The 72,089-nt window shown below is 41.5% G+C and overlaps 2 protein-coding genes across 3 annotated transcripts; one reads left to right on the plus strand and one right to left on the minus strand.

Annotated features, from left to right (window-relative positions):
* Positions 1 to 1,647: 1,647 nt before the first annotated feature.
* Positions 1,648 to 40,398, minus strand: LOC110073401 (uncharacterized). The gene is made up of 6 exons (XM_020782581.3): positions 40,187 to 40,398; positions 11,279 to 11,396; positions 6,090 to 6,149; positions 4,723 to 4,884; positions 3,727 to 3,811; positions 1,648 to 2,139 (listed from the first exon to the last, which is right to left on the minus strand). The coding sequence occupies exons 1-6, from the start codon at positions 40,345 to 40,347 to the stop codon at positions 1,883 to 1,885; spliced, it is 843 nt and encodes a 280-aa protein (XP_020638240.3). The 5' UTR covers positions 40,348 to 40,398; the 3' UTR covers positions 1,648 to 1,882.
* Positions 40,399 to 40,878: 480 nt separating this feature from the next.
* TMEM9 (transmembrane protein 9) lies at positions 40,879 to 54,875 on the plus strand. Of its 2 annotated transcripts, none has more exons than XM_072997136.2 (6): positions 40,879 to 41,370; positions 45,329 to 45,430; positions 46,143 to 46,234; positions 50,483 to 50,591; positions 51,958 to 52,089; positions 52,731 to 54,875. In XM_072997136.2, exons 2-6 carry the CDS (start codon positions 45,365 to 45,367, stop codon positions 52,878 to 52,880), a joined length of 549 nt encoding a protein of 182 aa, XP_072853237.1. In that variant the 5' UTR covers positions 40,879 to 41,370; positions 45,329 to 45,364; the 3' UTR covers positions 52,881 to 54,875. The 2 variants fall into 2 exon arrangements, with proteins under 2 accessions (XP_072853237.1, XP_078249469.1); XM_078393343.1 differs by lacking the exon at positions 40,879 to 41,370 and adding an exon at positions 44,981 to 45,059.
* Positions 54,876 to 72,089: the final 17,214 nt, after the last annotated feature.

A 72,089-nucleotide genomic window follows, 5' to 3' on the forward strand; every position in this document is an offset into this window, starting at 1 on the left:
TCTGATCTGGGGGAAGACGGAAACTGTCTCTCCGAGATCAATTCACGGTGCCCCTCTTGGGTGTAAAGGGAATTGAGAAGACACATTCCAGCTACACCCTCTCCTGTGTCAACATATAGGTGTTGACTAAGCTGAGCAATGCTGCAAAAGACCTGGGTAACTGTGTTCCCCTGTATGTGGCCACACAATTTTATATGAGTAAGAAATTATTTGAGCACCTACAAGCTGAAGTATTAAAAATATAAAACTAGAATCCTATTGACACATATGACTGCATAACAGTATCACATAACTGCTGAGAGGGATTTTCTCCACTCCATGCTTGGCCCTCCCAATTTTACAAATGGCGACACAATGATCATCTCTTATTGTCAGCCATGGATCAGTGAAAAACACTTGAGTGAGTTCTCAGTAGGATTTCTGTCTATTTTACACACATACATAAATGACAAAAATATAATAACCAAAGTCCTCCTGCATAAGTGATATGATGTCACCTGCAATGTCAGATTGCCACTACTAAAGTTCCCTGCTTTGATTCTTTGTTGCTTAAATTACAGTGATGCCTCGCAAGATGAAATTAATTCGTTCCACGAGTCGTGTGGTATTGCGAAAATTTCATCTTGCGAAGCGCAGCACTAACGGTTGTGCAATTTAAAACAAACCCAAAAAGGAAAAAATTCGTCTTGCGAAATACAGCCATAGAAAAATGCATCTTGCGAGTCACCAAAAAAATCTCAAAATGCCTTCGTCTTGTGAGTTTTTCATTGCATAAGACATGCGTCTTGCGAGGCACCACTGTAACCTCATTGTGCATGAGTTAGGTGGCTTTATGTGCAACTCAGAAGAGAAGCTGGAACTCTGCAACTGGTGGCAATCTAATTCATGCAAGAATCTAAAAAGGTGGACCCTTTTGGATCTGATCTTACATATATTAGACTGATACCAATTAAAGACTTCTCACTTCAGTTCTGGGCCATGTGGAAATGCACACAACTGCTGTGCAATGAGATTAGGGTTTTTTGCCATTTGTATTCTATTAAAGAATACAAACGGCAGAAAAAGGAAAAGGAAAAACAACATTTAAAAACAAAATGGTATTTTCTAACTGAAATTGGCACTGGTTGCTCCAATGTCCTGTGAAATGGCACTGCCCGTTTCTGGCATTCAAAATTCTATCCGTTATTGACACTGAAAATGTTTTCCAAATAGGCCATTTCCTGCTTCACAACAAGGAGCTACTTTAAAATATCCCCCGGGGTAGAAAGGAAAACTACTCACAGAAATCAGTGAAGGGGTCAATGATTTTAAACTGAGACTGAACACAAGTGTTAGATTCCTAAGGCCATTGTAACTAAAGCTGTCACACTAATTTTTGTCACAAATCATTTCTGAAGACTGAAGCGTCTGATACTATGCAAGTACTCCGCAGCTGAAAACCTGTAGGGTAGTAAGTCACATTCAAGTAGGGCCACTGAATCACTGCGGATTTGGTGAGTCAACTCCCCCACAATTTTTGCTGATTCAAATGGGCCTACTCTAGTGTGATTTACTATATAAAGCAATAGGATTTCAGCCATAATTTCATTGCAGGATTTTTTGAGGAGAGGATTTAGCAAGGTTGCCCAAAATAATTAGAAGACAATGTTAACAATGATGATCAACTTTATTGTCAGAAATAGAGCTGAAAAATGCCACCTCTTTGTAAGTATTTAGAATTTAAAGCCTCAGGGCTAACCTTTATCTATTAAATCAGAGCTCTAGCCCCAGAACCTCACGTTAAAGCACACTGTACTCTACACAATAGAATGCATCATCCAGATTATATTTCCATGGTGAAAGTCTCTTTTGGCTTGATCTCAAAACTCCTGCAGATATGTCTTTATGCTTCTATGAAAGAAAACTTTGTGCCTTCATCCTCCTTCAGTTCTCCGGTTAAGCAAGCCTTCTCTGCTGCTTCACTGTCCAGTTTGCAGATCAGAACAGGAATGGCTCCACGGCTATGAGAAACTATATTTACAGCAGTTTGTAATTTCAAGGATACACCTCCAGTAGTATCATGTGGCCGCACAGATGTGAGTACGGCTGGATCCATAGTTCCATCCGGGCGAACAGTAATGAAATCCACAAGCCTAGCACCTGTGCCAGAACAAACAAAGGATTCAGAATTGGCAACACATTGAAACACATCACAAAACACAAGATACAAAGGCTAAATTTTAAGAACATGAATACTGCAGCATGAGGGGAAACCCTAGTTTAATTAGTATCTTTCAAGTTTCCCAGTGATAGTCCCCAGAGAAAAGGTGAATATCATCACAATTGAGACAGTGACTTGGAAGTCTTGAGATCCAAATTTTCTATCTAGCTTCATAATATGACTGGGCAGATTGTATCTCATGGCTCCTTAGTACAGTTCCATATAGGTAAATGACAGAGCACAGACAGAGTTCTGACCCATGTCTTCTGAAGATGCTGGCCACAGAGACTGGAAGAAAAACCTTAAGAACGTGGTCAAACAGCCTAGAAAACCCACAACAACCAGATGCTGCACTAGTTTATGAAAGACAGAGGCTGCATTCAGCTGTTTATCACATCTGTTTAATAAATACAAAGGCAGGAGTGGTTTGGTCTCCCCCTCCTCGTCGTCATTTCTGTTGCCCAACTCCACCTGAAGAGGAGGAGGACCTTCGGAATTAGTCTGTTTTTCATCTTTTTGCATTCTTCAGTATCATTTTATCAAAAAGCAGCTAATCTTTTGTGCCTCTTGACTTTTTAAAGTTCCCTTTCTGTTCAGTTGGGTATAGGAAGTTTTCAGTTATTGATCTTGCAAGTACTCCTGTGAGGAGCTTAAACATTGTTGGAAGGCATGTAATTGGTCAATAATTACTGGGTTCATTGACCTTTTGATGATTTTTTATTATCAGAAATGTGTCATCCAGTCTTCAGTTGTAGAATTTTGAAGTAAGTGGTTAAATTGCACTGCTATATGTTGATGGAGACTTGTTAAATGATTTAACCAGAATCTGTTCAGCTCAACTGGACCAGGTGCACTCTAGTTTTTCAGAGCCTTTACTTGCCTCTTAATCATTTCATTTGTTATTATAATATTCATTTGTTTTCCTTATGTTTCTTTACAAATGTCTTTAATCCACAAGGCGTTTGTTATGTCTGTTTGGGTTTTCCCACATTTATTTCCAAAATTTTAGAGCATCATCTTCACATGGGCCTAATTTCTTTTGCTCTGCATTTTCTCATACTGATGATATTATTATTATTATTATTATTATTATTATTATTATTATTATTATTATTATTATTATTATTATTATTATTATTATTATTATTATTATTATTATTATTATTATTATTATTATTATTATTATTAATTATTTTGCTGTTGCTGCAGTGGGAACCTGCATGTGAGACTGTTGTAATCTCCATTCCTGGGTCCCTCTCCACTTGTTTCTGTGATCATTGCAATCTCTCTCCCTGGGTCTCCCTCTGCTTATAGGATTTAACCCCAATAAACATTGGTCTCCTCTGGCTCCACCATCTTTCATTGCCATTTTTAAAAAAATGTGGTCCAATTAAGAACTATGCCAGATAAGTTACTACTACTACTACTACTACTACTACTACTACTACTACTACTACTACTACTACTACTACTACTACTACAGATTACATTACATTTCTCCTTCATACAAACACTTTATTTTGTACCTGCAGTGCCGGGTGGACAGCTATAAATTCCACTCACATCTGTGAGAAAAATAACTCGCTTAGGAGAGAATTTCATAGCTAGAACCTGTAGGAAGAAGAGTGAAGGTAAACATCTGAAATTGCCTTACTTTAAATCATGACCCAAGTGTCAGCAAAACATCTTCATGCTGGCTCTGAGATTCTGGGATTTGTAGTCCAATAAGTAATATCGGCAACATTTGATCAGACCACTGGCTCATCCATATTGTATATCTTCCATACAACAACAGCTCTCTGGAGGCTCACTTCCTATCTTCCTAACTACACAAAGGCTACTCAGGCTACTCAGTAAACTTTTCTGGCTGTAGTGTGGAGTAAAAATACTGCTGCTGCTAGTTTAAAGTCAGCCTACGAACTATATAGTTATCGAAAGAATAATAGATATGAATGGGAATTATAGCATTCTTCCCTAGATCCAGAAGGAAATGTCTGTGCAGATTACTTGGAGCAAACTAAAATTTAGCTTATGTCAAGGAAAGAGTAGGGAATGTTGCCATGAAAACCATATGACAAATATATGAATGAACCACTAAGGATAAATATCCATTGCTATTACTTCCAGGTATCACACTTAGAGATGGGGGGGGGAGTAATTCATATACAAATATCCCCCCACAGGTGGAAATAATGAAGGTCCAGCCCCATGGGCCTGACTGTCCACTCACCATTCCACCGCGGACGTGCGCTCGACGGAACCTTCCTATCACGCAATGGATTAGCCACTCTGCAATCTGGCAGAGAGGCTTGTCATCCCTCCTCCTGCCAGGAGTGGCTAATCCACTGAGGACAACAGCACAGTAGCAAGGCTCCGTCGAGCACATGTCCATGGCAGAATGGTGAGTGGACAGTCAGGCTCATGGGGCTGGACCTTCGTTATTTCCACCTGTGGAGGATATTCGTATTCATGTACGAATACCCCCCCATCTCTAATTAGAATTAATTTTCTCCATCTCTGACCTCAACAATTGTATCTCCAGATAAGATGCAGCAGTGCCTTTCTGAGTCGAGCACACAGTCACCGTGTAAAACTGGAACGTAACCTGCTTCTAAAACATCTTTCACTGCATCAATACCAGGCTGGCTGACACCCTTGCATGCTGTTTTCCAGGTTCCAAAAGGCTATAAGACAGACGACAAAGACAAACATTCCTGTTTATATAGGCCATTAAAGTCACTGGCTGTTCAGAAACACCAATCAAAATGTGCTGTTCGTATCACACCGAATATGGAAACAAAACTCTACTTTTTCTGCCAGATTGTCTAAAGCATCTGTCCTAAACATAAAGAGATTCACACATCCAGAAATCTATAGAACTATTTGTTTGTTTGTTTAATACTGTTTAATATTAATGTTAAAACTCTCAACAAGAGCAAGATTAAAAACACAAGTAAAACAAAGAATACAGAAATTGTATTTCTGTACAGAAAGAATACAGAAATAAACATGATTATGTATAATACACAAGGTAATTGAATTAAATCAAACTGAATTAAATCAAACTGAATTAAATCAAACCCCATAGGAAACCTGTGCTCAACCTTTTTATACTGTAGGTATAATGAAAAAAGTCATTTTGCAAGATACAAGGACAAAAGGTGAAGGGCTATGAAACTCTTGTAAATTAAGGTTGTAATACAGTAAATAATTCAGTTTTGTTTTAAAATGTACTAATATAATATGGAATAAAAGGAAACCATGCGAGATCCAAACCTCCTTTAGCTGAGGGACACAGTTATAATGCCAGCAAAATGTCAGCCAGGAAAATGGTAATCCTGAGTAATTTCCAACATCCCTAGGCTGGGACGGGTTTGGATTAAGCATTGCTTCAACTTTCCTCAGGACAGCTCAGCTGGCCTTCTGCCATCTTGGTTATCTGTGTCTCAAATCTAAGACTGAGTGATATCAACTATTTATTAAACTGTAAATTATCTTAACACATTAGCATGTCAAACTGCAACAGTACAAAGGTGCAGTTAAATTTAGAAACACAATTAAATTTCACTGATTAAATAAATTAAATGAAAAATTACCAATTAACTGGATTTGTTAGTTCTTGGTATTCAGAATATCGCATTCTGAATACCATGGGAAAAAAGTTTTATCTTTCTGTTTTTATTTATTTATTTATTTATTACCCCGCCTATCTGGACTATTCGTCCACTCTAGGCGGCTCTTACTGATCAAAGTGCTGTAAATGTCTGTTAGTCTTCCATAACGTCTAAGTCCCTTGGCATTCTTATTGCAGGATTTTCCTTGGCATATTTTTTCTCTCTGGAAAATACATAATAACCTACTAATATACAAAATTAAAAAGTGCCCTTACCGAAATGCCCACTGCTGGAATTCCACAGCTTACAAATTCTTCAGTCACCAGATGGTTCAACTGTGAGAAAGAAAAGAGTGATTTTTAAACTCCTCCCCCCAATGTTTCAGTTTTCTTACTCAAATTTCAATATTAATTCAGTAATACTCGTGTATAATAAAAGCAGAACCCATGATGTGGTTGGGTTAGTGAAAAGCAACAAGATCAGTCAAGCATATTTATTAAATCTGTCTCAGATATTTCATATGGAACATCTGGAAACAACAGATCATTTTACTTCATATGGAATTCTGTTCCTAAGCTAAGCTTGCACAGCTGGGCATACAACAAAACATGCTGATAATCAAACAGGACCTGTACCATGGCTATCAAGATGGCTTCAGTCATACTGGGTCAAATTTGGACTTGTTTTCTTTCCAGTAGGCATATAATCAGCCACATTGGGTTATTTTGAAGGATGGATGGATGAATGAATGAATGAATGAATGAATGAATGAATGAATGAATGAATAAATAAATAAATAAATAAATAAATAAATAAATAAATAGGACCTAATTGGTCAGAACATTGGTAGCCAACCTCCTTCTCAATGCAAGTCCAAAAGATGGAGTACTACTCTTCCACGATAGGTAAAGGTAAAGGTTCCCCTTGAGAATTTGTCTAGTCGTGTCTGACTCTAGGGGGCGGTTCTCATCTCCATTTCCAACCCATAGAGCTAGGGTGCTGTCCAAAGACAATCTTCCGTGGTCACGTGGCCAGCATGACTAGACATGGAACGCCGTTACCTTCCCACTGTGGTAGTCCCTATTTATTTACTCGCATTTTGCACGCTTTCAAACTACTAGGTTGGTGGGAGATGGGACAAGCGACGGAGGCTCACTCCGTTGCATGGATTCGATCTTACGACTGCAGGTCTTCTGACCTTGCAGCACAGAGGCTTCTGCGGTTTAACTTGCAGCACCACCACATCCCTGACAGCGCCACTATGTCCCTCTTCCACTATACCATACAGTAAACATACTTTCCCCTACTATGATGTTTTGGTGTTGTAGTAGCAACACTCAGTCTTCTGAGTAAGTAAAAAGTCATATCATTTGGAGTTTATGCCAGTCTCACAGGCCTTCCTGTTCCTGTTCAAATTTTCTGCAAGCCACCTTTGTCTGTGGCAAAGCAGAATCTATGATTCAGGTTGGTCACTCTGCAACAAAAGCTACCAGTGGGGAGCACTGAACAGGCATCTGTTTTTATCAATATCCTGAATCAATGGGGAGCAAATTCTTGGTCAGAATGCTGGATTCCTAACCCAGAAGATCTGGGTTTCAATCCCCTCCTAGCCATAAACCTACTGGATGACCTTTGACCAGTCCCAGGCTCTCAGTCTGGTGTCCCTTACAGCAGTGGTCCCCAACCTAGGGCCTCCAGATGTTCTTGGACTACAACTCCCAGAAGCCTTCGCCACCACTTCTGCTGGCCAGGATTTCTGGAAGTTGAAGTCCAAGAACATCTGGAGGCCCAAGGTTAAGGACCACTGCCTTACAGCATTGTTGTCAGCATGTAATGGGTACAGAAGAGCCACATACACTGACTTGAGCCTGGTAGAGGAAAGGCAAAATATACATGCAACACATAAATAAATATTTACTTTAAAGAGAAGTACAGTATATATGATCACTTCCATCCTTTTTAAAAGGCAGAGTAATTGTCACTTGCAGTCACTTGCCTCTCCCTAACAGCTGCCAACACACTGCATGCATGAAAGCCATATCCAGAGGTTTCTATAACTAAATTAGATTTCTTTCCTTTTTCTCTATCTCTGAACAGATTTCCTAAAATTATAATCTACAAAATTAAGTACCGCTTTCTGGAGTATTTATTCCTCTTTTTTTGATAGTCACAAATTAAGTATTGAGTCGCTACATTGTACCAATATACATACTAAAAATCCTAAGTACCAGAGGAATTACCAAAGTATAGCAATGAGAATTGGTCAGAATATTCTAATTCTTCTAGTTTTACAAAATACATGCATAAATCTTAAGTGTCACTCTGTATAAAGATCACCACTTCAGGAGTTCTAATAGAACTCATTTCTTTGGTGTTTTGGATTTAGAAATATTTCAATGTGTGCAGGAAAGGCTATTACACGAAAAAAGGATCCTGAAATTATAACTAATCACGAACTGAATATAAAGCAGCAGAGCGATACAGCTGCCTAAGAGGATAAACCACAGAACCAACATTTCCATGGCAGAGAAAATCATGTTTCTTCTATATTTTATATTTAGAAGTGAACTAGAATTCTGTTTCTAGTTTTAGATGCTTTATCTTAAGAGTGATGCAGATAACTTGGAGTAGTTTCAGAGAAGGACAATTAAGTTGGTGAACGGCAACTAGAATCCTGGTAAATTAGAATCCTGTTTCTAGTTCTATATGCTTTATCTTAAGAGTTATGTAGATAACTTGGAATAGTTTCAGAGAAGGGCAATGTAGTTGGTGAATAGCATGTAAAACAAGCATGTGAGAACAGAAAAGGTTGAAGGAACTGGATATGTTTACCCTGGAGAAAAGGGAGAACATAACAGTCATCAAATATCTGAATAGCTGCCAGATAGAAGAACGCAAAGACTTGATGTAATCCTACTCTCTGGAGAAATACACATCTATTGGCATTAAGTTATCAAAATGGAGACTTTTGTTGAACATTAGGAGAAACATCTGATTGATTTGGGCAGTTCAGTAGTGGAACCGGTTATTGAATGGGCCACTGGACTTTCTGTCTTCAAGGGGAGTCTGGACTGCTATCAGCTATGGATGTCCCAGTTCTAGATTTCCTACATTGTGAAGTAGGGGCACATCTACCTTGAGTAGTGGTGGTGAGCACTTCAACACTGGAGGCATTCAAGAGAAAGTTAAATAGCCATCTGTCAAATATACAGTGGTGCCTCGCTAGACGATGACAATCTGTTCCACTGAAATCGCTGTTTAGCAAAATCATTGTCTAGCTAAAAGCATTTCCCTATTGGAATGCATTGAAACCTGTTTAATGTGTTCCAATGGGGAAGAATCGTTGTTGTCTAGTGAAGATCGGCCATAGGAAAGCCATTTTGCGAACCGCCGATCAGCTGTTTAAATAGCTGTCTTGTGAAGCTTAGGTCCCAAAAACACCCGTTTTGCGAGCGTGGAGGGAGCTGTCAAAATCATTGTCTAGCGAAAATTGGTTTGCAAAGCAGGGACCAAACATTGTGCAGCGAAATTCACCCATAGGAATAACTGTTTTGCAAATCGCTATAGCGATCGCAAAAAGTCAATGTCTAGCGAAAAAACTGTCATGTGGGGTAACTGTCTAGCGAGGCACCACTGTACTTTGATTTTGATGCCTGTCTTGAGGAGGAGGTTGGATTCAATGGCTTTATAGGATTCTTCAAACTCTATTATTCTATGATTCTATATGGATTAGATGGCCTATGATGTTTCCACGAGCAATGTGAGTCCATTAGTGTATGTAAACACAAGGATACACAACACACATATCTTTAGCATTTCACAGAGAGAAAAAGGCAAAGGTTCCATGACAGGGAGAATTGTCTTTCGTTTTATCACAAGGCCTGAAGCATTCTAATAGTTTGTCAAGGAGACTCCAGATATACCACATAAAAATATTATGGAAAACAAGCTTGTTTCACAGCTCCTGTCTAGAAGTAAATAGATCTCAAGATGGTTTAGTGATCTCTGATATCCTAGACAGATGCTAAGCCAATTTTGGGCTCAGATGGATGAGGTTTCAGATCTGCTCTTTAATGCCAGCTTGGATATAATGTAGCCATTTATGACATGGGAGGAGTCATGCTAGGTGCAGGCATGACATTCCCTTGGGAACACCATATGTTTGTCTGAGGCTGGACATTGAGCTATTGCTCCAGGCTACAGATGCCTTGGGCTCTAACGAAGGCAGTATAACTGCTGTGATATGATGCAGTGGTTTCCAACAGAGTTATCAGTCAGCACCCACCAATGACATTTCCCTCCTGCTCATTAGAGCTGGAAAAGCAGATGTTTGTTTTAAAGGAAGGAAATCACAGTGAAGGAAATCACAGTGCAAGAGCTCATTACAGAACCAAAATTTCCAGAATTTTGCACTGTCTCTAGAAACAACCATTCCCCTTCAATTACCATTTTTAGGAATAAAGGATAAGCACCTTGCCAATGTCAAAAAAATTGATCTTTGTGACAATTTGTTAAAACCACCAAGAGTAGAAATCACACATAGTTTTGCACCATTACTTTCCCTGTATTTGGAGGCCAGATAGATTGGAAGTGATCGCCTTGCATATTGGCAGCATGACAAACTAAGAGGTTGGTTCTGAATTGAAGGCTGGCTTGAGATGAAGGCTGGCCTGAACCAACAATCTATGGGGCATGTGGCTGATCTCAAATTAACCTATGAAGGATACCTCCTGCTGTGAGGTCATGCTCAATAAAACAGGCTTCTCCCTCCTTAATGAGACCTGTAAAAAGGTGGTAGAGAAGACTGCAATTGGGGATAGGGGAATCCATCGATTTTGATATTGTTCAGGTTCTCAGTTTCCTAGCTTCTAAATGCATTTTAACTCATTTCTGCTTCAGTGTGCATCTCTGCAAAATAGAGTCTGTGTATGCATTTCTTATGCATTTTTACAATGTTCTGCAAGAACTTCCCCCTTCATATGCATACTTGTGCATTTTTAAATGCCTTTTTTTCCCAGTCACACATTTTTCTCCACTTTTTGAAAAAATCTATAAAATGTTATAAAGTGTGGGGTTTTGTACACATGTGTTTAAAACTGCATACAGATCCAGGAGGCGTGGGTTATGTAGATTGAAATAAACTTCTCTCCCATCCCTACCTGCAAGAGTTATTCATCTCAAACTATGAGGAAAGGCAGAGTCTCTTCTGTATTAATGCAACTAGCAGTCAGCAGACATACTTAATGCAGACATACTTGATGTTACAAGTGGTGCTGACTGACAACTCTATTGGAAACCATTGCTTCATGAAATCATCTCACTGAAAAATTTGCCTAACTCATGCTCAGTTCATCTGTCTGCCAAATTTATATGCACTTCAAAGAATTATTGAACTGTGCTGAAGCAAGGTGAGAACTCTTATAAAGTGGTTGAAAGAAATGGTCGCATACTGATTGCCGAGTACCTTGGTGACAGAAAGCCTGGTCAAGCACAGTCCCCGTCTCAAACTCTCACTCGCAGCTGATCCTTTTGAGGTTCCTGAGCATACATCATGTTCCTTTGCTTGGAAATGTCCAAAGGAGCTGAAACAGCAAAATAAAACTAGTTAAATTGCAGAAAGAGGTTCTCTTCACTTGCAAGGCTGTTGAAGAAAGTATTATTTGTAGACCTGTTCTCTGATGTAGCTCAGTTAGACATGTAAAGATTGTGTCCCACAAGGCAAAGAATCTACTCTAAGAAAAAACATGCCTGCACTGGTTGTATATGACAGGTCTCTGCTTTCCCGGACCTGCTGAAATGTCTTTCTAATCTGCTCTGCTGGATGTTAGATATAAGGATGTGCATTCAGATTCAGAAATACAGTATCAGGACTTCACTGAGTAATGCCAGATTTAGATACTTCTGAATATCTGTAATAATAATTCCTAATAATCAGAGTTCCATTCACTTGTATCGACTAGACGCAAAAGGCCCTGGGGTAAGAATAACCCATCTCTAATATTAATTAATTTTGTGTCTACAAATGGGATTTCCATTGGAAGTGTTTGTGTTCTGCTGTAGCAGAATCAGATATCTTCCTTTGGTTAGAGTCTGCAGGTGGTATGAAACATGGGTGTGGTAGGACAAGCAGGCACTTGGGGAAGGCTGCAGGAATGCTGCCGGCACCCATTGCAGCAGCTTCTCCTGAGAGGAGTGGGAGAGGAAAAAGACTGCAACTGCTATTATGAACCCTCCAAACAAAATCTGCCACCCAGCTGCCTTTTTCAGCAATGACATTTTGAAAGAGAAACATTGATGTGCCGGAGATGGACAAGGACGGCACCAGCAAACAAACCAACACCTCAGCTTGGGCAGCAGCAATGCTATTGCTTTTGTGGTTGGGAAAGAGATTTATGAAGAGCCTTTCATATCCACAGCTCCATCATATTCAAGGAAGAATTTACTCACAAACTCCATTCCCAGAAAATCTCTCCTGTGCAAAACAGAATAGTGGTTAGTAGGAGCTCCCCTTCAAGTAGATATACATGTGATTGGGGGGAGAGTGAGGGGAATCAGGTGGGCACTATTTCAGAAGTATGTGACATGTAAATCACTCCAGCTGCACTTGCCCACGATGCCTGGAAGTAGTAATGAAGACAAATTAGCAGTCCCTGTAAGGAACATACAATCAAAACCTGGAACTCCCAAGGAGTCAGTTATCTCGAAGCATTTTCAACAGTGTGCGACAAATGCTCAAATGGGTCAGTGCATGCACCACAAAAAGGTGCTCAGATGTGGGCAGGACATGACCATCTTTACAGTCTTAGCATGCTCAGCCACCTGAAGACTCAGCACAGCACATTGCTGATAGAAACTGAAGTGGATACTGTGGGGGCAAATGGCTTCCTTATTGTGAAGGATAAGAATCTTCAGAGGACAGAAGATGAGTCATCAGCCCAAGGGAAACAGGGGGGTAAATGGGCAAGTAAGAACAGATGGGAGGCAGCAAATGCCAGACCCACATCTTGAGAACAGATTCCAGGTTACCCTGGAGTTGCTTGGAGGGGGTCCAGGAAAAGGATTTCTGGAAATGTAAAAATGTCAGGATTACCTGTCACCTAAGAGAGATGATGGCCTGGAAACGGGGATGAGCACCGCCCCCTAGAGTCGAACACGACTGGACAAAAAAATTGTCAAGGGAAACCTTTACCTTTACCTTTTAAGAGAGATGATAGCCCTGGAGAACATTGGTTTCCATAGGTTTATGGTAGAACTGGCACCCAATTACCAACTGCCATCCTGAACAGCCCCTTAACTGCAAGGTAGTGCCAAACTTATTGGTATGTCAGGCAACTGGTACCACCACATTCAGCCAACATAGTAACCTTAGTCACCTGATGTGCTCACATTGTTACCAATCATATAAGGGGCAGAAGAGGAGCCACGCCCACTGCTGCTTTCTTCCATCACTGCATGACCCATATATGTGAACAGAATATGTTGCCACTGTTTCTATACCACCACTGGGTAGGCAACAGTTTAGGAAACCTTAAACATATACAAAGAGAAAAATAGTGCAGTTATTCCTCTGAATCCTGCCAAGAAGTAGGCATTAGAAGAACGTGATGTTTGCTACTGACATGTAACTTGGCCTTTTTCCAGGAGTGTTGGTCTGCTCAGGCAAGGCTGGCTTAATAAAAAGGATATACATAACCAGGACAGACCAACTTGCAACCTAAACTGTCAGCTTGAACAGCTTCCTCACAGTAAGATTAATCCCAAAGTATGCAGAAATGAATGAAGTAGATTAATGAATAGTACAAGTAGCTCTGAGCACACTATAGATCATAAATACTACACATTACAATGGGATAGGTATAGAAAACAAGTCTTTTGTCTAGTGAGAAATAAAATACAAATGGTCTCGGGAAGGTTATAGAGGCTGTAGTGGCTTCGTGCATAGGCCAGCTGATTAATAGGTCAGAAAATGTAAATCAACTCGCAAGCAACAGGGGAATAATGCTGTTCCCCTTTTGTTGTCCAATTTCAATCAGTGCAAATCCAAGTCTTTGAAATGAAGATAATTGAGGGCAAACAGTTTCCCGCCTTGGGCATTCATGAAGCCCAGAAGGCTCCTGTCAGTCTTTTTTATTGGTAGATCAGGTATCCCCAGATGGCCCAAGGGGCCCTCTGTGACACGTTTATCTTCATGACAGTGAATGGATAATCTCTCGTTGCTTTCGGCAAGTCATGTGCTTTTTAGATTCATTCAGCATTTCTTTCCAGGCATATCACATGTTACATTCTATATCCTTGAACTTCTCTTTTTTCATTTGGCAACGGTTTTCCATTTTGAAGAGAACATACCCAATTTGCAGCCGAAATGGCCCTGTTAGCCCAATAGGTCACAGAGGTAGATCCTAGTGTAAGATCTGTAGCAGGAGCTTAGCTGATGACATTTGTGTCTTCCAGAAAGGCACTAAACTCTGGGTCAGTATCCCTCAGTCCTTAAAAAACCAGAGAGGATGAAAGGAGAGGCAAGTTGCTGATGACCACTGCAAAGGTACCTCATTGCATATGGCTATTCCCTCACCCCAAAGCACAATCTTGCATGGTGCATCAGGCTGTGAGAGTGTGACTGACCGAAGATCATTCCGTGAGTTTCATGGTTGAGTGGGGTATTTTAACTCAAGACTCCTGAGTAGAGATGTGGGTATTTGTATACAAATACAAATATCCCTGCACAGGTGGCATTAACGAGGGTCCAGTCCCATGGGGCTAGACAGTCTACTCACCGATCTGCCGTGGACACGGACAGCGCGATTCTACGAATGGCTCCACAGTGCGTGATCTGCTCGCCACTTCAACCTTGCATTTAGTCTTGTCCTCCTGCTTCCTGCCAAGAGTACAAGTGGATTGTGTGCTGTGGAGCCATTCATGGAACTGTGTGGCCCGCATCCGTGGTGGATCGGTGAGTGGACTGTCTGACCCCATGGGGCTGGACCCTCATTAACACCACCTGTGTGGGGATATTCATATTCGTATACGAAAACCCCCATCTCTACTCCTGAGTCATTGTCCAATACTCAAACCATGTTAATCTTAAATTACAAACTTACTTTCTGAATTTAATCAAGAATCACCTTCTTTATGAGAGGGAAGTGGTGGTGGTGCTACTGGCAGTTGTAGACAACCACGGGCTACATGGGAAATAGAAAACTTTGGAGAAGTTCCTCTCTTTTTGCATTATGGTTCCCAGAATTTTCCAGCCAGCAACAGTGATTAGCCACATCACCTGAGAAATGTTGGGAGTTGCATTGCAAACCAACCAACCAACCACTTTTCCAAGTTCTACAAATAGTCCGAGTTGGTTTGTCTATTTTCTGTAATGTCTACATCTGTTCTGAGAGGCTGATTTGCACTCTAAAGACATTTGAACCCTTCATACAAAGACTGAAGGAGAACACAAAGATGGAGATTCCAAATCTCATTTCTACGGATACAGCGTAGAAACCAGACCTCAGCCTATTTAATACTGGGGGGCAGCACCCCCAAAAAAATGCAGCCAAGAAAACCACCACTGGCACAAAATGATAGATGAGCTGAAGTGACCCACCAGCAAAATGTTCAATACCAGATTCTCTGCTGGGCAAAGATAATCTAAACAGCTTATGGGATTCCTGAGGGAGCAATCCCACAGAGCCTGCCCTTTCCCACTGCCAGCAGCCGTACTTGTTTACCATCAACTTGTTTACCATACCTCTCCATGGCTCCAGGTCTAGTAAACATTATTTCACCAAGAGCCTTGGGTATATCCATGGATTTTATTGAGAACCCATCCTGTAATAATGAGAACAAGATCTTCACCTCCCTATATAAATAAAAATAGAGGAGACTGATGTTCTGCCTGCTTGACAATGCCAGCATCTGAACTGCCATTTTCTAGGCATGGGCACTTTTCAAGGAAGAACCGGATGAACAGCGTGAATTACTTCAATTATGTTTATCTTCTCTTTATATGGTTATTTACAAAAGAGCTTTCAGGCTCTGTTGTTATGTGCCATCACATTGCTCGTACTGGTACCGAGCAGACCATTTTTAAAGCTTTTGTAGTACTTCTAGACTTTTCCAGATCATGTGACAAGTGGTGTAGCAGGAACATACCAGGAGTAAGCAACATTAACTGTAAAGATGTACACTAACATTATTTTACTGTACATCTTTAATTCTCTCCAAAAACTATGGTATGCAGGTCTCCACATGCATACAGCCTGGAATACTCCCAGAAAATGTTCATACCCTGTTTCCCTGAAAATAAGACCTAACCTGAAAATAAGCCCTAATATGATTTTTCAGGATGCTTGTAATATAAGCCCTACCCCAAAAACAAGCCCCAGTTAAGTGAAACTCTGTCTCCACTATTGTGCAGCATTGTGCAGCAACCAGAAGATGATATGACTGCATTTGAATAAATGTAGATTGTTGTACATGAAAAATTAAAACATCCCCTGAAAATAAGCCCTAATGCATTTTTGGAGCAAAAACTAATATAAAACACTGTCTTATTTTCAGGGAAACACAGTATTAGGTAGTAGGCACAAGGGACTTGTTTTTATGTGAAGCAAAGACCTTACTCTTCAGGCAAGCTTTCCCTCAGTCACTGGTTACCTGATATTTTAGATGCATTGTTATGCATTACTGCTCTGACTGAGTTTTTAGAACTACTTGTGTTTACCATCTCTCAGAGTGGTATTTGATTGTTCTTTTTAAATATTTGTATGCTTATTGTTTTTTAGCTTTAATATTGTCTTTTAATGATGTAAACTATATCTTTATATTCATTGTTCTTAGCTTTAAATATTGCCTTTCAATGATGTGAGCTGTCTTGGGTCCTTTTTAAGGAGAAAGGCAGGATAAAAATATTTTAAATAAAATATAATAAAAATGGTCAAGATCTCATAATCAATTCATAGCAAGCCTAATAGAGCTTCTAAGGTAAGTTGGATATTTAAGGAGTAGATTTACCAGTTCCAGTCCCTCAGTTTCCATGGCTAAGCAGGGATCTGAACTCAGGCCTCCTGAATCTGAGTCTCTCTACCCACTACAATACAGTGGGTAACTCTATGGGGAATTAGGAACATGATTTTACCATGTTAATAATCATCTCTTATCTGTGAGGTTAAGAATACCAGAAAAGATAGGTGGTTAGTCTTTAAATTATATAAGGTTCCACTTGACATTTAGTCTAGTTGTGTCCAACTCTAGGGCACGGTACACATCCCCGTTTCCATGCCATAGAGCCAGCATTTGTCCAAAGACAGTTTCCATGGTCACATGACCAGTGCGACTAGACACGGAATGCTGAGGTGGTACCTATTTATCTACTCGCATTTTTACATGCTTTTGAATTGCTAGGTTGGCAGGAGCTAGGACAAGCGACGGGAGCTCACTCTGTTGCGTGGATTCGATCTTAGAACTGCTGGTCTTTGACCTTGCAGCACAGAGGCTTCGGTGGTTTACATACATACATACATACATACATACATACATACATACATACATACATACATACATACATACATACATACATACATACATACATACATACATACATACATACGCGTGTGCACACACCCACACACATTTAAATACTAAATATATATGAATTGGTGGGACTACTCATATATTTTTAAAAAATACAGGGGGCCCCCAACTCTGAAGTCTCACAGGATGCTAAATATATCTACTTTTAGAACAAGGTCAGCTTGAACCATCTTATTACTTATACATCATTCATATTAAGCAGCAAACTCGCCTAACACTGAGGAAGATTGCCTCATTGAAAGAGGAAAATGAATACAGTTCACCATATTAAGAAGTTCAGAGTGCTTACAACCCATCTTTCTTAAGAGAAGATCTAGGACTCCTAAGATCTGGGACTGCTAGACAAAGTTCAAAATAGTGGTTCAGTGGATCACACCAGATTCAAAGAAAAGCATACAAAAGGAGGTGAAGAGATGTAAAGTAGACCTTTGGTCTAGATGGTCAGGATAGAAATCAAATAAATAAATAAATAAATAAATAAATAAACAAACAAACAAACAAACAAACAAACAAACAAACATGAAAGAGCAGCTGGACACCTTCCATTGTTTCTGAATGGAGCTCCAACTGAAGGTCTCATTTTGTTCAGCTGATGCTCAAACGCAGCATTACAATCTGCTGAACAAGCTACTTTCTGAACTGTGTAGCCTAGAATTCATTAACTTGTTATTTTCCTCTTCCTTCCCAAATGTTTTTCTTTCATGCTGTGTCTTTTTGAAAGCAGGGAAGTTTCTCATTTCTGATACTTGTAAGCTGCTGTGGGAGCCTCTTTCATGGGTGAAGAACAGGATGAAACATGTTTGAATAAAGAAATAATACCATGCTAAATATTCTAAGAAATTCTCATTTCCTGATAAAATGGTAACATGTGCATATTCCAAATATGAAAGAAGAGGAGGAGGAGAGGAAATAGATCATAAGTCAGATGTTTTAAGCGTTACTATCTCAGTGCAATACAAATCCTGGTGATGCCACTGACTGTAACAAACCAAAAAAGCATTGTAGATTTTTTTTCCTTCCTCAATGTAAACAGTAAACATAAAAATGTATTGCTTGACTGTAGAAAAATCCAAGATCCTCACATTAGTGGCTCCAGTTTCCTGGTTCCCACTGATTGCTGATGCACTGAACAAATCTGTGCCAGCTCTTTGGCTTGAGAAGTCCCAACAATGAAAGCTTTGGATTATTGTAGATACCCATGTGTTATGTTGACAGCTATTTTAAAGGCATTAGACACAGCAGTACAATGACAATATGGTAATCCATCATCACCAAGACAATGCAGCTATTTAAATGTAGCCTTCAAGGGACCACACAGATTCAATCTAAAGGTTCAGCTGTAGCAATGATTTATGCCTCAAAATATATGACACCCCCCATCCCACCCCCTCAAGAGATCCCACAATGACAGTGCTGGAAGAAGTAAAATCTTGTAAAGCATCAGCACTGGCAGCTTTTCAGACTCAGGCCTTAAGGGAGGATTCCATTTTCATTGTGGTCTTAAGGTCAGTGGGAAAAAAAAGATGGTACAGAAGTTTTCAGATGGAGCAAGAAATCCCAGGTAATGAAAAGGACTTGCAAGGATTTCCTTTCTTCTTCAAAAATTGCCCTTCATTATTGCAAAGCAGACAGTGGTGGCGGATTATCATTTTCAAAAGGCAAGGTGGTGTATATCATCTACGGAGAGAAAATATTAGGTTTGGCCATTGTTGGATTCAGCAGTCTCAGTGCAAGTAGCATTTTCACGTCTTCCAAGACTCGCTCTGTGTGTGAGAAAACTTACTTCATCTCAAAAACTCACACATTTGCAAAGCTTTCTGCCCCACCAAGAAATGAAATATGCAAGAATGCCATGCAGGAAGGAAAAACAATTTCTTGCAACTTGATCCAAAACAAGGGTGAGAAGAAATCGAAGTGGGATTTGGCAAAATATGGTGACAGCCTGACAGAGATTTTCACACCCTTGATGTTAAACAATCAAGGACAGCTAAACAAATATTATATGCACTGTGTGTGGTTTATTCATCATGACATCCAAACTCAGAATTCTGGCTTGACTCTCCCCCAAAAAGCCAGAAAAAGAAGGCACTTGGAAGATCCTCTTACTTGTCAAGGGGCAGAAAAATCAGAGTGCTGGGTTGTGTTGCCATGATAAGCAAACCCATGAATGGGAAATTTATTTATTTTGTTGCTCCTGCTTCTGCTGAGAGAAACTAGGCACCAGATACTAGCATACTGTCTTGTTCACAATAAGCCAGAATGCTTAAGAACTCTTACTTATTTTGAGACAATAGGCCTATTGTGTTTAATAATGAATGGGGGCGGGGGTGGGGACACACAGGAACTCAGGGGTAGGTCACATATTTTGTTTCTCCTGCCATGTCCACTGAAAAGGATTTCAGGTAGCAGGTGGTAAACATTCCCACTCCTTGAGATGATGGCTGACAGTCAGAGAAAGCAGTAGGCTAGAGGGGCTGTGAATTTGACTTGGGCATAAAGCAACATCCTACATTCCTAAGGATGGCACTGAAGACACTGTTAAAAGGATCTTCATTAGCACTTTTTGTTGTTTAGCATTTTACCACAGGTTCAGCTCTGCCTTTTCATTGCCAACTGTTTCCAAACATGTTCAAACTAACCGTAGCGGAAATTGAGCAGTAAGTTGCAATTAGAGAAGGGCTACTGAACGTGTGGAGATTTTCAGTCAACACCCATATAAGTTCCAGTAACTCAACAAACTTAATCTAGCTGTGACTTATTACTGGATTTCAGCCCATGTGAACTGCAGGCAGGGCGGAAGAGGGTCAAAGACACTGTTAAAAACGGTTGTGAGTAAAAACCAGCAGAAAATTTTGAGAGGCCTGATTCAAGAACATCCTCCACAGTGTACTTTGGAGACCAAGCACCTGAGAGGTGGTGCCACTTTGTTTTGCTCTGTTGGGGTACGTGGTGAAACAAGACCTTCCAGGCCACAGCGTTCCTCACCACTGGCTATTCCTCACATTAATTTCACAGCCATCCCAAAGAAGAACCATCAGAAGCATGGAACACTTCCAGTGAAGATATTTATTGGCATGGTTGAAATAACAGGCTTCGCAGCCACCAAGTAGAAGTGGCAATGTGGTGGAATAGTACTAAAAGCCTATGCTGCCTTCATTGTATCTTCTGCCTCCGTCCACTATGTCTGCATTCTTTTTTTCTCCACCTCCCTCTTTCCCTGTAAGGCTGATTGGTGCTGAGAGCATTAGAAAGCAAGAGCCAAGCAAACTCACCCTGGCATGAGGTAAGGAGAGGAGGGGGCACCTAAGATGCTGGTAGTCGAAGGAAGGCTAAAGACATGCACCTGTTGCAAGTAAGCAGCCAAGGCTTATGTCAGAGTGCCACAAATACTCCTATCCACGAGGGCCCCGACCTTTTCAAACATGGTTTACGACAGCCTACACCCATTAAGTGCTACTTGATCCTCTGCTAATGCAGCAATTACAAAAGGACCACGGGGGCCTGCCTGCCTGCCTGCTTGTCAATGGGATAAACACCTTTGCTAGGGGAGGAGGTTGTTGAAAAGGTGCACGTTTAACATTGGCTTAGTCAGCCTTCCTGAGCAATAAAATAAACTGAGATTTAACCCTGGTGCTACTCACCATGGCACAATGCCAGCAGGCTGCTGTCTTATCCCCAGTTGTGGGGAGGGAGAATAACTTGCAGCCAGGAGATAGCCACATCTTGTTCTCAACTACTAATTTACATTTCTTTTGCAGAAAAGTGAATAATCTACAAAACAATGGTTTTTTTAAAAAAATACCAGTACAGATTCCTAGAATGAGGGGATACTGTTAGCTCAAGTGATAGTTTTGTTGTTTTGAACACATTCAGAAACTAGACGGAAAAAAACATGTATTCAGGGTTTTTTTTAAATAATCGGAGCACATCACAGTATTCTTTTGCGATTCTCACCACAAACTTAAACACTGGGGTGTTATTTCTCTTAATAAAGAAAAGCAGGCAGCCTGAGGGGCACTGCAAACTATGACTCTAATACTGCACACTGCACCTTAGGGACAGGGATTGGAATCCCCTCCAGGATCCTCACAAACATATTTTGGGGTGATCAGAACATATAAAAAGGGGGAAACAGAGGCTGGGCAACCTAGTAGCCAAATAGCTCATGGGGTACTTTGCTTGCATAGAGCACAGGTACTCTCCTGGGCTAAGGATTTGAGACCCACCTAGAGAGGAAAGAACCCTCTACCAAACTGCCAAAGCAAGGTGGAAGGATACACAACCAGGGAAACCAAAGAAGCAGGCTAGTAGCCAGCAGGTTCTAGTGGTCAGATTTACTGGGGACCACAACCCATACCATTTTTACCTCTCTGGGCTCCCTCAGAGTGACCTTGCCTGTTTTTTCAATCTGAAAGTGACTGGAAGATTTTTTTTAAAAAGCTATTTTAGATATTTTCAAGTCTGAGGAGGCCCAAAATGGAGGGCCTGAAGGACAGCGGAGACACGATTCTCAATTTTGGGCTGAATTTTTGGATCCTTCTCCCTTGTAGTGGGGAGAAACCAAGGGCAAAGAGCTACAGGCTTATGATTATACAGTATATTGAAGAAATTAACAGATGAAACATTGGCCCAAATCCTCTTGCATAGCTATGCAGATGGCATAACTTTTGGTGGTAAAATAGCCCAAGTTAAGAAATCACCAGAGACATTATCAGTCTGAGTCACACAACTCAGTATGCAACAGATAATGTCTACTTAGAGCAATTCGCCTCCAAAAATTATGCCATTTGAGTATGACACTGTAAACAGGAAAGAGGACTTGGGCCAGCTTCTCTTACTGGACATGTGATCAAGACAACATTTGAGTTTGCGATGGGGGAATTCTTCATTGCAAATAAGGGTACAGTATTTACTCTTACAAATGTCAGCCCATCTCTTTGATATTCTCCATACCACACACATTGCATATTAACGTTGCCAGGTGGCAAAACGTTTCAAAAGAAAATCAGAACACAAGGTGACCAGATACACTAGTCAGCATGTGAGCAAATGACCGATGTGATTTTCCAGGCTCACAAATCCTCTCTGGCGTGCAAATGTAGGTGCCTATCACAGGAAGATGCTTCCCATATTGGACGTCCTACTGAGAAGCTTTTCAGAGAGTCGGCTCTATAAGCCAATGGACAGACTCTCACATTCAGAGGGATTTACTAAATAACAAGCTCATATTTCTCATAGATCAGGAAGCTGAATGGAAATCAACATAGTATCTTTTACTATCCAGAGAGTCTCTATGGCTATTATTTTCAAAGCTGGGATACCAATGGTCAGCACCCAGAATAGTATGACACTGCAGGAGCACAGAATGTGTGTGCGACCATGACTCTGGGATGATAAATTATACTAATATTTAGAAACCATTTGAAAAGAATGACAGGGGCAAAATGCATGCATTTTTGAAGGCGAAGATCAGAGATTGCTACTTATCCAGTTGTTGTCATTGCATTTATATTGTACTACAGTATTAACATTTTCAGTTATAATAAATGCTAAAACTTGGTTATTCGTGTGAACATTTGGTAACTAGAGAAATTATAGCTTCATATTCAGTCCTTCATTCAGCCATACTTTATCTTAACTGTTTTTATAGTTACACTGTTTGAAAATGTTTAATTGTTCTAGAGCATCTAAATTATAGCACTGGATTCAAATGCCTGGCTGTGGAACCAGAGGCCCAAAGTTCAAATTCCACTGTGAGTCTCAAGGAAGGGCCCAGCCATGATAACCTGGAACATTTGTGGCTAATAGTGAGAAGTTTCCTGTCACCTGTATAGCCTTGGGTAAGCTCCATGGTCCCAGAGCATCACCAGAACCAGTCATAAATCACTTCTGAGTATTTTATACCTAGAAAAAGCTGGGAGGGTGACTATAAGTTGAAACATTATATCTAAACTGTATTAGATTGTCTTAATGATTGAACTTCATCTTGAGATCTGTCAAGATAGGAGAGACGATAAATAGGTACATTTAAGTTCAACCTACTTAAACGATGTTGTTAATAAGACAATCAAATATAAGGTCTCTCACCTCTGAAGTCATGACCCGCCAATAAATACATGGACTGCAGTTAGAAATGACACCCTAATTCTCTTAACTATGGCTCGGACACCCAAGAAAAAACAGGTTAGGTCTAGAACATGATGTAGCATAACACTTCCTGCTTTTTTCAAACTAGTGTTTGTCATGGTGCCCACACCAGGAAACTTGGATTGTGCAATCCTTTCAAACAAGGACTTCAAACTATTCTTTCATTGGGATTTTTATCTTTCCAGGCAAGGTTTATGGTGCTACTGAAGAGCCCAACAGCTACAGTTCCCTCCAATGTTCTATGCTCTAGACAGCCTGTCATTCTGCCAACTTTTGGAGGTAGGTGTGCTGTTCTGCAAAGCTCCACATTCTGAATGTTCTATCACAAAGGTACTGAAAGGAAGGCAATAGGTCAACAGCCATCTGCTTAATAAGAAGAAAACAGTCATGCAGGGAATAATCATAGGACTATGTAGTTCAGGCCAGCTAAATACCTGTGGAAAGACCACAAGGAGGACACTATGAACCACACTAAAAATAACCATTCGGTCAGGGAAAGAATCAAGACCCTCCAAGTATTCCTAGACTGCTGTCATATCTTCCTGTCTCATCAATGAAGCAAGCTTCAAATATTTAACTCCTTTAACCCTTTCCCATCTATAACACTCTCCTGGGATTCAGCCTGGTTGACTGAATAAAACAACAAGCAACCTAGGGAAATCCATGCATCTAATCTGAATAAGAATATGTTTAACAATTTTATCCCTTCTTAATTTACCTAGCTTTGGTAAAATAATGTGTTTGATTTCTTGTTCAGTTTTCTGGTTAAGCCCATGATCATAGAATCAAATTCTCCAGCTATGGAACTTAACACAAAAAGAATCATTTTACACATTATTTGAGAGTAAACAGCTCATGCTTCTGGTTCCTTATAATGAGTTAACATTTGAAACAGTACTTACAGAGCTCACTGGCAGCAAGGTCAAAAGGGCTTACTATGTGTGAGATTTATGAGACCTGCTTCAAAGGTTATGTTAATTGCAAGGAATCAGAAGCATGAGGCATGCTTGCTTTTCTTTTTTCAAAAAGCAACTTACCATCCACTCTTTAGCTCTCCTCTGTAGCTCTATCATCTATCCTGTAGCTCTCCTGGAAACTCTGTTACTGAAGAGTAAAAGACATGCCAAAAACCAAATTAAAATGGAGTGATCTTACCTGTACTAAAAAAAAGGAGACCCTGCCAGAGATCCAAAAAGGTGCCGCTAGCCATGGGCAAGCATTGCACTGGTTCATTAGTACCTGTACATCATGCAGTCATCAATAATTAGGTTGAAACAGGTGCAAGGGGAAGGGGACAAAATGCACAATGGACTGTAATATGCATAACTCCTCAGCGTTAACCCAAACTACAACTCAGTTAAGAATAAGGGATAAGTCAAATTCACAGGTACAAGGCAAGTGCAGAAATGCATACACATATTTATTTATTTATTTATTTATTTATTTATTTATTCATTCGTTCGTTTGTTTGTTTGTTTGTTTGTTTGTTTGTTTGTTTGTATCCCACACCATCTGGCAACCAAGCCACTCTGGGTGGCTAACAATAATATAAGGGGAAAAATTAAAACATGATAAAAATAAATTAATAAATAACAAATAGAGAAATTAAAACAAATGGTAGTAAAGGTGGTAAAAAGGGTGATGGAGAGGATGGCAAAAAGAATGGTAAAAAGAGAGGGTGAGATCCTAGTGCTCTGGGAAAGCCTGGCGAAAGAGCCAGGTCTTCAATGCTCTTTTGAATCCATCCAGTGAGGATGCTAGGCGGATCTCAGTAGGCAGGTTGTTCCATAGGCGGGGGGCAACCACCGAGAAGGCCCGGTTTCTCGTTCTTTCCCTCCGGGCCTCCTTCGGGGTCAAGGCCCTCAACCACCCTGCCTGTGAAGAACGGGTATTATAAACAGATCTGGCCAGGAGCAGGTGTTCTGACAGGTACCTAGGTCTAGACTGTTTCGGGCTTTGAATGTTATCATAATAACCTTGAAGTTGATGCGGAAATGAACCAGTAACCAATGAAGGGTGGCCAGAATGGGGGAGATATGCTGGAATTTCCTCAACCCAGTTATTAATCTGGCCGCCGAATTCTGGACCAGTTGAAGTCTCTGCATCAGCCTCAAGGGTAGCCCCATGTACAGAGCACTGCAGTAGTCTATTCTTGAGATTACAAAGGCATGAATCAGCATTGTGAGTGCCCCCATGTCTAGATACGCTGTTTCCCTGAAAATAAAACCTAACCTGAAAATAAGCCCTAGTATGATTTTTCAAGATGCTCATAATATAACCCCTACCTCAAAAATAAGCTCTAGTTAGTGAAACCTTGCTCTCCACCATTGTGCAGAAACCAGAAGATGACATGACTATATTTGAATAAATGTAGATTGTTGTACATGAAAAATAAAATAAAACATCCCCTGAAAATAAGCCCTACTGCATTTTTTGGAGCAAAAATTAATATAAGACCCTTGTCTTATTTTCGCGGAAACACGGTAGAGACACATCTAGGCAATCCTCCAAAGATGAAAATAGGCTGTCCAGACCCCAGATGTTACCTGGGTTTCCATGGTGAGATCCGGGTCCAGGCAGATGCCCAAGCTGTGAACCTCACTGTTTGTGGGAAGAATCACCCCCACAAAGGAGAGGGAGTTTCCCAACCCACTGATGCCAGGGCTGCCCACGAGCAAGATTTCTCTCTCAACCTCAGTCCATTTGTCCTCATCCACCCCAGAACGGTCCCTAAGCTGTGTTCAAGGGACAGAATAGCATCCACTGCAATTGGAGAAAAGGACAGGTAGAGCTGGATGACACTGAGCTCCACAACTCTGGATGACCTCACACAGTAGCCTCATATAGATATTAAATAGCACTGGCGAGATGATCAACTCCTGTGGAACCCCACAATTGAGGATCCATGGGGTGGAAGTCATCTCACCAAGCTGAACTCTCTGGGGACAATCCTCCAAGAAGGAACGGAGCTACGTTAAAGACCTGGATGGTATCCTGGAATCCGTCAGGATCCAGTAACCCGCGGGGCGGACCATCTTAATGGGTCCAACTTCGCCGTGGGAAGGAAGTGCCACTGAGAGGCTGCATTTAGTTAGGTGGTGATCCAACCATGACAAGGGGGCCAATACCAAATCGGCCACCATCGCAGCACACTCTCTCTGCTCGGCAGCAAAGACCAGATCCAGCATACAGATGCCTATGTGGGTAGAACCATTGACTTGCTGGGTCAAGTCCAAGGAAGCCATGGTTTCCAGGAACCCATGAGCTGGGCCTGAAACCTCAGCCTCCATGTGAATGTTGAAGTCCCCGAGAACCAACAGTCTGAGGGACCCCAACAATGCTGCAGAGATGGTGGCATTGGGACAGCTCCAGCAGGGACAGTGCTGGATTGTGGGGAGCGCAGTAAGCCAGCACAATCCCAAAGCCACCTTTGGCCCCAAACGACACATGGACGGCCTCTCGGCCTGGGTTTGCCACCGAAGAGAGCCTAGCAGCCTCAAAGATGTCCTTATAAACAATGGCGACTCCCATTGTACACAAGCACTGGAAAGTCATGACTGCCAGTAGCAACCCAGTGTGATAATCATATGTGGTGGTGTGGATAAAAATCAATGATTTTTTTAAAAAAAATCAATTTGATTTAAATCTCAATTTATATCACAATTTAAATAAAAAAGAATTTTGTTGTTTATATTATTAAAATCCATTATAAAATTGTGATTTAATCAATTTGGTTAAAATAAAATCTACCCTGATATGTGGTGATCTGTAGCCATTCACAAGTCCACAAAGCACTGCTCATACAGACAATCTGAAAGGTTCAATATGATCCAACTATTTCAGCATGTAAATTGTTATAAAGCAGAAAACATGGAGTGCTTCCAAATCAGGTGAGATTATAAATGAATCAGAACAAATGTTCATGAAAAAGCATAAGATTGTCCCTCAGATGCTGGTTTAATTTGGGGTTGCTTTCTGAAGGGGAAGAGTTGGAAAGAAGATATGCCTCTAAAAGAAAATGTGTACTAACACAAGATGAGTTAAATACAAATCCATTAACTGACATTATTGGTATTTTGAAGTTAAATCTACAGCATACGTAAAAGGTAAAGGTTCCCCTTGACAATTTGTCCAGTCATGTCCGACTCTAAAGGGCGCTGCTCATCCCCATTTCCAAGCAGTAGAGCCAGCGTTTGTCCATAGACAGTTTCTGTGGTCACATGGCCAGCGTGAGTAGACATGGAACACCGTCACCTTCCCACCATGGTGGTACCTATTTATCTACTTGCATTTGCATGCTTTCAAACTGCTAGGTTGGCGGGAGCCTGGACAAGCAACAGGAGCTCACTCTGTCCTGTGGATTCGGTCTCAAGACTGTAGGTCTTCAGACCTTGCAAGCACAGAAGCTTCTGTGGTTTAACCCGCAGCGCCACCACGCCACCATCTACAGCATAGAGAAAAACAAAAATATCAAATCAGGCTCAATGCTTTTGAGTGACATATGTTTTCTGGTTCCTTTCACTCCCTGAATGGTGCTCATGATGGCATTTGGTGACGCTGACAATATTTATTTCTTTAACATATTTTAACCCACCATTCTCATTAAAAAGAACTCAAGGCGATTTACAAGACAGTATTTAAGTTAGCAACAATGAGTTTCCAAGACAAAAAAGACTGATGAATCCAATAGAAATACATAATTTGAGGATTCCAATGGAGTCTGTGGTTTCTTCTACACTAGGAAGCGGTCTATGTACCTTATTTTCAGGGTAGAAAGTATAAGTATGTAGATGCATGTGTTTGGACAACAGTTCTGAGAATTCTCCACACAGCAGAGCTGATGAGGGAATACTGGGAATCATAGGCTAAAAACGTAAGCCTGCATACCTCTTGTAGACACTGCTCAAACGCATATTGCAATTAGGAAACTCAAAAACAGATTTTAGCATCTTATAGTGGAACAAGTCTTCAAGGGAAAGTCATGTTCATGATTCTGGCTCCCCTCCAGTAACTATATCAGTCTGCTTGCACTCCATCATGACTAAACCACATAACCGAGCAATTTATCATTTTCCCCCCATCTCCCAGAAGCTACATATTCTAAATAAATTGGCAATTGGCAGCATGTCTCTTGGGAAACTAAGTCTACTTAAGTGGAATAATAAATGAATTTATTCCCAACTTCACACTATCCCTAATCCTGGGAGTTTATTAGTGGGCTAAAGGGGACATTTTTTTAGCTGGAACTGTTTAAACCTTGCCAACATTTACTTCCCATAATGCCCGGTGGGGGTTTGAAGAATTTATGGCACCTCACAACTGAAAAGGGACAGCTGTTTTATAGTACATGGCAGTTCCATATAAATGGGGCAGGGTGGAAGCCAGAAGACTCTCGTAAACCACTCAAGTGCAAGAGGGAATTTCAGAGATGCCAAATGCAATTGCTTAAGCTGAAATGCAGTCAGGTTGCATGAGCTAATTCCCCTTCTCATGTAAAGAAAGGAAAGTCTTCAACAGCTACGGTAACTGACAGCAACATCGACACTGTATCTAGAAGATAATTCTGGCAGCAGATAATTTGTTCCAACAATGGCACAACTCAGCTATATCAAGCAAAATCCAAAGAAACAAAAAAAAAATTCAGATATTTGCTGAAAGGCCACAATCAGGAATTAATCAGATATTACCCACACTGCAATATCACTACACACTACTAACTGGCCAGGTGCTGGAACAGCATAACATGTAACTACTGTCTCACCTAGGAATATGAAGTAAGCAGACTAGCATCTGGGGGTATATATCTGGATGATTAGCAGACAAGTACCGGTTTATATTTGCACCAAAAAGATAGTCCTAGCCTGAGCCACAAATTCTGCTAAGCCTCTCTCTGTTCGGTACCTGATGGACCAGGAGGTTGCAGTAAAAATAATAATAATAATAATAATAATAATAATAATAATAATAATAATAATAATAATAATAATAATAATAATAATAATAATAATAATAATAATAATAATAATAATAATAATAATAATAATTTTAGTATCTTAAGAGTGGAACAAAACAGCCTCCATACATTTGTGCTACACCCTTTAAAGCTGTCCACTTTGGCAGCCACAATGCCAGAAGTTAAAAGCCAGAGTTTAAGCACATGCTGCAGGTACTTGCTTTCCCCTCTCCTCAACCTTCCTCTGTTTAGATTGGTGCATAACCCCAAGTTCTCATATTATATGACAGAGAAAAATGCTCTTCCGTAACCACTTTCTCCAACTCCACATTGTTGGAACAAATTATCTGTTGCCAGCATTGTCTTCTAGAGACAAAGGCAATACTCAGCCTTTCCCCTGCTTTCCAGAGAGGCCATCTTGGCTTACTGGCTCTACTCCTATGACATCACACCAGCTAAACTGTGAAATTTAAAAAGCAACGTTTTCCCTCTCGTTCACTTCTGTCTAGGAAAGATTTATTTATTATTTTATTTATTTATTGAATTTATATCCCGCCCATCTAGTCAATAGACTACTCTGGGTGGCGTATAACATATAAAATAAACAATTTAAAATATAACAATAATGTAAGACATCATAATCAAACTGATTCAAGATGGAAAAGGTAAAAAGAGTAAATCAAGTAGTGGTTGGAGGGAAGTCCTGCCTAAACAGCCAGGTTTTCAGTTGGCTTTTAAAGATGCCCAACGAAGGGGCCATATGGATCTCCAGAGGGAGATTACAGTATTCCGAAGGCAGCCCGGTTTCTTGTTTTTTCCTTCCGGGCCTCCCTTGGCATTAGGCTCTTCAGCCTCACCTCCTGGCTAGATCGAGTGATACGGATAGAAAGATGGAAAGAAAATGCCTGCATGAAGCAGAAACAGAGACAACAGTAAAAGAGACAGCAACCATGTTCCACCTTTCTCCCCGTGAGATATTATCTGATAAATAACATCACATATGCAATGGACAACATTGCTAGATGTTCTGGGGACACATGGCTGCCACTGACAGGGTCTTTTGTACCCATATGTCCTCAATAAAAGACTTACATATGATCACATCACTGCCAATGATCCCCTGCCCTCTGCAAGTAGCAGCTGATGAATGAGGATAGGAGCAAACATATGCTGAACACAAAGTCACTGCACGTGCATTTCCTTTATCAGGTATCATCGGGGACATGCTGATCAATGGCAGCCGTGTGTTTCCTGTAATGCCCAGTTAGGCCCACAGTAGGGTACAACATCAACAGAACAACTCTTGAAAGAAGGGACACATACATAAAGAAGACTTTTACTTTGCCTCTGGTTCTTTCTCCAAGCTCTAAAAATACTCTGTCTTCCATCTCTGTATCTCCATTTTCCTCTAAAGCATTAAGAAGGCTTTAAAGTATTGGCAGACACTCCAGCTGCAATTCTTGAGAGTCAATGCTGAACTTCAGTGTTTTGATTTATTCAGTCATGGCAATTAGGTTAATGGCTGTTCACAGCATAGTGTGGTTCCTGTGGGAGCTGCCTTCTGACATAAGGCCATTCACATGACCCGTCTGTCTGCATGTAACCAAAGGCCTGTCACTGATATTACATCTGCCCTCTCTGCGCATAGTGGAAAATCCATGTTTCCCTCCCACTTCTTAAGCAAGCCACCTGCTCCTGGCCTTGATTAATGACAATTATGCGTTAAGACATTCTGGATAGTCTCTGATGGAATAATCAGTTTTTAATATCTCCAGGGCCATGAAGATCAGACATGCAGAATATTTCAATAAATAAGTCTTCTGGTGGTCCAGATAATATGTTATAAATGAGGAAGCCAAATGGGATAACCAGAATGGGCACTTTTCTTCTTATACTTGGATCTCAATTTTTTTGGAACCAACAAACTTTTGTTCAAACTTTTGTTGGTCCCACTTTTTTGCATCAACCTGGAGCCTCATTATCTCTAGCACCAGCATCAGAATTTGGCTGGTTATACACCCAACGGTATTCCAGTGAACAGCTGGTAATGCTTTTTGACGGATCAATGCAAGTGTTACTGCATTTGGGATGTAAAACTTTACATATTTCACTGGACAAAATTAAAGAAGTCTTGGCACATTTTTCACATTTTGGACTTTTTTTGTAAAAAAAAGATGTAGAAGTGGTTTCTTCTTGTTAGTGTTTTTTTTTGGGGGGGGGTGGTGGTGGTTTTTTTGCACAAAATACTTTTAAGGGAGAGGGGTTCATTTTAAAAAGCCCTGGTCTTTCCCTTCTCCTACAGGAATGAAAAATCTTGCAGCATTTGAAATTGTTTTCTTTCAGATATCTCAGTATATTAAGATATCCTTCCGCATCAAGGCCAAGAAAATCTCTGGCCCTGATGCCAAAGTACGAAATGGGGAAAATTGAATCCAACAGCTCCAACAGGATCTCTATGCAACTCTGGGCTAAGTCTCAGTTGGGGACCTGTGGTTCTAAAGATGCTGATGAACTGTTAGTCCCAACATCAGCCAACATCTTGTTAAAAGGCCAACATCTGAAGGCCTACAGGCTCCCCAGCCTCACTGCAAGGGAAATGGTCAAAGGCTAGATGTGGTGCTTCATTAGCACTGTGGCCAGTTGGTAGAAAAGGGCACAATGTACTAACCCCATATTGCAGCCCTTAGAGCATTTCCTAGCCTCCCTCCCTAGTCAGAAAGTCAACTACAACTGCATTTGTGGCGGTGTGCTCTGGGGCAAGACAGACTCTCCTAGAGCCTAGTACTAGTGAGCATGTTTCATCCCAGTGCAGTGCCATTTTGTAACACATCCTGGCAGATATCAAATTAAGAACACCCAAAGATAAATGAAAGAGATTTTCCAGCCTGGGCTATGAAGCCAAGGGTTCTACAAACATGCTCTATCGGATGTTCTTATATATTGAATATATAACATAAACCTGACAACCACATATAAGATCTGTTTCCTTATCTAGCTACCACCTATAAACTACATTCCAGGTTAAGGTATATCAAGAGGACAGAAATGAGCTGGAGAGAAGGAAGTCTGAACATACCATAAACTACTAGGGTCACATGGCTTCACGAAGACTTTGGGATTAAAATGGGTACAATGGCCAAATCCTGTTTTCCTTCTAGACCTATGGCAATCAGATTCTCTCATGGAATACAGGTACTGCCATTTCAGTTTAGGGGATTAACATAACAATGTGAAGCCACTCACTGACATTAATAATACCTTGATTCAATACTCTAATCACTCATATTTTGCTGTATATTTGAAGTAAGTCCAACTATCCATTCAAATCCCAATATCAAAGGCAGGGCCGTTGGATATACAAAGGAGCAATACATGTAATAAGTACCTGAGTTTGTGGGGTGCGATAGAAAGATAGATAACCAGTTCGGCTTGGGAATTCCCCCCTTTCTTCTATTTCCTAAATTACTAATACTAATTATTAATTATATGCCATCAAATTGATCCTGAATTATGGCAACACTTACAGGTAGATTCTTATGGTCCTTTGAATTGTTCAACCTGCTCAAGATCACGAAAGTGGCAGAATGTTTAACTGCATCAATTATGCACACACTGGATGATCTTGGCTGCCCCTTCTGAGAGACACAGTTGTGATCTGAACTCACAGACAAGGTTCCCTATAAGTTGGATTCGCACATCTCTGCCTTCCTGCATGTAGCTGTCTTCCTCATCCATGCATCAATTATGTTAGTTTCCGGTCATGACACAACCCTGCATGCGGGGGGGGGTGTCACACATGCACACAGTGGGAAAGTCACATGAGAGAAAGAGAGCCCCACCCAGCATAGCAAAAAAATTAGAGGGTACATTGATGCCAGGCATTTCCAAACATTTATTTATTAATTGATTGAAATGGAAATTTGTTTACTTGTTCCTTGTTCTTGGATGCCAGTTAATCAGTGTTTCCCTCTGACACACAATGGGAGTGACACAAAGGATTCCTTCCATAATGACAACCAACACATCTCCATAAATGAAAGCAATCATAAGGGGTTGTGATGATCAGATTTGCACTATCTCTTGCACCCCTTTTAAATGGATTTCCTGATACAATAAACAGTATTTTTCTGTTTTCACCTAAATATGACTTTTCAAAAATAGCCGAGCTCAGCACCAGTTTGCTGCACTCGGCTAGGATAAATATAAAATAATATTACAAGGATGTACAAGAATTCTTCCTGCCTCTGAAAATAACAAAGCAAACTCACTATCTTGCTGATGAAGTCTCCTTCCAGTAGATCATATGACACTATGACACAGATGCATCAAATACTCCAAATGGACATCTGGACTCATTTGTATGAGCTGCACCCATGGCCGACAGTCACTTGACTCTCAACTAGAGAAAGAAGCACCGTTTGGCTCTCAAAATGTTTGAAAAGTTTCACAGGGTGAGTGGTAATTGAAAGATCTTCACACCTGTTCATGAGACATGTTCAGAGAGTTGGGCTAAGCCCTTGCGCATCAAAGCACATTTCTCTCTCAAGCACTGCGTGTTACAGATGCTCTAGCTTGGCTCCACTACATGCCACACATGCTTGTATTCCAATGCAGATCCACCCTCCTAATGCTGACCCTCAAGTGTAATCCAATCATGGGCAACAATGCCCTGTTGGTCCCCATACCAACAGCATGCCAGTCATTGCCAGCCTTGGAGTCTGGCTTGACTCTTTCCATAACTAATCCATGCTTATCTGTGGCAAATGAGAAATGGCAGGGGAAGGATGGAAAGCTGAAGAGTGGGTGTAAAAATAAAACTGGCATGGAAGAAATTGGAAGAGCATTCACTGGGGGAAAAGAAACAGCTCTATCAGATTCCATCTAATTCAACAACTATATTATCAGACATCTTCCATTAATGTGAAAAACCCAAAAGATTTTTGGAACCAGAGACAGAACATCCAAATGGTACTTCACTCATGATGATAACAAATGTCACAATAACCCAACTGAAAATTTACTATGCATGAATAGTAGCACCTCCACCACACCCTCCCCAAACTCAGCCGTCCGAAGCTAGGGGCATCCCTGTCTGATAGGCCTGGCAGCAAACAAGGGAACGGTGATGGTTCATTTGCATAACATGGGGATGATCCTTCTATGAATGCTCTGTTAGTTCAAGAACAAGACTTGTAAAATATAGGTACCAAGGTCCTTTTTATCTTCAGCCTGGACCAAGCTTTATAGCCCATGATGTCCAAGCTTTTTAAGGATTCAAACCTGAATGCTGCCAATGTGCCTTTCCACAGATAACTCGTGCACTGGGTACCCAATGCATTCCTGACTGGAAAGTAAATAAGCTCCAAGACTTATCTAAATCAGCATTCTGTTCAAGTAGTGCAAGATACACAATCAAGACATGATCACAACAGCATCTTCTAACAGCGTGACATTTGTCCTCCGGCAACCGATACGTGGAAACAAACTCCTTCTGGTATGTTGGAGGGGGCCCTCCCCAAGGTTGTTAAGCTGTTATCTGTTCTTCAGGGCACAGCATCATCTCCTGGCTCAGGACGCAGCTGCTGGAAAAGCTACCCATTCTTCCTCTTTCTCATAGAGATAGAGAGCTAACTTCAAAGCCTTTCTTTGGCCAATCCTAATGGGCATTATGTAACCATTATCCTATTTATATACTATCAACAATTTGTAAGGTTAATAAAGAGGTGTGTGTGGAGGACTCTGCTGGTGGACATCTCTCTGTGTGACTGACTTCTTTGCTCTCTCTCTAAAACTAATTGCTTTCTATCTTCGGTGATTACCTAAACTATCAGCCTTCTCATTTCGTGATCGCTACACTGGTACCCATGATAATCCACTGTCATTGTGAGTAGCAACCATTAATAATCTTATTGTGCATGAGACCTATTCTTATTGTGCATGGTGAGTGGAAGATACAGTGCATCAACATATGGAGAGCTACACTTAGGCCACTACTGATCAAGAGAAGAAGTGATGAAGCCCTAACCAACATTCACAAAATGTAATTTCCATCCTCATACTCTACCACTGCTGCTTATGTTGCAATCCTAGGCATGGATCTCTGGAAGAAAGTAGACACAACATGGTTCAGAACAGATATGTAAAGGGTTACATTTTGAATGGGTTCAATCGGTGCTACATTCACTCACATGCTACATTCACTCTTATTCTCACCTGCCGCTTCCCTGCTCAATTCAATGCACAGAAGCAATGAAATGAGCTGCACAAATATCTCTGTACTTTGTAGACGCCTGTAAAGTACTGCCACCTGCTGGAAATAAATGCCCCATTTCATATGCACTCTTCTCTTTAAGGTAGGGGGCAAAAGTGGCAAAGTTCACAAATAAAAGGCATTTACAAACATGGTTCCTTGTGACCTTTCGCAAATGAGGAAAATCCTATAACAGGTCCCCAAGGGCAGAACACAATGAAAAGTTCAGCAGGCAAAACATTTCACTAGCTAGTGGTGGCTGATACTCGTAGTAGTTTTGGGGGGATGCACAGCAGACAATGGTGGGTGGACCCACAGGAGGTGCTCTGTGATGATCTCCCGCTGCCTCTTTCTCCCGTACACATTTGCATAGACTCTGAATTTATCAAAAGGGGGACAGAACCCAGTCCTAAATCCTCCTCACTGGGGTAAGACAGCAAAGAAAAACGGGCAGGATAGACATGGGCAGGGCCATGCCTACTTCCTCTGGTGGACCAGCTATTCCTTTTTTCCACAATGGATAACAGGCTGATTGAAAGAACTGCAGAGGAGGCACAATAATTAGCTCACACGCAGCGCATCATCTGGATTTTCTTCTTTGGGCAACAAAATGTCGGGGGATGTCTTTGATGGCGAAACATTTAAACTAAAGGAAAAATGTTATTTTTACCCCCTTTTTCTGAGCAAGCTGCAAGCTGTGCAAGTGCAAAGCTGAATATGTTGGGGGGGGGACTTTGCTACACATGAATCATGACCAGATAACTGCGTTCCAGCTTTTCAAGCTCAGAGGTTACTGTAACAGGCTCTACCAGGGGCGTTTGGAAATCTCAACAGCTTCAGGATACAGCAGGTGGACTCCTGGCCAGAGCTGGATACAGAGACAATAAAACTCCTTGTTACAATTGCTTCACCGACTACTGATTCTTTTACAGTAGATGAAAAATTCAAAGGGCTAGTTCTAACCTATAAAGCCCTAAATGACTGGCGTCCTCACTATTTAAGATATCGCTCCATTTCAGCCTCACTGGGTTTTAAGGTCTTCAGGGGAGGCCTCTCCCTTGGTCCCACCAACCTCCCAGACACACTTGGGGAAGACACAGGAGGCCTTTCCCAGCCTTTTCAGTGGATGCTCCTAAGCTGTGGAGCTCCTTGCCTGACACGCTGGCCTTCTTGGAGCTGGCCTTCCACCAGCAGGCAAAGACATTTCTTTTCAGCCAGGCTTTTAACATGCATAGTATCACAAAGAAAAGATTTTTAAAGGGGAATTGTCTTTTTCTAAAGTGTTTTTAAATTGTTTTATGGGAGTTTTATTTAGAACCTTTTAATACTCAGTATGCTTGGTTATCTTTTAATAGTGTGATTCATTAAAATTGCAATTGTTTTAGTACCTCTGATTTTAAAATATTTCTAAGCCACACTGAGTCCCTCTACAGGCAGAAAGACGGGACAGAAATTAAAGTAAGAGACACACAAACACCTGAAAGTGCCGACCCTTCGTGCAAGTGATTATGACAGAAAGCCCAGGACCAACCTAAGGCATTTTGCTCTTGGGGATAAGACAGAACCCCTGCATTCCATCTACAAAAGTTGAATGATTTTGACACTAGCAACAGGCTAGGGCTCTACTAGACCTGACAGGAGCGAGCCAGATGGAGGAGGTGAATCCACTGTCATTCAAAAGAAAGGGGTGGCTAAAAGATTCAGCGCATTGTAGTAAAAAAAAAAGCTCACAAGTATTTTAATTAATCTTTAAGATGCCACAATACTTTCCCCTTTCTTTGTTTATTAGTGCTATTTTTAAAACTGAAGAGTTCTTCCAACAACTATGAAAAGTAATCCATAATAAACAAGTTACACTTTTGTATCAGATTATGAAAGAGATCAGGGGGAAGATGTTTGACTATATGTGAGGCAGAAGGCGAGAGGGATGCCCCACTCGCTGGACAGCCATCCCTCCACCACAACAAGAATAAGGAGAGTCCCCAGCCAGCACCAGAACCTGCGGCAGAAGCTCAGCAAGGGACAGAAATAGGGGAGTTGACTGAGAACTTGCAGGGTGTGACAATGAGAGAGATCCAGGAGGAAAAGGCAGGAAAAGAGATGAAAAAGAGGGTGCAGTTTGAGGCAGGAACAAGGGAGTTAAAAAGGAAGGAGAGTTGTCAGCAGGCTGGGAATGGGTGTGGATGGAGGACCCCTGGACAGGATGCTGGGAAAGGCTGAGTGTGCCTAAAGAGGAGGAAGATTACAGAAGAAGGGAGGTTCCCCCCAGACCCTCTTATTGGGGAGAAGGCGAGGCGAGAGAGTGGAGCAGGAGGTTGAGAGAAGAGAAGGAAAGACTAGAGAGAGAAAGGAGAGAGAGGCCAGAATGGAGAATAAGAGAGATGAGGAAGAAGTACAGGGAGGACCCTGGGAGGATCGAGACCCCAAGAGATGAACCCTGTGGCAACCTGTTCCTGTTTGAAGATTGGAGACCCCTTCTGGACCTGTTAGCAGAAGGAGAAAAAACACATAATCATGTCACAGATGACACTTGTTTATTGTTAAATGCACCAATAAATCTTTCACCTATTTTGAAGAAACAAAAATCTATTGATTTCTTTGGACTGAAAGAGGAGCCTAAAGTTGAACCCTCACACTGTATCTTGTCAACAAAGCACAACATGCTGTGCTACACATGAAAAACTGCTTTGAGAAGGCCTATCAGAATCAAATATTCGCTTTCTCATGATTTGGACCATTTTGGAATGCCTTCATGTTAATGGATGGTGTGCTCACCTATGTACACTTACTGAGTAATTCCCACCATGTTCAACAGGACCACAAATTCATACCTAATTGAAGAAAGGAAAGAGCTCATTTGAAATTATAAAATCTATTCAGAGAAAAGAGTTGGCAATCCTATGCACATTCCCTGGTATAAAGCTCCACTGAACATTTGCTTGCAAGTAAAAACACAAAGGATCATGTCAATTTTCTGCCTCAAACGTTCTCTTTAAGAGAATACAGAAATTAATGCCTTTTTTTCCTTTAAAAGCAGTTAGAGCACAAAGCAGAAACATCACCTTGCCAACAAAGGTCTACATAGTCAAAGCTATGTTTTTTCCAGTAGTGATGTATGGAAGGAAGAGCTGGACCATAAAGAAGGCTGACCGCTGAAGAATTGATGCTTTTAAATTGTGGTGCTGGAGGAGACTCTTGAGAGTCCCCTGGACTGCAAGGAGAACAATTTTCCATTCTGAAGGAAATCAACCCTGAGTGCTCACTGGAAGGACAGATCCTGAAGCTGAGGCTCCAGTACTTTGGCCATCTAATGAGAAGAAAAGACTCCCTGGAAAAGACCCTGATGTTGGGAAAGAGTGAAGGCAAGAGGAGAAGGGAATGACAGAGGACGAGATGGTTGGACAGTGTCTGCGAAGCGACCAACATGAATTTGACAACACTTTGGGAGGCAGTGGAAGACAGAAGCGCCTGGCATGCTCTGATCCTTGGGGTCTGATCCTTGACTTAACAACTAAACAACAACAAAAGCACAATTACCCAGTATAATGTAATAGATAGAGTGACAGACTAAGACTCAAGAGACCTCAGTTTGAATCCCTGCTCAACCCTTTGCTGGGGGTTTAGAACTAGCAAAACCACTCCTTAAATATCTCATTTACCTTGAAAGCTCCATTAGGACTGTTGTAGGTCAGTTTTAACTTGATAGCATATAACTAACAATGCATATTTAGGTTATATCTCTCTAAGTTTATGTATTTTTCAATTTCTTTAAGATCTTCTCCTTAGCGTTTTCTTGAAGATATGGTATGCCATGAGGTAAGGATCATTTGTGGGAAATGGAGACAACTGGGAAAGCAGAAAATGGAAATTTCTCTTTTCTTGGGTCCTCTGCTGCTGTGATGTCCGGTTCAATATTTGCCTAGAAATGCCATTTACCTTTGTCAGATTTACTGGTGGGTAAATAAATGTGCATGTGGCTGCAGTTTCAGACGGCAATTCTATGCACACTTACCTGGAAGGACGTTCACTGCACACAGTGGAACGTTTTTCCAGGTAAACTTGTAGAAGTGCACTCCTATTTTAAATTTCTAGCATTACCCCGCACACGACACTCAGAAGCAAGCCTCGCTGGATTTGTTTCACACGATAGCTCAATAAGTTGTAGTAGGAGTCAGGAGTTCGATTCCTCATGTGGTTCCTAGGAGAAGAGCCAGCCTGCACTGCCTCGGGGAAGTTGCACAATCCCACAGCACCCTCAAGAGAACACCATCTCGATTATTTGGAAACCCGGGCAAGGGTCGCTATGCTTTGACAGCATAGTACAAGTTATTATCACATTGCAAACAGGACTTGCAGCTCATGGCCCCACCCACTGGGGGGGCGGAGCAAGTCCCGTCCCCGCCCCCATCCTCGCCCGACCCGCGCAACGTTCCACCTACCCTGCTCCGTGCACGACAATGCAGCGCTTCTCTCCGGCCCCGCGGAGCTGAGCGACAATGGCCGCCGCCTTCCGCAGCGACGCCCCCTTCAGCGTCTCCAGCTGGTCCTTCTGCGTCAAGGCGCTCCCTCCGAGTTTCAGGATACAGTCCACTCCGGCCATCGCGCTGGAGCAAACTCCCCCCCCCCAGCAAAAGTCCCACCTTCCGTCCCGCCCCGGCCTTTCCGGCCTGCACCGTTAACCCGTCACACGCCAACCTGAAGCGGACAGGGGCAATCTTGCGCCCTGGGAGAGCTGCCGCTAATGAACGTGGGAAATAAGCGTGACGTGTTTTGTGCGCATTTTCCCCCCAATCTTAACGTTTTGTTCCCCCACTTTCCTGTATCCTCCCATCAGGCAGTGTTTTGAGTGAAACAAGGATGCCTCGTTCTCTCGCGAAACCAAGGGGGGGGGGAGAGAGAGAGAGAGAAATTAGGGAGGAAAACAGGGTGGGGTATTTTTCCCCAACACCGTCCCCCCCTGAAAAATGCAAAAAAAAAAAAAAAAAAGGAACGTGGAATTTTTTTTAAAACAATGATGAATATATCTATGACATGGTATTCAAACTATGGAACATGAAGACCTTAAGGAAAGTTCCCAACCCTACAGTCCGATACGCCCTCCTGTGCGAGTAAATCCTCTGGAATTCCTTTCGGTTACCGTCTGGACACGAGCATAGGCTTCTATAGGCAAGCAGTAATTTACTTCGTCAAGTGTCGTGTACTGTACACTGATGCTGGGGAAAGCTTTCTGCCCATGCTCAGAGGTCCTATAGTTCCAAGTGTCGCCGTTTAATATAAAGCGGCAGCGTCGCATCCTGTGCAGACGCATCATCAAGAGTCACATCCTGCACGCGGGATCGCCTGGCTTCGATTGGTAGCGAGTGGGCTCCGTCGTCTTGACATCCCGCCTAGGCTCAACCTAGAGGGGACGTGACTTTCCAGGGCTGTTATAATTTTCGTCCCCGAGGTTATTTTATTTTTCTTGCCGAAGTGCGGTTCGGAAATTATTAACGATCCCTCAACGAACTCCGGGAACGAGGCTCCTGATTGGGTTGCAAGCAGTGTCAGTTATGATGATGTCAGCAAAAAATACCAAGGAAGATTAGCGTGGATTCTTCTCTTCGCAGGAGCCGGTGCTGCAGGGGTGTGTATTTTGTTATATTTCGAATAATCCGAGCCCCTCGATTTGAGAACAAATAGGGGTGAGTTTGGTAATCGGTCCGGGCATCCTCTGATGCTGACCGAAGTGGCCAATTTTCTGCAAACGTATCAATTTTCTTTATGACGAACTCTGAGAAAATGGATTCAGACAAGAATTTAAATTGCCAAGCAGAGCAATTTCTGCAAATCGGCCTCTAGGAATTGCCGCCTTTGCATTGTGGCCCTCCGGATACATGCAGAAATGCTCCACTGCTTAGTCATACGTTTCCTTTTTGTTTGTCTTCCGCATCCTCGGTATACTACTTCGAACTAAGCATGGAGGCTTTATATAACTGTCATAGGGCATACCCCCTGCCCATGCAGTCGGCCGTGAATTAACCTAAGACTGGCTGGACAGTGGTGGTCATCATATATTGCAGTAGTGAATTATTCTATATGGAAGTGACATCTTGGATTTATTCACCCATAATGACACACCATAAATTGGTGCTATGGTATGTCTTGGGGTTGGACTGCTCTGAGAAGCTGTACTGTAGCTAAAAAGGCATGTCTCATTTGTGTGAAACCATCTTTTGCTATTGCTTCTGAATCAGAAAACCTATGGTTTCCCTCATACTTTAAAGGTAAAGGTTCCCCTTGACAATTTTTGTCCAGTCATGTCCAACTCTAGGGGGTGGTGCTCATCCCCGTTTCCAAGCCACAGAGCCAGCGTTTTGTCCGAAGACAATCTTCCGTGGTCACAAGGCCAGTGCGACTTAGACACGGAACGCTGTTACCTTCCCACCGAGGTGGTCCCTATTTATCTACTTGCATTTGGATGCTTTCGAATCGCTAAGTTGGTGGGAGCTGGGACAAGCGACGGGCGCTCACTCCGTCATGTGGATTCGATCTTACGACTGCTGGTCTTCTGACCCTGCAGCAGAGGCTTATGCGGTTTAGCCCACAGCGCCACCACATCCTTCCCTCATACTTGCGGAGCATAATATTGGAAGCCCAGTAATTATCAAAACCGCTTGTTTTGACTCAGTTGTGTGCAAAAGTGTTTCCTTTTGTCTTTCAATCTTTTTTCTTAGCATACCTCTGAGATGACACTTCTGATGTAAGAATTCTTGTCTTGTTCGTTATTTCATGTACTTTTAATATCCAAATTCAAGATGCATTTTTCTCTACAGTCAGGAGCCCCCAGTGCTGTTGTCTGTCCGTGAACAGAAAGTGCTGCAACCCATCCATTGTTTCAGTTGCTTGTTCCGTATGGTGTCTTGTTATGTGATGTTCTTTTCAAAGGAACAGACTAGAACTGTACCTAATATTCTTGGCTGTCCCATAGAAAGAGATGCCAAAGAGTTTTGTTTTCCTGCTTTCAACTACAAAGGTAGATGGAACACCCACAATCTTCTTCAGCTGAAATTTTCATCCATTCCCTCTTCAACCCACCACATCCCCATCCTCCCCGTAATCTTTTTGTCTCTTTTAAAAACCAGGCTCATGGATATGTTGGTTTATATATTCAAAATGTATTTGGCTTTGAAAATGGTCAAAGCACCAGCTTTTCCCATGCGTTCTGGCACAAAACCTTTCTTGCCCCTGGTGAAATAAAAGGTTGCAGAAGCCCTGCCTTTCTCTGTAATTGCCCTGAGGTTACTTTTACTTTTCCTCTTGTTGCCTGCTTTGTACCCATTTTTGAGAAAGTTACAGTTCTGCAGAACTGTAGGATAGGAATCTCTGTTTTACCTCTTGTTATGCCTCTGTCGTCTTGGCTCAAACAGCTAATGGTTGAGATTTTTATCCATCTTTCCTATTCTTACTTTCCACACCTGGGGGGCAGTCCCTTCCTCTCTTAACAGCTAATGCCTGCCAATTTCTGTTTATAATTATATTTTTTTGGGGGGGGGTCCACTTAAGTGCAAGTATGCTAATGAAAAAAACGACCTCTTCACATCTCTGCCATTACCTGTCTTGTAATAAAATATTTTTCCTTCATTATGTGCAGCAGATGATGCTTATTTGTGTATGTGTTTATATTTTTCCACCCAAACACAGAGAAGAAATCTGGATAATCTCTTGCTTGGCTAACTATTTATTGCCTCTATCATTGTGGGCTCTGGACCATGTCAGTGCAGATCACTACAAATATAGTAGACCACCTCTGTGTCACAACATTCTACTGTTTTCATAACCTTTGAGGAAACCAACCCTAAATCACATTTAGAGGGCAGAAAGTACCAATAAAGAGAGCAAATACAACTGAGATAATCAAACAGAAGTATGCAATGCAGTTAGAAACTAGAAGTGGTCTAATATGGAGCAAGGGAGCTTTGTGGTCTTCCATTAGACAACTACAATAGTCTGCTTTTTCTCTAGTGAATCTAGAACACCCTATGTTGAGAAATGGCTCCTCATTAATTGTTTTTAATGAACAGAATGGTTCATTTATGAATGTTGCTGGAATACATTTCGTCCTAGAAGATCAGATCTACCTTTCTCACTCATTGTGATTTTTCCATTATTTATCATGATGTGTACCCCACAGTTGTAATTAGGATTGCCAACTCATTTTCTGAGTTTTTACAAAACAGAAAACACCCACCTTTATTTGCATTAAAGAGTTAGGGGTGGATTTTCTTCTTGCATCATTTGATAATGTTTCAAGATGCTGGAGACATGGTAAAATGTTGGCAACCCTGGATGTGACTCAACCAAAGTAGAGACACTGTATCTGCATGTACATATATCTGTGTGCCTTTTTGTCTAGTGAACAGATTGTGCAACTCATTTGGAAGTCAAATGGCAAAATGCAGTTCCACCTTCAAGATAACTCACAAGATTATTTGCAAAGAGAAAAGACAAATTAAAAAAATAGTTGAACCTGTATCCATCCCCTGCCATAACAATTTTTTTTAAATAAAAAATAAAAGTTCAGATAATCAATCAACTCATCATGGATACAGTGGTGTACCCTTTTTGTGCTTTAACTTCCACCCCAAGTATATATTACAATATAATCCCATTAGCCATACTAATTCCTGTACAGTGTATCACTAGAAGTGCGGAAGAGCTGATATGAAACACAGACATTGATAGTGTTCAAGCAACAGATCTGCAGCAGAATCCTGCCCACAACAGCATAGTCTTTGCTAGTCCAGTCTAATAGATATGTATTTCGGGAAGGATGTATTCTGTATTGAATGAGCTTTAGTTCCCAGTGTGACGTAGTGGATAGAGTGATGGACTACGACTTTGGAGAACAGGGTTTGAATCCCCACTTGGTCCTAAGAACTGCTGGGGGAGTGGAACTGGTAAAATCATTCTTTAAATATCTCACTTACTTTGAAAGCCCTGTTAGGTTTGCTATAAGTCGACTTCGACTTGAGGGCACAGAAGACATGCACACAACCCAAAGAAGCAAATGTCCCTCACACCACCCCCACAAGAGCTCGCCTTTTGCATTGCTCTTCGTTTACTTGTGGGAATTATAATACAAAAATGCTTTAATATGCTGAATTTTTCCAATGTTAAATTGCTTTTGGTGTGTATTAAAATACATACAGTACTGATATTAGGATTGAACTGAATGATGTTTTTCTGTTTTACAAGTTGTAGGACTGTTCTGGTTGGCCATACATGTGCATAAAGAAACACACAAATAAAGCATCATTTTCAAACACACTGACAGTAGGTTGTATCCAATTAGGCACTTTGCTAATGTCATTAGAGGAAGGTGGTTAGTCCCTCCCCTTATTGCTACAGCCAGCTGCATGTCCTCAAAAAGATTTTGCCTCTTTTAAAAAAACTAAAAAGAAGGGGGTATTTCCACAGTCAACCACATTCTGTGAATAAAATAAGGACTCATATTCTGTGTCTGTAGATAAACCAATATATAGGACTAAGATGTGATGCTCCACAAAGAATTGTTTAATTTTCTCTGTTTATCTATGCCATAGGTTCCTGTGATACCAATGCAGCAGATCTGAAAAATCATGAAATTTGTATCAGCAATAGCCATAGTTTGGTGTATGTTAATATCACCGTTGGAATCTAGCAAGGTGAGCAAGTGAGATGGGACAAAATGTACGCAACAGGAGAGTTGATACATGATACTAAACCATGGTTGGAATAAGCGTGAACAATGCCTGTTGTGGATGAGCGAGCATGAGCCTGAACAATGCCAGATGAAGTATTTCTCTATATTTATAAGCAAATGGCCATCTGGTTTCTAAGGCCTGTCTGCAACTTCAAAGCTTGCATTAGTTTACATCTAATTTTTATATATATTTATATTTGTATTTACATACTTACTTTTTCTAAGCACAGATATGGACATACTAAACATTTAGCATGATTATGTCTATGTAGTGAGGTTTCAAGGCTGGCTGACCGATGTTATCCGGGTTCTTGCTAAAGCATATGGAACACTGACATCTCTTGTGCACTTGCTGTGAATTAAGCCCTACAGAAAGCATATTGGTACTTGATTTTGAGTAGAAATGCAGTGGATCAGGCAGTAAGATGCGGATTGCATTTGGCTGCTCTAGTTTTTTTGTAATTAGCAACCAGCGGAGTCTGTTTCTACAGGAATTACACATCTTTTCCTTCTTGCTACTTAAAAAAAATATAAAACAATTGAAAAAGGAAATTACCATCAGGGAATTCAACTGGTGATTATGCTGTGGATGTTTCATTTTGTGATGAGGGACAAGATTTGGGCAAAGGCCTTGCAGTCTGCATCATTTGCTTCTCATTATATCCCATCTCTAGGCCTTTGAGGACATCCGCTGCAAGTGTGTTTGCCCCCCTTACAGGAACATTAGTGGGCAGATCTACAAGAATAATGTGTCACAGAAGGACTGGTGAGTCAACTGTCAACTATTGTTCTATAGCCTTCAAGCTGATAACAACCGTTGCAAACTGTAGCAAGGAGATGGCCAACATGTGGCTCTCCAGCTGCTTTTGAACTCTGGGTCCCTTCAGCACCAGCAAGCATAGCCAGTCATTGGTGATGGGAATTGTACTTGAGAGTAACAGGTTTCCTGTCCCTGCCATAAAACATAGTTCTTCACGTCACTGTTCCTGAAGATCTCTAGCATGAAGCCCGGTTAGCTATCCGCCAGTATAAAAAGTCAGAGTTTGTGGTTGTTCCTTACTGTTTCTGGTTATAAAGTTGTTGAGTTTATTTTTAATGAATTTAGAATCACCAGAATGCTAATGTTATCACCATGCAAAATGTCACAGCAAAGCCAGGTAAAATGAAATTGTTATTTAAATGTTGTGACTCAGATTGTGGGAGTTCTCCATCATGAATCCAAGATCTTGAGTAGATAGGAAAATAAACTGAGGTTTCACAATATCTGGCTGTTCAAGCCTGATGTGTTTTTTTGTGTGTGTGTATTTTAATTATTTAATTACTTGATCCAGGGGATGAGCCTGTAGTGATTGGAGTTCTGGTCTCAGGACATTTATGGAGCCATAATGCATTGGTGATATTTTGGAGAATGGGGTGGGGAAGCAAACAAGAAAATGGCTACTCGTTCCTGCCTGCAGAGATTTTCTTCAGAATTTTTATAGAGGGAAAGCATTGATCAAAGCGGGGAATTTAATTCTTGTTTTGTTTTGGTTTTTTGTAGCCCTCTGCAATCTGGGGGGGCACACATTTCTTTCTTAACAAGATGTATTTAAAAGAATACATGTAGGGGATCATTAGCTCTACTTAGGATTCCTTTGAGTATTTTGGCAAGTTGATTTCACAGCCTTAAGGGTTGTAACTGAGACCATGGAAATTTTTAGGGGAATTCCAGTTGTATTCTACCAAGGCTTATAACTGTCAGGAAAAAGAATTATTTTTAAAAAAACCACCCCTTTAAAGGATTTTTTTTAAAAAAATAGAATTTATTAGCTCTTTAAGTAATTTAGTCATAATGAAGATTGATTTGGGTGACACATATGTGTGGTGCTTTTGAAGCAAATTTGACTGAGAACAATAGGACTTACTCCATAGTAAGGGCCAAGCTGAGTATGATGTGGGCCTTATGTTGTCAAAACTCCTAAATCTGTCTAAATAATAGTAATTTAAAAAATTAAAATTCCAAGGCTCTCATTCTGGATCAAGATCCCAAAAGTTGAATCAGGAGTTAACCATCTCCATTCCTGCTATTTATCTACAGAATACCCTCTGTGCCAAAAAAACCCCACTGCTGCTATTTGCCTGCATTGCTTAAAATCATCGTCATCATCATCTGTGAATGTCTAAAGATTGCACATATTACAAAGTTAGACATGATAGAGTGGCAAAATTAGTGCACTGGTCATTATGCAAAAAAAAATTACTTGCCAGCCTCCAAAAACCCATGAGAATATCAGATAGAGGTGTCAGAAAATGATGAAGTAAAGATCCTGTGGGATTTTCAGATCCAAACTGACAGACACCTTGAACCTAACACACCAGGTGCACTTTCCACAGTAGTAACAGAACGAAGAAATGTCCAGATCATTAACATTGCAATTCCAGGGGATGCCAGAGTTGAAAATTAAAAACTGGAAAAACTACCGTATGTTAGTTTTGAGTATGAAGAGAGATTCTGTGTGTGAGAGACCTGGCAATCAAAACATCTCTCATTGGGGCTTTGGGAACAATATCAAGAAATTTCACACAGTACTATAAGCAGCTGCAGGTCTCAGAAATCACACCATCAGAGCTACAAAAAACCCGACAAGATTAAGAACAATGTAATACTGTGCCAATATTTAACAGACTCTTAGGTTTTTGGTTAAAATGTATATCTGTCATATAATACTAGTCAGTGCTTTTATAAAGTTGACTTTGCCTTGTTTTTCTTAATGATAGAGATAGATAGATAGATAGATAGATAGATAGAGAGAGAGAGAGAGAGAGAGAGAGAGAGAGAGAGAGAGAGAGAACTCTCCTTGGGAAGAACTAGGCCAGTTTACATGAAACATCAAAGTAGAATTGTTGAAACCCCTGTACTTAACATGAATAAGCAATTACGCTGCTATACACTCAGTTGTTTCTGGTAGCAGGGGCAGCTAAACATACCAGAAAAACTCTGTTCGTTGTTCAGCAATATATCTGAAACAGGATCTCTGCTTTGTTGCTGTCCCAACAAGACAATTGAAAACTGAGAATTAATGATTCCTGGTACTGTTGGGAAAGGAACAAGACAGAGAGCCTGGCCTGTTGCAGTGTTAAATGCAAGGTGGATGGAGGCCTGAGAGGAGTCAAACAACGGTGGTTGAGGAGTTGGGTGCAACACAGTAAACCAGAATAATGGAAACTACCATTGCTTAAACCCAGGAATTTCTAATTACCCTCTTATGTATGAAACTTTAAACCAACTTCAGACTATGGTTTAAGGTGCTAGCTTGTTTTCAACTTGGTAATCATTGTTTCTATTTTTTAGTTATTTTTAATCAGAAATCTTCACTTCCACATCTAACTACTGTGTGCCATGAAGGATGGACAGAAGGACATAGACAGTTGGGCAAACAGTTTATCTTATTGGTGTGCAAAAAGCTTGGCTTGCTAAGCCAGTGTATAATTGTTTTAATCCAAACAGTAGATGAATGTTACAAGAAACTCCATATCCTCCGGGACAGATTACTTACATCAGCCTTTCATAACCAAATCTAAACCCACGTAGCTATTTCAAAGTGCTAGTTATGACCTAAGAAGTCCTACGTGACTTGGGTACAGGTTCTATGAAAGAATGTATTCTCAAGTACATGCCCACCTGGGCTTTGAGATCTACTGGAGAGGTGCACTTTTCACATTCTCACCATCTTCATCAGCCAGTTTGGTTGGGAACTTGAATGAGATTCTCCTCCAAGGCTATTCTTAGTATCTGGAACTCTTTGCTAAGAAAGGCTAGGTTAAACCTTTGGCAGTTAATAGCCTCAGATCTCAGGATTAGATATGCACATTGTAGGCAACAGCTCTGCCCTCACCTGCCCGTCACAGCAGAACAGTGGAGAAGGAGCCAATGAGAGGACAGAAGGCGGAGCCAGGGGGGAGGGGGCTGGATATAAAGGCTGGTGTATGGAGTATGAAGAGAGATTCTGTGAGTGAGAGACAGTGTGAAACTTAAAAGTGAACTAAGAGTGAGTTAGAGAGCTGTAAGAACGCCGAATGGAACAGAGAGTTAATAGAGTTTTAAAGTTAAAGTAGAATTGATTCAAATACATGTGATTAGCAACCTGTGATTTACCTATTGAATAACAATCAGATGTTAACGTCCCTGATATAATAAATGGCTTAAGTTTTAAAAGCACACATGTCTCCATGATTCAATGGTATTAGAGCAGTAATACCTGGTGGCAGCGAAGAAAGAAGAGCGAGAACCTCGTGAAGGCCTTGGGGGGAATAGGGGCTTCAGAGGGAGATCGCAACAGGCTTTTACCATGGTTCAGTACAGTGTGGAGGATTAGACCTGCAGGTATTGTGCGGGCACCCTAAATTCTGTGCCCTGCCTTCTCACATGGGCACCCTATCAGAAGCAGCACTGTGGGCCGCCCTGCCCCCCCCCCGAGTGGGCACCTGCAGGAAGAGCTGGGGCACGGAATCCAGGATGCCTGCACAACACCTGTAAACCTGATCCTCCAGAATGCATTGAACTATGGTAAGTGCCCATCTGTACTCAGGATTTTAACAGATGTGCTGATTTTTCTCTCTGGTTTTTGAAAAACTAGTTCTAATATTTTAACCAAGAACATTAAAGTGTTTTAATTTATTTTTTTACTTTAATAATATAATTACTTTAATTCTATATCAATATTTGTAGCTTTATTGTGTTTTAAATTTCTGATGTTTTTTAAACCTGTGACAGTGAACTACCTTGGGTTAAATAACAGAGGAAAGGGTAGTGTGTAAGCGAACAAATCTATGTCCTCCAGCTGTGTTTGACTGCAACTTCTGTCATCTCTAGCCAGCATGACCTCAAAGGTTAGAGATACAGGGTTTTTTAATCCACCATATTTGGAGGGAGCCCAGTTGGTAAAAATTCCCTTATGGAACTTTTGACATATCTCAGATACAGCAGGGGATCTCTTATGTGCCCATCAATCATGCTTCTTTCTCACCACTGCAGTAACTGCCTCCATGTGGTGGAGCCTATGCCAGTGCCGGGGCATGATGTAGAGGCATATTGTCTGCTGTGTGAGTGCAAGTACGAAGAGCGAAGCACCACTACAATCAAGGTAAACGATGTGTCCACGTTTTAGGCTAGACTTCTCTGTGTCCTCCTCTTCCTCCACCTTTGGGTTTTTCTGTCAAATTCCTGACAATTTAATCCAATTCAGACATTACAGTGGCTGGAGATGATAGGATGGAGGGCACAGGCATTGTGCCTTAATTTCTGATGAGGGCGGAATGGGTGGAGGACAGGGAGAAACATATAACCATACCCCCATGTCCCACCCAGGCAACCAGAACTTTGTGTGTTGAGTACACGTATCTACAGAGGAGCTTGTGAGCACTTTCATCTGAAGACACTTGCAGAGAAATGGGAGGCAGGGGTCGCAGGGATGACAAAATTGTACCTGGGTGTCTTCATGTAACTTACAGACAATATCACTTGCCCCTCACTTATAGGCTTCACTGCACACATTTGCGCTGAACACATGATGGTCTGGAGGATTTCTGAGTATGGTGAGAGGATGAATTATGTGTGCCTCTATCCCCACTGTACATACAACCTTCTAAGGTCTTTATGGCTTATGACCTTTGCAGTTTCCAGGATAAGTGAAAAGGGCTCACAATATGGCTATGAAGAAGGAAACGCTAAGAGAGTATGTTAGACAAAAAAATTCTGTATACAGTATCTGAATGTCTAGTTGGTGGTTCTTCTACAGGTCTTTGGTTAGAGTTAGAGGTGAGACCCCTGAATGTGTATATCCATTGTATGTGACCACCGCAGAGTCCTGTCCCGTACAATTGAGCAAACCTGAGATTCAGAGAAAAATGTTAAGCTATTTTTAAAATTCGTTTGTAGAATTAGGCATCTGCTAAATTATGAGGTGAAAGATACATTGGACTGGTTACTTAGTATCTCTTAGTACTTGTTTCAGTTTTAGCACTGTCTGTGCCACCAACCTGCTAAGAGATTATACCGATTCCCCTTATCACAATGTAGAATGGATTGATTAGTTACATCTGCATCTTGCTTTGTGTCCAGTGGCTCCTGGTAGCATGAGTCTCCCCTTTGTCACTTTTCCATCAAACAGTCATCTGAGATAAATCAAGCTAATGGATTGTAACTCTGCCCCCCCCCCCCCGGGAGATTGGCCTTGGAGTATCATAAGACAGTAGTTGCTAAAATGTTGCTCTCTCAGTTCAAGAGTAAGTAAAATAGAGCCCTTTTATTTCAAGAGCTTCGGTTCTCTGTATTTCTCACAACTCACTACAGTGGTTTGGTCTTCTGGGAGTTGTGGTCCATTTTCCGCCTACTTATGTTGTAGTATAAGTAATAGGCTCACTGGTTTGTGTCGTGGTTCTTGCTAGAAGTATTGGCTTAAGAATTCAAGCCAGGAGCTTTGCTGACTTTTTACCCCTGACTTTGCACAGGTCATCATCATCATTTATCTCTCAGTGATTGGAGCCCTTCTACTTTATATGGTTTTTCTGATGGTGGTTGACCCTCTCATCCGCAAGCCTGATGCTTATGCCCAGCCCCTGCGCAATGAAGAGGAGAGTGAGGTGAGACTGAGTCTTTGTTATAAACACAGAGCAAATTGGTCTTCGTTTTGCTTCAAGAGATGACAAAAAGTGTCACTGTGTAGAGACTCAATCCTTTTAAAGCAAAGGCGGGCATCTTCAGCCGGGATAGGGGGCAGTAGCTGCCACCACCAAGGTTTGGTCATGTATCTGCATGGAGTGGCAACCTGCACTCAGAAACTGGGATAACACCCTGGGCCCCTCTAAAAATTCGAACTCCTGCTATATCTCTCAAAAAATGTTGGCTTTCCACAGTTTTTAAAAACAAGAACTGTGGAAAGGACCCACCCAATGCAGTATAGCCAAAATCTAAAGCAATCTTGCTTTAGAGGAGAATTGGTATTCCTGGAGGCCTCAAGACTGTTATGTCTAATTTTTAAGCAAAGAAATGTTGGGGGAAAGAGCAGTTGGTCAAGGAAGGTCACCACTGCATGGAGATGTTTTTTTTTCCTTGCTAATGATGAGATAATTTTCTCTCAAGTATTTCAATGGGGCGTATACATATAAACATGTGCTATGTTCCAAATATCCTCCCATATGATAACACAGAGGATTTCTGCGGTGCATCGGCCTTTTCTTCCATGCCCTGGCTGTGTCAGACAATTCTTCTTTTGGTGTTGCAGGATACCCATTCCTTGGCAGCTGTGCGTCCTCCTGCTGGCAGCAGGGCAAACACGGTGCTGGAGCGAGTGGAAGGAGCCCAAGAACGGTGGAAGCGTCAGGTCCAGGAGCAGCGGAAGACTGTGTTTGATCGGCACAAGATGTTGAGCTAGAGATTGCTTGGAGTTTGCTGTCCAAAAGAGAGGAGCAGCTGCTGGTTAGCTAGACAGATGTTTTCTGTTAGCCAGTCCCAGTCCCTAAGGCCTGTAGTTTAAGTGTGTTGCCCCTGCCCTTTCTTTCCTGGTTGTTTTGTTCATTTTCTTCCCCATTTCAGTCCCACTGAGTAAGTGACATTGAGGAAAGCCACTGGTTATGCGTCCCAAGTGTTCTGAACCTGTTAAGGCAGGAGCATCCGCCTCATCTGCCCTGCTGTCTAAAACTCTGCTTCACTCAAAAAAGCTTGAGTGTTGCTGCTTAATTTCTGTGTGACCTGTGGAAATTGGGAAGACCAAAATTTAGTTTGTTTATTTATTTATTGTTTATTTGTTTATTCAATATATATACTGCCCACACTACCCAAAGGTCTCTGGGCGGCTTACAACAATTTAAATACAGTAAAAGGATAAAAAGATAAAACAATTAAAATGCAATTAAAAATACAGTGTTCTAAAAATTGCCATCAAGATCCACAGTTGATATTATTTCAATTAAAAACCACCTGGAACAGGAAGATTTTGACTTGGTGCCAAAACATCATCAACGTTGGTGCCAGGCAAATCGGACTCGGGGTGGCGTTCCATAGTCTGGGTGCAGCTGCCGAAAAGGCCCTTTGTCTACAAACCGGCCCTCTTACCTCCTTGAGGCATGACTCTTTCAAAAGGGCTCCCTGGCTAGATTTTAATTGACGGGTAGTTTCATAGGGAATGAGGCGGTCCTTCAGGTATCGAATTAGTTGCAGCCTATCTAACTGTGGAATGGTAGACAGTGGCAAATATTGCCTAGTATTATAATCTGCTAAACATAGGTCTATCTTGACAGTGAAAAATGTGGTGGTGGGTTTTCTGTTTCTTTGTTCTGATTTTCATCTGACCGTGGATACATTATTAATCAAATTAGAGAGGCAGTGTCTGTTTCATTAGTGTGAAGCCTTGTGTAAGAACCTTCACAGCTGCAAGAGGCTTACAGAAATGTGGTCAGGTTTGAAATAGAGATTTGCCTTGGGAGTCTGGCATTGGTCATGAACATAAACCTTCAATGTTGAATCTTTCAGGAACTCTTTCAGGTTAGCTAACCATGGGCCAAAGAAACACAAACAAATGAGTCAGCTTGTTCACATGTAGTGTTAACCTTGGCTTTGCACAATGCTTGCATGAGAAGCTTGTGCAAGGAAAACTGTAATTCCGCATGTAGAAGGTCTCATTTGCAATGTAAAAACTAATCTCTGTATCCTATGAAAGTTATTTCATGAAAAACGAAAGGAAAAGGTTCAGGTTTGAATTTGGCTTTATAGATGTCAGTTCAGATCTGAGTATTCACGTCTGCAGTAACTATTTTATCTACATCAATTTCAATTTGACTCACTGCTCAGTTATTTCCAGTGCTAGGGCTGGAAAAAGTTATATTTTTTCTACTACAGCTAATTCTTTGTAGTTCAGAAAAGTAGCCTGTCCAAGCTGTGGACGTTATGTCACATGCAACATAATTCTTAACAATTTGCCATGCTAGTTGCGGGATTCTGCACATTGTAGTCCAAAACACAAAACTTTGCAAACTCAAGACAGGTAAGATTTTGCATATACCATCATTCCGGACCCCTGGTCTCTCTGTCTAGGGTTGTTGCGAGTTGGAGTCAAAAACATCTGGAGGGCATCAGGTTGCTTATCCCAATGTACATATTTGTTCTTACCATGTCCACAGTTGAGTGCCCAGGCACCTTTGTGCCACTAGCAAAGGGAAGAAACGTTGACCTTGGTCCCTTTTCATAATGTAATGTAATGATTTCTCAAATGAAAACATTGCCAGCAAGATTTCTTAAAGGATTCTTCGCATGAGAAAGTGTTCTTTATATGTTAAATGATCTGTTTTATTTATTTAGGAACCTCTGGCATATTAGGCCAGTATTTGTAACTATGCACATATTTCCATTAAACAAAGGAACTGGTGTGTAACACTTGTGTCTTGGGTGGTATGGATAATCTTTTCAGGTTAAAAGAAAAAACACCAAACCTTATTTTAGAAAATGGTTAGACCTATGTAGCAAAGGATATACAGTGGTACATTCGGAAAATGGTATCCCCTATGGACGATCTTCGCTGGACGACAAGGTAATTTCCCTACTGGAATGCATTAAACGAGTTTCAATGCATTCCAATGGGGAAAGGCTTTTTGCATGATGATGATTTCGCTTAACAGCGATTTTCCCAGAATGGATTATTGTCATCGTGTGGGGCACCACTGCACGCAAAAGACTATGAAACTGTCCCAAAATAATGCAAGCTTTAATCAAGTCATCACAATCTCTAAAGGAACTGTTAATTAGTTTTTGAAGGGAAGAACATACAAGGGAAATGCATTTTATTTCATTTCAGCCATCTTCTATTTTCTCATGGCACATTTCTGCAGTTAAATACACAGATGAGACTCAACTGCTCCCTCATGTGGATTGTCTTGTGGTCTGTATAAATCACTCTTTTCTATAACCATGGAGGCATTTTGTCATTTTAAGCCAGTCAATAATCTCTTTTGTCAAATTAAAGTTCTGGTCAATCAAAATAATACTTATTGAGTGCCCCCGTATTTTTATTTGTACTTTTGCTGTTGACTCTGCAAAGCAATGGGAAGGAATGTTGATGGCATTAGTTCATGAAAGCTTTACACCATCATACGTTCGTTAACCTTTAAATTGCTACCAAAGTCTTTATTGTGAGGGAGAGGGAGTGGCTACAACACACTGGCAGAGCAATTCTCAGTGGGATGGAATGGGAAATCCGCCATGAAGCTGTTGCCCTGTCAGGAGTCTTGTCAGCTGCCAAGGAACCAGGAAGTGAAGTGAGAGATGAAGTCCTGTCAGTTTGTCTTCCTGTGGCAATCCATTTTTCAATTTGCTCGTGTGTGTGTGTGTGTGTGTGTGTAATTGGCTGTCAAGTTGAAACCAACTCATAAGCAGCCCTAATTGGAGTTTCAAGGTAAGTGAGATACTGTATTGAAGGAGTGATTTTACCATTCCCCACCACCACCAGTAAGTTTCTATGGCTCAGGAGAGTTTTAAACCCTGTTCTCCAAAGTCCTAGTCCATCACTTTATCCACTGTACCACATTGGGAATCTATAGGCTGCCCTTCTATAGAAGTTAGAAAATAGCTGCTTCTGCATGAGAGTGTCATAAGTGAAGGGCCTAATCCTGGGCCTCCCAGTGAAATGGAGTGGGTTTAATTCTAGTGGATCCATAGCTCCCAACTCCAAATGCTCTGCATAAGGGAGCTTACTACTATCTGCAGAAGTGTTCAGGAGGCTGGCTGTGGTAATCTGTGACAGCAGCAGCAGCAACAAACCAAAGCAAGAATTTTGTGGCATTTTAACAGTGGCCTATTTTTTCCAGCACATGGAATGTGTAGCCTAAGTAGACGAGTGTGGAATGGAGGGGGCAGAAGCAATAGATGGCCTCCCAGATCTCCCTGTATATTTTCTCACTGACACCACTCCTGGGGCAGAGTCTGAGGAAAGCCAGATAGCCCTGTGCTGTCCACAAAAGGGTGTGATTCCCAGGTGTAATGCATGTGGTGCAAGCATTGCTCAAACTACATAGAAATTCTCAGAAAGGGGACAATTGTCATCCACATCCCAAGTGGGGGCAGCTTGACATTCAGCTACTCAACACACCAATCTGCTACAAAAGGGATATTCAAAACCCAATAGTTTCTACTAGAGGTATCCACTGTATTTGGCCAAATGGGCCAATTCACAGGTATCTGAGTGATTTGGGGGTGATCAAGGGCCACACACAAGAGCCAAAGTTACACACGCACACACACCACACAAGCAACAGCCCAACAGGTTCTTCGTGTTCTGCCTGGTGCTTGTAAAGTTAAAACTTTCAAAAGATCATTAGCAATTTGAGGAAAAGGAAGATCAAAAGAAGTACACAGCATCTACAGACTGAGCTGCCTGCACCCAAAGTAAAGGCATGTGGCAGCTCAACCTCCCAGTAAAGCTTCATATCTCTTCAATGAGGCTGTAGGGATGGTTAACTTTCTACAAATCCCCTTGCAGTCATTTTATGATCCTTTTCACATAGCTGCAGGGCAAAAGATTAGAATTAATGTTTGCATTCATGAATATTCTTCTCTTCCAAGCTTGCTTTACTTGACTACATTTTTAAGATTAAGTACATATGAATACATAGTGAATGTGATTGGTATGGATGGACGCTAATATGAGCTTTGAGAGGATAGGCCATTAAGCTGGTCTCCTTCCCACTATATAGGAATGTGTGAGAACCATCTGGGGAGGATTGTCCAACTCCTGGATTCGTCGTCATTTAGTTATTTAGTCGTGTCCGACTCTTCGTGACCCCATGGACCAGAGCACGCCAGGCCTTCCTATCTTCCACTGCCTCCCGGAGTTGTGTCAAATTCATGTTGGTTGCTTCGATGACACTGTCCAACCATCTCATCCTCTGTTGTCCCCTTCTCCTCTTACCTTCACACTTTCCTAACATCAAGGTCTTTTCCAAGGAGTCTCCTCATGAGATGGCCAAAGTATTGAAGCCTCCTGGATTAGGTGAAGAAAATAGCCTTGGCAATGGCATGTTTCCTTACATGGGATTCATGGAAGGGTAGATGCCCTGCATGGGGGACTGGGAAAGTAAGCAGAGTTCAGTGACTTCAGAGGCTAGAGGTTTACCTCCCTCCAGGTACAGTAATGGAGAGAGGCATGCTGTAAAGGCACACTACTTCCTTTCTTTTCCTTTGGAGTTGACTGGACTCCATGCCTAACATTTTTGTTATATGCCTTTGAGTCAGAACTTAGAGTGACCCTAATAGGGCTTTCAAAGCAAGTGAGGAGTGGTTTTAATAGTTCCACACTCCCAGTGATCTGTTGTGGAACAACCCCACTGAAGAAGGTAACAGTGATTATCGAGGTCTCATTGCTGGTTGCAAAGGTCCTCCATAACAGTTCAAGGTTCAGGGCCCCTAAACTGTAGGTCCACCATATAGCTCACCATAGATTGTAGTTGTTTGCATTCCCCATTTGTGGGAACTATTTATATGGAAACCTTGGAAAGTAGAAATAACATCATAGACCTGGTCAGGTGGCTTCCTCACATGCTTAGTTTCTGCCATGCTAACACGACTCAAGAACTATCACTAGACTGCATGAAATATGAGATATTGTGGCGGGCCTTTTGTGGTTGATGCCATAGAAAATACAAACAAGGATATGGTGTTAGGATCCCTAAGTATACTAGAATTACTACAGGGTTTTGTCTTCCAATACTCTAAAGTAGAGGTGGGCATGAACTGATGGTTCATACAGGTTCGTCTTTTGGATGAACAGAAGTTTGGCAGTTCTCAGCCATTCCTCCTCCAGCAGGCACCCACTCAGAGGCAGCAGCCAGAGAAGGGAGGCAGGGAGGGCTGGTGGCTGACTCCGAGTGGGTGCCCGCTGGAGGAGGCATGACTGGGAACTTGTCAAATTCCTGTTCATGCAAAGGCTGAACCACTGAACCAGTGGTTCATGCCCATCTCTACTCTAATGAGACAAATGACAGTTTTAACATAGTTTTGTTTCACCAGAACAGACCTCACCCAGATATTAAGAAAAATTGCGCACGCACGCACGCACGCACGCACGCACGCACACACACACACACACACACACACACACACACACACACACACACACACACACACACACACACACACACACACACACACACCTCTTGTACCCAAATATCAATCCTATTTCACCAGGTTCTGAAGACATTTACTAAGCTTCCCTTTCAACCTCTGTGGAAGGCATCATTGAGACACCACTCCGGGTACAGGCCCAGATGAGCTTCCTGCTAAGAGGTTGCTATAAAACCTAGTGCCCCAAAGTAACTTTCACTAAGGGAGAGTACTTTTTCTCATAATCATGATGTCAATGACCATGTTGGAAGCATTGTCTGCAACATACAAATTCTGTGTGATTCAAGCTAACTCAACGATCTTGAGGTTGGAACCTTCTTTCATACCCGAAGCAGCCCCCATATTTCACAAATAGTCATTCTGCCGTCTGTTTGTTCAAATTCCTACAGTGGTAGGACAGGTGTCAGATGACTGAAGAGAAGTTCATTGTAAAAAAACCAGGGGTTTCACACTTTCAGATTCTTTGCATGTCTCTTTTCAGTCAGACATGACGGTGTGGAAGAAGGCACATACAGCTTTCTACTCTTCCTCTGGCAGAATGTTACCTGAGGATATTACTACCTATTGTCCTCCGACTGCCTTAGCAGCTTTTGAAACAATAATCCTTCTCATGAATATTTGCAGGGTCACCACACTGAAAGCTTAGTCTTTGTTTCTACACCACTATAGGCTAGGTCGTTTTGGATTGGAGGAAGTTACTTATGGGCCCAGGGTTTTACAGCAACCTCTCAGTAGAGAGCTCATCTAATCCTGTCCCCAGAGTGCAGCCAGCAGTAGAGCAAGAGAGAGCTTTGTGATGTTCTTGTCCCTGTGAGGAAAAGTAATGTTCCAACATATTATAATATGTTCCTTTTAAACAATGGCAGGAGGACATCCTTTCCTATCCAGTTTAGTACCATGAAGTTAAGAATTGCTGCTGGGGAGGAAATGTGGTGTCTTAGGTTGGAGGTGGTTGCTCTTGTTTGTCCACTGCCATGTTAATATATGAATTCTACTTTTTATTCTCTTTATTATATATTGTCCAGTTGATTCTGACTTTTTGGCAACCCTGTCCAGGTTTTCTGGGTATAGAATGCTCAGAAGTGGTTTACTGTTCCCTTTTCTGGAGGTGCTCTGAGACCACATATCTTGCTCCTTACTGCATAATTAAATTATAAACCACCCAGAGAGGGCTTTCAGCACTATGTGATGGTATATAAGCAGCACACTTTGCTTTTATTTATGCTTGCCTTCCTCACCCCAGTTTAGAGATGATATTGACTCTCTAGGCCACCTTCCCACACTAGAGGGAGCCTGGAGTCTGCCTCAGTGATAAAAATAATCCTGCCTATCAAAAGCAAGTGGGAGGGACAATCCATTCCAAAGAAATTGTGTAGAAAAAATGTACAGACTTTATTTCAGATGCATGTTCTTAGACAACTGGTGTCTCCTAGTTTTGTGGTTTCTTTGTCCTGACTCTCCACAGACTTTCAGCTTCCCAGTTCCTTTTCTCTCTCATTCTCAACATACTTTTGCATTTCTCATATTCCAATGAGAATTTAATCCCCTTTTTTCTCCTCAGCATCCTTCTACCCCTGTGTAAAAGGCACATATTACAGAAAGTGACAATGTTACTTTTTAAACTACCTCTCAATTGGCAACATTTAAGGTTTTTTTGGAACTCAAATGATTTCAAAAGACTAAAATGTTTTTGTCACTTTAATAAACCCAGATTAAATTGATTTTGATACTTCAATTGCTCTCCTCTCATTTCACAATAAGCCATAATTATCCTTTTAGGTGCTGAAGAGATTAATTAGGTAACTTGACATGTAGAAGGGATCAAAATAATGATTTTCTAATAGAGTGTAGGGAGATCCTAGCATGCTCACCTCTGCCACAGAAAATTTCCAGATGTTGTTCTTCAGATGTATCTTGGCATGGACTCTTAAAGTTTCTCTTTCAGGCATAGCTGGATTCTATTATAATATTCACAAAAGACTATTAATTCAGTCCTTCAACTCCAAAAAAATTGATACAGAATAGCACCACCAGATACCACATGTTTATAAGATAACCTTGACACTGTATTGCATGTAACCATTTTGAGGAAAAAGCTTGAGGAAAAAAAGGTCCCATGTGGATTTTAGTTATACATATATTGCATTTCAATTATATAAAAACCATATCGAAGATAGATGAAGAGCCATCTCAGGACACTTTATTCCCTCAAATGAAGGGACATCTTTGTATATTCTACAAAGGTATACAGTATAGTATATGATGGATGTGGATAGTAGCTGAAAAATCATACATTTTTGACAGTTTCCCAAGTCCTCCTGTGCCCAGATTCCTTGGGGCAAAAAAAAATTCAAAACTTTAGTTAATGGGTTCTGAGGATCAGGAAAGAGATCTTGGTGTGCTGGTGGATAGCTCGATGAAAGTGTCAACCCAGTGTGCGGCAACAGTGAAGGAGGATAATTCCATGCTAGGTATCATTAAAAAGGGGACTGAAAATAAAACAACCAACATTATAATGTCATTGTACAAAATGCTGGTAAGGCAGCACCTGGAGTATTACGTACAGTTCTGGTCGCTGCACCTCAAAAAAGACATAGTGGATCTGGAAAAGGTGCAGAAGACAGCAACTAAAATGATGACTGGGCTGGGGCACCTCCCTTATGAGGCTCTTTAGTCTAGAGAAAAGGCACCTGAGGAGGGACATGATTGAGATGTATAAAATTATGCAGGGGAATGGATAAAGTGGATAGAGGGAAGCTCTTTTGCCTCTCACGCAATACCAGAACCAGGGGACATCCAACACTGAGCGTTGGGAGAGAGAGAACAGACAAAAGAAAATATTTCTTTACCCAGCTTGTTAGTCTGTGGAGCTCGTTGCCACAGGATGTGGTGATAGCATCTGGCCTAGATGCCTTTAAAAGGGGATTGGACAGATTTCTGGAGGAAAATTCCATCGCAGATTACAAGTCATGATGTGGATGTATAATGTCCAGGTAGAAGGAAGGTACCTCAAAATGCCAGATGCAGGGGAGTGGCATCAGGAGACAGCTATCTAGTTGTCTTGTGTACTCCCAGAGGTATCTGGTGGGGCCATGGTGAAATACAGGAAGTTTGATTAGATGGGCCCTTTGCCTGATCCAGCAGGGCTCTTCTTATGTTCTTGCCAGGATTAACGCCTGTACCAGGGAGATTTCCTGGCTTCCCATGAAAATGAAGTCCCTGGTTTCATTGCCCCTCCCCCCTTTTATCTTTTCCATATTTCACCTGTTCCTTTGTACAACAAATTGCCAAGTTTTGTGCTGCTCAATAGATTTCCCAGAAATCTGTCATTTGTGTAGGAATTGTAAACATTCTGTGCAGATCAGTGTTTCTTCTGGGAAGAAAATTACCATGAAGTCTAGAAGAGATCCTGTGAGATTTCCCACAAGATTTCACAGATGAGGTGGGTGACCCTCACATAAAGAAACCTTGCTCTTAAAAAAAGAAGAGAACACACAAACACCCTCAGTTTCTTGCCAATAGTGAGAAGAGGTGAAAGTCACATCCCTACACTTGCCAAATGCATGCATGTTTTTGTGATTGATAAAGAGTGAAAATAAAAAGCCATATATAGTGTTGAACAGGGAAAGAGGGTGGCAGTCTCCTGAAATTTTGAGTAAAGTGACCCTTCCTGCTTAGTTTCCATGAGCCACCCATTGTAAGGCCTACAGTTGTCCTGTGACAGCAAATGTGGCTTGTTGTGCATGAGTTTGTTTAACATGCTTGTGTAAGATACAAAGATTCAAATTCATCCTCGGCTAAACAATGTCTAAATTAAGTTACAGGAAGTTTGGAAAGACAGATGTTTGAGGCAAAGTTGGGGAGTCTTTTCACTCTCCCATCTTAAAGCGTGAAGAACACTCTGGGATTTCAGGAACTAAAGCAAAGGTGTAGAGCTAAAAGTCAACAAATATTTATTTATTTATTTATTTATTTATTTATTTATTTATTTATTTATTTATTTATTTATTTATTTATTTATTTATTTATTTATTTTATTTTATTTTATTTTATTTTATTTTATTTTATTTTATTTTATTTTATTTCTATCCCGCCTATCTGGTCTTATTCGACCACTCTAGGCAGCTTACAAATCAACAACAATAAATTCTAAAAGCATTATAAATTAACAAAGATAAAGGTCAAAATAATATAGAAAGAAAAAGATCGTCAGGGGTTAGCTGTTGGGAAGGCCTGCCTATACATAAGTGTTTTTAATTGTTTCTTGAAAATGCCCAGCGAGGGAGCGGCGCGAATCTCAGGAGGTAAGTTGTTCCATAGGCGAGGAGCCACCGCCGAGAAGGCCCGATTTCTGGTCTTCTCATTCTGGGCCTCTCTCGGCGTCAGGCTCCTCAGCCTTACCTCCTGGCTCGCACGAGTGACCCGGGTAGATCTTGGTGGGAGAAGGCGTTCCGCCAGGTATTGAGGTCCTAAACCGTTTAGGGCTTTATAAGTAAGCATCAATACTTTGAAGTCGATGCGGAATCGGATGGGCAGCCAATGCAATGCGGCCATGGTGGGGGAGATATGTTGGCATCTTCTCACTCCACTATGTAATCTGGCCGCAGCATTCTGCACCACCTGTAGTTTCGGCAGCAGCCTCAAAGGTAGCCCCACGTAGAGCGCATTGCAGTGGTCTAATCTTGAGATTACAAGCGCATGTACCAAAGTAGTGTGAGCCCCCACGTCAAGATAGGGTCGCAGCTGGGCAATCCGCCTAAGATGGAAAAATGCGGTACGGACCACAGACGCCACCTGAGATTCCATGGTGAGGGCCAGGTCCAGATGTATCCCCAAGCTGCGAACCCCATTGCTGGCAGGCAAGGTCACCCCCCCAAAAATGAGGGAGTTTCCCAAATCCCCAGCTGTGGGAGCGCCCACCCTCAGTACCTCCGTCTTGTCCGGGTTCAGCCTCAGCCCGTTCTCCTGCATCCATTCCCGTACAGTCTCCAGGCGGCGCTGAAGGGACAGAACGGCATCTCCTGTAGTTGGTGAAAAGGAGATGTAGAGCTGCGTGTCATCAGCATATTGATGGCACAGAGCCCCACACCCCCTGATGACCCCCCCAGCGGCCTCATGTAGATGTTAAACAGCATTGGGGAGATGATCGACCCCTTTTACCCACTAAACAATTGACTTTTACCCACTAAACAATTGAAATACAGCTCACTTCTATAGTAAGTGCCAGCATAATAGCTTTCCTGGCTGCCAAGTGCAGCTTACTTCTACTTAAAAATCCTCATCACCCATCACTGGTAAGAGTTAAGAACAGAAGATTGTAGCCAGATGGAAAAACCTTACCAGCTGCTTCTGGCCCAGGGCTAAGAAATGGAGTGAAGTGGTGAGTGGCGCTTCAAACTGAGTACAGGGGTGATGTATCCACAGTTTCTGCTTTCACTGCCACCCAACGGGTGGACTCTCTCTGCCCTGGCAGCACCTAAAGCCTGGCATTATTATTGGCTAGTTTGCCAGACAAACCAATGCAGCAATGGCTGTCCTGGTGGCTGTTTGTCTCTGTTGTCATCTGGCACCTTGCAATATCGTTGTTACCACTCAGAACCATTGAAGTAGAGCAGCTGTATGCAGTTGTGCACACAACAGCAACTTCTGCACAGTGGGGCCAGTGCTTTGCTTTCCCACCTCTGCTGATGGGAGAGTTTTCCTCGGATTCTGCCCAGAAGTTCTGCATCCCAGTTGAAACAATACTGCCTAACCTTCCCTCATTTACAAATGTTTACTGCTCATCTCCTTTATTTGAGGAGAATTTATCATCAGGGACAAAAGAGGAACAAGGCCCAAACTGAAACCTGACTTTCTGTTAACAAGTATTGGAAGATGCGGATGTGATGTTAATGGTCCAAACCTGCTTCAGGGCACAAGACGTTTTGAATCTGCCTAATTCTGTTTTATGTTTTATGTAAAGGAAACCATGGATTTATTATTGCAGCTGTCAAAGGATCTTGCCAAGGCAGAGGGTTTTTCCCAGACTTTAAGATTATTTCCTGAAATGTTGCTTATAATTTATTATGTTTTTGTCTTCTTCATCTAAAATGGTCCATTACAAATTTAAATGGACATTTGAAAGAAATGTACTGTGATAAATTTAAACTAGGAACAGAGTTCAAAGTTGGAGTGACAGATTTATAGATGAGGTGGGGGATTTATTCTGCATCTCAAGGCACCTAGTAATTTTTTTTTTAAATGAAGTATAAGGGTATCAGTTTAGGAGTCGGTTGTGAGAGCATCCATAATATAGTCCTGTTCTACTAAATTAGTGAATTGTTAAGTGACCTGTACTCTATCTGTACTCTACAGGGACTGTTATGTAAATTATTGATTTAACCCTTTTGTGTGAATTAGATTATTATTACATAGCTACAACCAATTTCAAATAAATTAAAAATGGTGAGACAGTTATCCAGAATATCATCTTAAGGAATATCACCTATTTTTCTAATCGACATGTTCAGCTTTAATTAATGAATATCATCTGGTTTTATGATTAGGTTGATGAAACTTTAATTAAATGTCCCTAACTTATTATTGGACCATTTTAGTGGAAAGCAATAGTTGCAACTGATAGCCTAGAGGAACCCAAGACATCAATGAAGCAAGACACTAGGTATCTTTGTCTGGAAGTTACACAAGATATTTACCAGTTTCTGGCCTAACCTTTCACAGCTTGGTGTACAACTTTCATTGCTCATTCATTCTTTACTAAGCATAATCACTAGAGGGTACTGGGCATTGTGCAACAACCCATCTGAAGCTTGCCAACGTGGGAAGCCAATGGGAGGCTTTTTGTGTAGGACACCTATGTGTTTCTGTAAGGACCAATGTAGCCCTCTGGATAGAGTTAAGCTTACAATTCCCATCAATCTTAGCCAGCAAAGCCAGTGACAAGGGATTCAGAGATTGCTGTCCAAAAACATCTAGAAGGCTGCAGCTTTAAAGCCTTGCTCTAACTGACACATCCAGTAGAGGATTTTGTACATGGGAATGGCAAGTAGAGAGAGAAAGATTAAACTTCCTTTCCATGTATTCTGCAATCGCTGATTTACATACTTTTGTACACTTGCAAACACACACACAGCCCCACATTGAGAGCTGCATGCTCCGTATTTATTGTAAAGCCTAGCTGGGGCCTTGCTTATGGTAGTCAAATGGAGACTTACATGCCCCATGTTCAAAGGTAGCATGCCTCTAAATGCCGTTGGTTGAGAAGCAAGAGTGTAGGTGGACTATAGCCTGCATGTCCTGGCAGTGGTCTTCCCAGAGCATTCAGACACTGCTGTGGGAAGGAGGATATGAGATGATTTGAGATAACAAGATAAATGGACATTTCATCTGATTCAATGCAATCTAATGTTCCTATCTATCTTCTAGAGCAGGAGGTGGGCAATGGTGAAGCTGTACCATCAGTGTTCATTAGCAGAGCCAGTGTGGTGTGAAATAGTGGAAGTTGTGTTCCTGCAACATGAACTACCTATTTTTATTATCTGCAGCTCAAATCGCATGATATTGTTGCTGGTTAGTTTTAGTCTTGATTACAGGTCCTCCGAGCACACACACAAATTATTAGCTTGTGGGAGGGCTGATCTTGTTAAAGACCACAGTTCAAGCTCCTCTCCCCTATGCTTCATTCCTGAACCAGATCAATTCACTCCTAAAACAGTCTTTCTGGGGGGAAACCCTGCAGGGCTATGCAGCTAGGTATAGTGTGGTCCCTCAGAATATGCTTTTCATGATTACTTTCTTCCCCTAAAATGCTTGTTTTTGATATTGTCTATTGTTAAAGCAATGATGCAAAGAGGAGGAAGATTGGGGTTTAGATTCCACTATTTATATTTAACAGGACATTGTCAGGATGGGAACATCAATAAATCAGCAAATGAGTATTGACCAGAATGGTATATTTTTCTAAGCACCTTATTCCTCATTGGCCAATGTGTGAAAATTAGGACATATTACTAAGCATTAGCTGGCTGGGTAGCTCAGTGACTGAGGTATCCAGGAGTGCAACCAGAGGGAGTTTGGAATTCAGTTCCCCACAGTGCATCCCAGAAAAGCCAGCCTGTGTGTCCTTGGAGGAACTGCATAGAAGAAGGCAGTGGTAAATAAAACCTTGAAAATGGACACCATATATCAGAATTGACTTGACAAACATGATAATGATGATTATAAAGCATTACACTTCAAAGGGCAAATGAAATATAATGTATCACCAGGAAGATACTAGGTGATAATGGCATATATTTTCTTTTCTGTAGAGAGAGAGTTAGCATAAAGACTCCCCGATGAAAGTGTGTGTGTGTTTAGTCGTTTAGTCGTGTCCGACTCTTCGTGACCCCATGGACCAGAGCACGCCAGGCCCTCCTGTCTTCTACTGCCTCCCGGAGTTGTGTCAGGTTCATGTTGGTTGCTTCGCAGACACTGTCCAGCCATCTCATCCTCGGTCGTCCCCTTCTCCTCTTGCCATCACACTTTCCCAACATCAGGGTCTTTTCCAGGGAGTCTTTTCTTCTCATTAGATGGCCAAAGTACTGGAGCCTCAGCTTCAGGATCTGTCCTTCCAGTGAGCACTCAGGGTTGATTTCCTTTAGAACTGATAGGTTTGTTCTCCTTGCAGTCCAGGGGATTCTCAAGAGCCTCCTCCAGCACCACAATTCAAAGGCATCAATTCTTCGGCGGTCTGCTTTCTTTATGGTCCAGCTCTCACTTCCATACATCACGACAGGAAAAACCATAGCTTTGACTATTCGGACTTTTGTTGGCAAGGTGATGTCTCTGCTTTTCAAGATGCTGTCAAGATTTGTCATCGCTTTCCTGCCAAGAAGAAGGCGCCTTTTAATTTCAGGGCTGCTGTCTCCATCTGCAGTGATCATGGAGCCCAGGAAGATAAAATTTGACACTGCCTCCATATCTTCCCCTTCTATTTCCCAGGAGGTGATGGGACCAGTGGCCATGATCTTAGTTTTTTTGATGTTGAGTTTCAGACCGTTTTTTGCACTCTCCTCTTTCACTCTCATTACAAGGTTCTTTAAGTCCTCCTCACTTTCTGCCATCAGAGTGGTATCATCTGCATATCGGAGGTTGTTGATATTTCTTCCGGCAATCTTAATTCCGGCTTGGGTTTCTTCCAGTCCAGCCTTCCGCATGATGTATTCTGCATATAAGTTAAATAAGCTGGGGGACAATATACAGCCTTGCCGTACTCCTTTCCCAATTTTGAACCACTCAGTTGTTCCATGACCAGTTCTAACTGTTGCTTCCTGTCCCACATATAGGTTTCTCAGGAGACAGATAAAGTGGTCAGGCACTCCCATTCCTTTAAGAACTTGCCATAGTTTGCTGTGGTCCACACAGTCAAAGGCTTTCGCATAGTCAATGAAGCAGAAGTAGATATTTTTCTGGAACTCTCTGGCTTTCTCCATAATCCAGCGCAAGTTAGCAATTTGGTCTCGAGTTCCTCTGCCTCTTCGGAATCCAGCTTGTACTTCTGGGAGTTCTCGGTCCACATACTGCTGAAGCCTACCTTGTAGGATTTTGAGCATAACCTTGCTAGCGTGTGAAATGAGTGCAATTGTACGGTAGTTGGAGCATTCTTTGGCACTGCCTTTCTTTGGGATTGGGATGTAGACTGATCTTTTCCAATCCTCTGGCCACTGTTGAGTTTTCCAAACTTGCTGGCATATTGAATGTAGCACCTTAACAGCATCATCTTTCAAGATTTTAAATAGTTCAACTGGAATGCCATCACCTCCACTGGCCTTGTTGTTAGCCAGGCTTTCTAAGGCCCACTTGACTTCGCTCTCCAGGATGTCTGGCTCAAGGTCAGCAACTACATTGTCTGGGTTGTCCGGGATATCCACATCTTTCTGATATAATTCCTCCGTGTATTCTTGCCACCTCTTGTTGATGTCTTCTGCTTCTGTTAGGTCCCTCCCATTTTTGTCTTTTATCATGTTCATCTTTGCGCAAAATGTTCCTCTAATATGTCCAATTTTCCTGAACAGATCTCTGGTCTTTCCTTTTCTGTTATCTTCCTCTATTTCTTTGCATTGTTCATTTAAGAAGGCCCTCTTGTCTCTCCTTGCTATTCTTTGGAAGTCTGCATTCAAGTTTCTGTAACTTTCCCTATCTCCCTTGCATTTTGCTTCCCTTCTCCTCTCTGCTATTTCTAAGGCCTCGTTGGACAGCCACTTTGCTTTCTTGCATTTCCTTTTCTTTGGGATGGTTTTCGTTGCTGCCTCCTGGACAATGTTACGAGCCTCTATCCAAAGTTCTTCAGGCACTCTGTCCACCAAATCTAGTTCCTTAAATCTGTTCTTTACTTCCACTGTGTATTCATAAGGGATTTGGTTTAGATTATACCTGAGTGGCCCAGTGGTTTTTCCTAATCTCTTCAGTCTAAGCTTGAATTTTGCTATGAGAAGCTGATGATCAGAACCGCAGTCAGCTCCAGGTCTTGTTTTTGCTGACTGTATAGAGCTTCTCCATCTTTGGCTGCAGAGAATATAATCAATCTGATTTCGATATTGCCCATCTGGTGATTTCCATGTATAGAGTCGCCTCTTGTGTTGTTGGAAAAGAGTGTTTGTGATGACCAGCTTATTCTCTTGACAAAACTCTATTAGCCTTTGTCCTGCTTCGTTCTGAACTCCAAGGCCAAACTTCCCTGTTGTTCCTTTTATCTCTTGGCTCCCTACTTTAGCATTCCAGTCCCCTAGAATGAGAAGAACATCTTTCTTTGGTGTCAGTTCTAGAAGGTGTTGTAAATCTTCATAGAATTGTTCAATTTCAGTCTCCTCAGCAATGCTGGTTGGTGCATAAACTTGGATTATTGTGATGTTGAATGGTCTGCCTTGGATTCGTATTGACATCATTCTATCATTTTTGAGATTGTATCCCATTACAGCTTTTCCCACTCTTTTGTTGACTATGACAGCTACTCCGTTCCTTCTACGGGATTCTTGTCCACAATAGTAGATATGATAATCATCTGAGCTGAATTCGCCCATTCCTGTCCATTTTAGTTCACTGATGCCCAGGATGTCGATGTTTATTCTTGCCATCTCCTGTTTGACCACCTCCAGCTTCCCAGTGTTCATAGATCTTACATTCCAGGTTCCTATGCAGTATTTTTCTTTGCAGCATTGGATTTTCCTTTCACTTCCAGGCACGTCCACAGCTGAGCGTCCTTTCGGCTTTGGCCCAACCACTTCATTAGCTCTGGAGCTACTTGTACTTGTCCTCCGCTCTTCCTCAGTAGCATGTTGGACGCCTTCCGACCTGAGGGGCCCATCTTCCAGCGTCATATCTTTTAGCCTTTTGTTTCTGATCATGGGGCGTTCTTGGCAAAGATACTGGAGTGGCTTGCCATTTCCTACTCCAGGTGGATTGCATTTAGTCGGAACTCTCCACTATGTCCTGTCCGTCTTGGGTGTCCCTGCACGGCATAGCCCATAGTTTCTCTGAGTTACTCAAGCCCCTTCGCCACGACAAGGCAGCAATCCATGAAGAGGAGCAATCCATGAAGAGGCCGATGAAAGTATCTGAAATGAAATGTGCAAATTAATCAACTTGCACTCAAAATAATTTATTTATTTATTATTTATTTATTTATTTATTTATTTTATTTCTATCCCGCCTATCTGATCATATTAGACCACTCTAGGCGGCTTACAGCAAAAACAACAATGTAATTCCAAAACTTTACAGCAGAAACGTAAATAAATAAATAAAAAATAATGAACAGAATAAGAAAAAAGATCATCATGGACTGAATTGTATATAGAGCTATGTCATTGAAGTCTATACCAGTTAAGCCTATTTTTACTATTTTATATTGATCTATAGATATGATTGTTGTTTAGTCGTTAAGTCATGTCCGACTCTTCATGACCCCATGGACCAGAGCACGCCAGGCCCTCCTGTATTCCACTGTCTCCCGGAGTTGGGTCAAATTCATGTTGGTAGCTTCGATGACACTGTCCTGCCATCTCATCCTCTGTCGTCCCCTTCTCCTCTTGCCTTCACACTTTCCCAACATCAGGGTCTTTTCCAGCGAGTCTTCTCTTCTCATGAGATGGCCAAAGTATTGGAGCCTCAGTTTCTGCATCTGTCCTTCCAGTGAGCACTCAGGGTTGATTTCCTTTAAAATGGATAGGCTTGTTCTCCCTGCAGTCCAGGGGACTCTTCAGAGTCTCCTCCAGCACCACAATTCAAAAGCATCAATTCTTTGGTGACCAGCCTTCTTTATGGTCCAGCTCTCACTTCCATACATCACAACAGAAAAAAACATAGCTTTGACTATTCGGACTTTTGTTGGCAAGGTGATGTCTCTGCTTTTTAAGATGCTGTCAGGGTTTCTCATTGCTCTCCTCCCAAGAAGCAGGCGTCTTTTAATTTTATGGCTGCTGTCACCATCTGCAGTGATCATGGAGCACAAGAAGGTGAAATCTGTCACTGCCTCCATATTTTCCCCTTCGATTTGCCAGGAGGTGATGGGACCAGTGGCCATGATCTTAGTTTTCTTGAGGTTGAGCTTCAGACCATTTTTGGCACTCACCTCTTTCACCCTCACTAAGAGGTTATTTAATTCCTCCTCACTTTCTGCCATCAGAGTGGTATCATCTGCATATCGGAGGTTGTTGATATTTCTTCTGGCAATGATTTTAGTAACAGACAAATCTAATGGATAACAAGTTTCTTTTCTGCAGTAAGGAAGTTGGCAAGAGATTATGACAACAAATTAATATGTAATCCACCCACTGCTCACAAGCTGCTGTTGAATGCATTCAATCACATCCTCAAATGCCTTAGATTCCATGTAGGTCAAGTAAATTTATTTGGCATACCCACGATAAAGCAGTCCAATATACAGATGGTTCGGATGGGCCACAGTTAGGTCTGTAATATGAGTTTATTGGTTTTGCTTGCCCAATGGGGAAAAATATTTTATTTTCTTGGTACTGTTCTTTGTTGTTTTTCATGGTGTATAGGAAGTCCTAAAAACTCCAGCTTCCTCCTACAACAAAAGGAATACATTGAAAGACAAGTTTACATTTTTTGGAAGTCAATATTTAAAAATGTGAAGAAATGCATGCCAAAAATTTACTCAGAAAATATTTGCTCACATTATTTTTTATGAAAACAGCAGTGTCCTAAAACAAGGAATTTTTGACATATTTATGCAGTTACATCAGCTTGGTGGTTATCTTGAATCATTCCTGGTTGAGTGTGTATCCCAACAGAATTGTGAACATTAAAAGGGTCCATCTGTTTTAGAACAAACATTTATCTAGTCTAGCACCACACACTCAGTAAAACAAGCTGTTTTTAATATGGCTTTTCAGGGTAGAATCAAATAGCCACTTATCTTCTTCTACCAGCTTCAGGTGATAGCTGGACTGAAATTAATTGCCTCAAAATA

The sequence above is a fragment of the Pogona vitticeps genome, chromosome 4, assembly GCF_051106095.1.
Source record: "Pogona vitticeps strain Pit_001003342236 chromosome 4, PviZW2.1, whole genome shotgun sequence".
Taxonomy (NCBI): Eukaryota; Metazoa; Chordata; class Lepidosauria; order Squamata; family Agamidae; genus Pogona; species Pogona vitticeps.

Bases quoted from the DNA above. Each gene is read 5' to 3' on its own strand.
- LOC110073401 (XM_020782581.3), bottom strand. From the start codon at position 40,347: ATGGCCGGAGTGGACTGTATCCTGAAACTCGGAGGGAGCGCCTTGACG. The intron at 11,397-40,186 runs GTAGGTGGAACG...TTGCTGTTTCAG, and splicing joins ATTGTCGTGCACGGAGCAGG to CTCCTTTGGACATTTCCAAG. The intron at 4,885-6,089 runs GTAAGGGCACTT...TCTGTCTTATAG, and splicing joins TTCCAGCAGTGGGCATTTCG to CCTTTTGGAACCTGGAAAAC.
- TMEM9 (XM_072997136.2), top strand. From the start codon at position 45,365: ATGAAATTTGTATCAGCAATAGCCATAGTTTGGTGTATGTTAATATCA. The intron at 45,431-46,142 runs GTGAGCAAGTGA...TCCCATCTCTAG, and splicing joins CACCGTTGGAATCTAGCAAG to GCCTTTGAGGACATCCGCTG. The intron at 50,592-51,957 runs GTAAACGATGTG...GACTTTGCACAG, and splicing joins GAAGCACCACTACAATCAAG to GTCATCATCATCATTTATCT.